The sequence below is a fragment of the Pomacea canaliculata genome, linkage group LG7, assembly GCF_003073045.1.
Source record: "Pomacea canaliculata isolate SZHN2017 linkage group LG7, ASM307304v1, whole genome shotgun sequence".
Taxonomy (NCBI): domain Eukaryota; kingdom Metazoa; phylum Mollusca; class Gastropoda; order Architaenioglossa; family Ampullariidae; genus Pomacea; species Pomacea canaliculata.
The window spans coordinates 12545229-12617317 of NC_037596.1; the positions used below are offsets into that span (position 1 = coordinate 12545229).

Sequence of the window (72089 nt, forward strand, 5' to 3'; positions counted from 1 at the left end):
GGCAGAACCCGTGAAGAACACACGTTTCTTTTTGTTAATCACGGCTTTTAGGCCCTAGGTCACCCAAGGTTTGTTGTTAGGATAAAACATAAACTGCTTTGATGGACTGGTGCAATCTACACTTTTTTACTCCTAACTTTTACTCCTAACTGTGCGTCAAATGTCTGTATGAGTATGTATGCCTGCCCTTGTGAGCGATGACAAATTTCTGTCCTGGGTCTCCTGGACAGACAATACAGTCTGTTTTGATTTGATTTTTTATTTGATAGTCTTGTGACTGGATTCATCTGTCAGGTTAGTGTAAGATATTCTGTTTCCATTTTAACTGACGGGGCTGGGGATTGTGGTGTCTTCCACCGAGCCAGCATCTACAGCTATGTCTCGGCAAGGCAGCCAGCCCTGTAAACAGATGCCACTTGAAAGAAAGAACAGTGTGCCCGAGACGAGAGCTGAACCCAGAGCAGCCAGCCCTCACTGTATTGGTGACAGACGCTAATCGTTGTACTTCGAGACCGCCCAATACCACTGACAGAACATTATCCTATATTTAACGTAGCACATGCTTTTATGGTATCAGATATACCAATTATTTATTCAGTGCTATGAGATAAATATAATTTCTAATGTAGTGACATTTTTAAATGTTTATTGTAAAATTTGTGCTAGGTTTTTGCAGTCTTTTTCTTCACAATGTATTTCCTTTTAACTTTGTATTCTGTTAGTTACTGGCACAGCTAACTCCAACTAACTTTTTTTTCACAATACTGACATGTACAACGCACACAATCATACATATAAATAGTTGGAGATTTAAACAACACACAAAAATACAAGTATCATAGTAAACACATAAGATAATATTACCTTCAAACATGGCAATCTAATACAATATAAAAAGTTTTATTACAAATAGTACCTTTATTTAACCAATCACATGACTAAATGAAAGCAGCAATTTCCCAAAAGATGTTTGTGTGTTATTGCTAACACCTTGTATTTTATTGTAATGTATCTTTGCGGTTTGTTTCTTTATAAGACTGACATCGTCTTTTTCCACACTCTTTTTATGGGGAAGCACTTGGTACAGATAAACTCTCATGATTGTACAATATTTTGGGTCTGGTTAATACTGGCGAAAGGTGCTATACAAATGCAATTATTATTGTATTAAATATAACTGCTGTTTTGGTTACCCATGTATTCTATAGCCTGAAGCTTAGTGATTAAGTGTTTTATGTCTCTAGTCTGTCACTATTAGCTCGTGTATTAGTGTTATATCTTCAGTTAGCATAGACAGGGAAAACCGTTTTGCTTGAGATGCTGTAGATATGTGTTGGGGTGGGATGGGGAAGGTCATTCATGTTTGGTTTTTATGCATGTATGTATATGCCAAAATAACCATGCATATACAAATGTACAATGTTTTTAAATATTATATAGATAATAGATCACAGAATCAAACACATCCATGATGATTTAAAATCATCTGTATTCAGATATAATACAACAGAAGGAATTATTAAAAGACGAATGAATTTATATTTCGATTCTGATTTAGATAATGTGTGATCAACACGCAACTCAGAATAAATTCTATACAGAAAGCGATTAACAAAGATGATAGAAGTCTAAGAAAAAAACAATGCCAGCTATTTTATAATATACTAAGGAATAATGGTAAGTAATACGACGGTGAATCCTTTTAAAAATCTTTTTACGAGATGTGTAATGTTGAATCACATCTCATGGGTGTTAGGTATTCCCTGAATCCTTGGATAGACCTTATGTTCTCCATGTTGACATCTAAAGGTGCATCCTTGGTTCACGAAAACAAGGGGCCTTGGAATGACTTAGCCCATTAATATTAATATTGTCTACTTTGGCTTATTCTGATTGTCTTAAGTGTGGTTTTGTATGTCATCGTGATGGTGACATAGCATTTTGAGTGAAAGGGGAGGTTGATTAACAGTAGGGACAGGTGAATATATTCTGTGCAAGAAAATGTAGATAAATTGAAGTCATGTACATTTTGTAGATATGAACAGCATTGCTTAAGTTTTTAAAATGCTCAACATAATTACAATCTGGAAATTTATTCTGGATATTAGTACAGGATAAGATTGTATACCTGCTTTTCTCGTAATAAATGTCAGCCAAAAGCCAAAAAGAATCTCGAAATAAAATTCTGAAAAATCTTATGCACATTTTGTTATAAAGTTTGTATAATGTATGAAAAAAACTAGGCAGTGTGAGAGAAGATGACAAATACTCTTTTGCCTCTGTATTACTTTAATAGAGGGAGAACACTTTGTGTCCACACACCCTGTAAATGAAACCACAGCTACATCTAGTTGGAAGCCATGTACTCCCCCTGTTAAAGAAATACAGAGGTGTAATAAAAAAGTAAACATACATATAAACATGCAGGACCAACACAATGTTACTCTGAAAATCAACTAGTAAGATATGTTCCACATGCCATCATGTCAGTTTGTGTGTGTGTGTGTTTTAAAGCTAAGCAATAAATTCTGGTATAGTTCTCGCATTAAACTTTCAACATAAAAAACAATTGGCCTGTACTCAGATCATCTCCATTTGTCTTTCTTTCATGTACCAGATCTTACACTTATATAACAGTTCCTTTTCAATTCGCAAACATTTTTTCAACAGTCAGACCTCAAACAGTGAAATGCTCTTCGACGCTTGCTTTCAATTTATAAATTGTTCATTACAACAAAACAGTAATCACGACCATTGGTCTCGGCATCAACCTCTCATTGCCTTTTAGCTTGTCTGTAACAGGCTGTACAGTGGCTGGGAAAATCTTTTCCCTCCAGAATTTTATAGAATATATTAGAATATTTTGTTTTTATTCCAGTGGCTGGGGCGAACTCGTGATTGTATAACTAGGTCTGAGTTGATCAGTCCATCAACATCCCATTACAGAATGGTGTCTCCTGTTAAACATAACATAAACGGTAATGTACACAATTTACATCCCTGTGTACTGCCAATGTCACTGCCTTTCAAACAATCCATTCTGTTCCCACACCAGCACACTAACATACATACGCGCACTCACACACAAACAAACACACATTCCCCGTATTGTTTGCCAAGAAATTCATGCTAATGAAGCTTAGTTTCGAGTCTGTTGGATGAGCAACTCTAATGTAATTAATAAAGGTTCTTACTATGACCATACTTCTGAGGCTTGGGTTTCATAAGTGTTATCTGTGTCCAGCAATCGTACTGTAGGGCTAATCATGTCCGAGACTTATTAATCTTATCCACTATGTATTAGGTGTAGACTCGCCAGTGACTCACCAGCTTCTCCAACAGTTCTACAAACAGTCCTCTTCACCATGAGCCTTGTCTAAAGGCCCCTGAGCGAATGTTAACTCAAAGAAGCAGACTTTTCCAGATTTCTTCTTACAAACAGCGGTCTCTCTGTTGGTGATGGAAGTAAAGTTTGATTACATTGACCAGGCTTCTATTTTGCTAGAGGAACAGTCAGCCAGTTAAAGTCTCTCCCAGTGAAAAGTAAACACTTTCTGTCTGTATTTCTAAGAGAGTTAGTAGACAACACACTATCTACTTGCTGTTTTCTTATGTTACTGGTGCTCAACCTTTTCTCACCCGAGGGGCGAATTGGACATGATAGAAAATATCGCTGGCCAGAACTTGGCAGTTTTGTCCAGAATCATGACAAAGTTAAAACTGAAATTTTGTTGTGTCTGGTTAAAGAGTGGGCCCTTGGTTGGGCGTCTGTCTAATTCTGTCGTTTTCTTATGACTATTCTAAATCTAGGTCTCTTATATGTATATAATACTAAATCTACGTATCTTATATATATATACATTTTATTCCTTATACCATCTTCCATTTGTCTGTCAAGCAGCTCCCTCTTTCCCTGGTTACCTAATTCATTCTTCTGTCCACTCCTGCATACTTCTTCTCCAGTTCATTATTTCTTCTGTCGGGTAGGTAAGGCCACTAATGTATGTATTATGTCATATATAACATTAGCCAAACTGTTTTATACTACCACAAGATGGAATTAGGTGAATGAAATTTAGTGTTGAAAAATAGATGCAGTAAAGATGAGAAAATATTTGCCTGATGAAATTCACATAAAACCATTTTAATATTTAAAATGTGTATCGTCTTTTTGTTAGTATTTGAAATAGCAAAATCTTTATCATTTGACTGCAAAAAAGCTGAAAGCCTCTGGTATCATACGGTTGAACACCCGATTGTCACGACTGCAGTGAGAACGGAAACTCCGAGGGTCACAACCTCACCTCGGGGTACGATCTCTATGCCACTCTGCCCTCCAGCTTTGTTTCACGGATGCCTCGCTTCCTTCTCCGTAATCGTCTCTCTCACTTTGTACAATAAATTGCTTTGTGTTGGAGGTCATTTCCTAACAACAATCCAACCAGTAAACCAAGGAAACCATGCTGACAGGAAACCTATGTATTTCTGCTCTAAGAAAATTTAACACGTTTATTAGTTAATTATTACTTATTATTATTAACACGTTTAAGTTAAATTTTTTAAATGAAAACAAGTGTTTAAAAAAATTAAATTCAGAACTTCGTTAATAAGTCTAAATTTCAATCATGCTTAAAATAGATATATGTCAGGAAAATTGACTGTACTTACCAAGGAATGCTGTCGTTGATGCATTTCGTTCCTCATACCACTGACGCGTACATACATCCAATATGTCTGTCGGTGTTCATACCATGCGGCGACTTATAAACTTAGTAAACGCGCTTAGAGCTCTTGCGAAACAGTGAGAGTTTAGCTTCTGTTTCTTAAACTCAGAAGCACATAAGTCTTACATTATTACATTAAAATGTTTTAAAAAACCGGCAGTTATTTTAACATGAACTCCTCTGCTGTCGCACTTCAGACGCAAAAAGCAAGTCGGATAACCCATTCTCTGCCATTTCTTCCCCCTAATTTTATCTAATTCAGAAAATCAAATTGGAGCTAGTGACTTCATTTTTTTCAATATCACAAGCTAAAATAGAAAATTATAGTAAAATATGACAATAAGGATTACCTTTTATTTATTAATACAATAATAAAAAGCTAAATTAAAAAAAATGAACTTAACCACTGTTTTAAGAGTTGTTGAATTACACATACGCGTTTGAGGATGACGGATATTAGGACACGAGCATCATTTGCATATCACATGGTATCGGAGTTGGCTGGAAACAGATATTTCAGCCGAGACGACTCGGATAGTCTAGCTCAGACTATCAAACTAGGTTCACCCCTTTCTGTTTACTATATTTTTTAATTAAAAGTGAAAACGATTAAAAAACATAAAGCTGATAAAAAAAACTAATAAAAAGTTAATCAAAATATTATGTTTACAAAAATAACTCACTTGGTAAGTTTCCTCTTACATTTTCGTACGGATATCTGCTCCCATCTGTACGCCTAAATATTAATTAAAAGATAATTATGTGTATAGACAATAAAACCATGAGCTGTCAAACAGGGCAAAAACTCTATCGTTCTATGACTAGACTTTTAAAGTGGACAGGAACATGTGCAGCCTTGATCACAGTTTTTCAAATAATATGCGCACATTGTAGCAGCTTCATGCTATATATCACAATATTATCTGGCACTCTGGATATTGCATGATATTTTGCGTGCGCCCGTGTCTGTTGTTGTTTGTTTGGGATTTTCTGTAAAGGTCCATGAGTCTGTCTATAGGACCTGGATAATGTGCGATACAAATTTGCTGTATTATTATTATTAAGAACATTGCAATATTCCAATACATGACTCTTGCAAAGCATTTAGCATGCAGTACTTATGGTTTTATGGGTTGGAAAGGAAATGGCGACAAGTGCAACATGCTTCAAACAATATTTCAAACTCATTGGACATTTGGCAAAGGATGCTGCCTTCTAGAATTTTTGCGTTTTAATAAAGAGTGTAAAATGAAAGTGAAGAAATAACCGTGAACCCTCATATTAAGAATTTGTTAAGGCCGCAAGCAGCAAACATCTGACTCAGTCACTAGATTCCTCTCATCAAACCGTCGTGAGATATGCATCCAGACTCTAATTAGCGGGTAGAGCGTGCAAAGTTCTATATGTACTTGTATTTGATTATTATGGAGAAAAGTACTGGCAGGCATTAGTTTACAAAGTAAGGTGCACGTACCGAGTTCTTTCTGCTGAAAAAAAATTTAAAAAGAAACCAAAACACAGAAATCAGCGTAAATTTATACATTGTTAGGGAATGAAGCACACAACTCTTAGAGTCGAAAAATGCAAAATATATTAAAAAAGACTTTCTAAAATAGTTGATAATGGTATTATGTCAGCATTGAAGACAGATTATTCAATTACAAAATGTAGGAAATTGGAAATTAACTTGGAAAAGGTTATAAAAATATGCTTCCAAATTTTTTTCGGTAGTTATCTCTTTAAGTCGCAGAGCTTCCAAGACTGCAAATGTATTATTCTGAATTGAATATAAAAAATTGGATCACATTCACAACTTTGACTCCAAGGCTACATTCTGACACTCTAAAAACATATCTGTTCACAAAGTACTATCCCTGAATTACTATCCTTAACTCCATGGCAGTATGTCCGTCAGGCTAACTGCCATCTATCGACTCCGTCTTACACTGTTTATAGTATCTACATCCCTTTATACCTTCATCCATCTTACCATGTCTCATCTCTTTGAACTTTCTAATGGCAAAAGTAGTAACTACAGCAATCAAAACAACAGTCACCACTATGCCGTACACGAGTTCAATGTTTATTGTTTTCCCTGAAGCTGGCGGTCGTTCTGGAGCTGAAACAACAAAAAATTATATTTTCTAATACGCGAAGAACTTTTTTTAGTGTAATTTGTCACTGGTAGTTCAACAGAACCATTGAAGTTAGTGTTAGTACATCAGATAATACAACTATATATATATAGTAAACTCTGCCTTTTAACATTTCATATCACTAAATATCACAGGACAGAAGAAATGCACTTGTATTCCTTGACTATATGAAAAAATCACTTTTCTTACTTATGTCCATAACAAATTTTGTGAACTTAAACAAGTGGCCAAAAATCATCCTTCAAGTTATGTTTTTAATGGTTCGCTTACTTGATCCATTTAAGGCAAAAAAGATTGGGTTGGAAGAACCCCAGTCATTGCTGAGAGTCAATGTCCAGCTTCCACATAAACTGTCCTCTTCCTTCTCAAGCGGAAGACTCAGGACGAGGTCAGGTGGATGACCAGTGAGAGTGCAGTTCACTTCCTCTCGGTGTAATGTTTTATAGAGACTGATGTCAAGAGACATCCTTTGACTGCTGTGGTGTGAGCCTTGACACCAAAGGTTACAGTGTCAACAGCAGGATCAACAATTTTTGTTGACTTGTCAACAAACTGAGGACGACCTGGGACGATTGAAAAAAACATGTTCTTAAAAGTTAGGTAGTTACTTATTTTAAACAGACCAAAATATGTGAAAACTAAGAATCAATAAGATCGTTTAATTATAAAAAGTTTCAACGGTGTAAGCATTTCAAAAATCCTTTTTAACATTTTGGATAAATTAAATTCTATCACAAAAATATATAGTTTTGGTCAGCAGTTTTGTTCTGAACTTTCAAGTTAATTGCAGTTAAGCCATTTTTCATATTATAGAAACGTCTTTACATAATATTTTTGTGCAAAATATGGCTTTCTATGTGAGTACTTTCTTTAATAATATACATAATTTTGGGTTTATTTCTTAAACCTTTTTTCCATTTATACTGATATCATAAGGATGACCAAGAACTTTTTGTGACTTTACTAAATTTAGTAAATTTATTGCCATCCTCTTGCTTACATGCATGCAGCAAGGTTAATAATATGGCATTACCTGAGAATGTAACTAGCTATCTTCCTCAGCTCAGTTATTGCAGTTGTTTGTCTACATGATATACAGCATAGGTGCCAGAAAAATCCTGATAAGTGTTTTTAGTAATATAAGTATCAAATAACTACTGCTTACAAAACTTTTTGCCCTGTTTCTATGACAACGCCACTGTAAAAACCCTCGTCAAAAAATCCACAAAACCAACTGATGTGCCAGTTTAGAAAGTTTTATACCTACACGAGATTTCAAAAGCTAAATGCTTATATAAACAAGCAGAGAGAATATTACATTAATGTGTAAGTGTGTGTAAACACTGAAGTTTGTTTACTTACACTTGACGAGTATTGTCACGGACATATTATGTTGCGACCCGTTGCCTTCACACCTGACGACTGGCCAGTCGTCTTCACACCGGGCAGTAAGAGAGGACCTAAGGTGTCCTTCAGAACTAGAGGAATTCAGCTTAGTTCCATGTTTATCCAGCAAATAAAAGTGAGCTGGCGGATTGCCCTTCTCAAAGAAGCAGGAGGCATTGACCACCTTGCCTTCATCGATGATGACATAATCGCCTCCGTCCACAGTCAGACTCGTGACTTTCGGTGGGTCTGCACACACGAAGGAAAGAATAGAAGGGGAATAAAATAACACGAAAATATTGTGTGCGAATGCGTTTCTAATGTATGGAAGTTCCATCACCTACTCACCTAGTCTATGTAAGGACATGTATATGTGTATGATTGATTCGAAGATTATTGTGACAATGGATAAATGTCTGTTGGTATATTTGCCTTCTTCTGTCATATTCTTTTGCAGTGTGTGTGTGTATGTGTGCGCGCGTTGTTCCTGTGTGGGTGTGATTTTATTTCTCGATAAGTTTGCACCCCAAAACATTCTTCGTGCTAAGAGCTCTACTGATAGAAGTCACTAATGACGATGTATTAATAAAAGTCTTGAAAAAGTATTGCCAGGGGATAGTACAGAAATAAAAGAGAAAACGCGTAGACCAGTAAAACTAACGGTATTTTTATAGACGTGACATCTAAGTGCAAGGATATAGATAGCAATAGATTTCAGTTTGAAATATCTAAAGTTTCAGAAGGTAAAAAAAACCCCACTGAACTTTGCCCTCCAAAGTGCGTATATGGCAACAATGCTCACAAAACTATAAAGCTGAAACATTTGCAATATTTCACTCGAGTGTCTAACTAAAGTCTGTCTTCTTATCTTCCTATATGCGGACAGAGACTTGAAAAAATAGCCATGAAGGTGAAATGCAGTTTAGGATTATTTTTGTGTTATCAATACCACATCATAAATACAAGAGTAGAAAATACCCCCTGACGAAGATAAAAACAAGTTAAAGTGAGACATGTAAATGTCATTGCAGCATTACAATAAATATCATCAATGAACAGTAGCAGAAGGTTAAAGAAGACAACACCAAACAAGGGTAGAAATACTCTATGAGTGAACTGGCCTCTCAATAAATTCATCGCAGAACAGACAAAATTGGCGAAGGTTGTTAGTGACATCGTCACGTGACCACTAATAGTGACAAATGTATGTGCATAGACTCGTTTTTTTACTGAGTCACATGGTTTCGAAAATATATTGTGGCCTAAAGTGGCCCTTTAACGAATACTTAATATTCTTGAACAATTTGTTAAGACTTTTTTTGAAAAAAACATTTTAATTCTTCTACTATCTAAAATTGGTTAAGTAATAAATGTGCTGGTGCCTATGTCTTTGTGTTCTTTCTTAGGTTGTAATTGCTATTTAAGGGTCATCGTCTTCTGTACAAAAATGAAAGTATCCAGAATAGAAAAACTTGCATGATAACCGTCTGTTCTCCTTAAACTATAAAAAAAGAGAGTACTGCCAGTGATACTGAGTATTTGATCTGGTAAAACCACAAATTAACATTACTGCTCCTCGAAAGTGTCCTTTGTACCTAGTTATAGTCGAACTTATGTACACATATTTTTAAAGACTTTTCTGTACATGAATGTTTGAAATTATTACTTACACAACACCTCAACGCGTATAAGTCTGGTAGGTTTGGGTATCCCACCTCTGCCAGTGGAGAGGATCATCGCACTCAGTGACCTGGTGACGACCTGAGAGATGTTGATGTCTAAAGCCACCACAGAGCTGCTCACGTGTCGTTGTTCCCAGTAGCAGGTGACTCCTGTCCTCCCACTCAAGTCCGTCTTAAACTCGGTGCTAAAGTCTTTCTCGTAAATAAATATACATGGAGTTCTCACAGAGTTTCCTTCACAAACCTCATAATGAGCGTTAAACGTGTCTGGAACATCAGGACTTGTCGTAACGTTGATGGTGTAGTTGATATTGATAGAACTATATTCTTCTTTACTCAGGCTTTCATTAAAGTTAGAAATCCCACCTGAAAAAGATAAATGTAAAGATTAGATTAGAAAAGAATATCTGGAATATCTGGAATGTTCAAATGCACATCTAGCCTCTTGCACTAAATTCCTAATTGGTCGCTAGGCACAGATAATAGCTATCTCTCCAACTGCTCGCCAGTGTAAGAGATTTATGACTGATAAAAATAGAGTATAAAGTAATGATAAGCGAAAATTTCTAAGCATTTTGAGTAAAGCCTTTCCTCAGGTAACTTGATGTACGCATTTTATTGTGCCCTTTTACAAAAATATATAGTTTGACATTTCCGAAAATCTTCTGGATTGTATGCATTAGGAGATACATAATACAGATAACTGTTATAATAGTCATAAAGAGTAGATGCATTTAAGTTAAATATGTGAACACTACAAAGAAAGTCATGAAATTAAATAACCTTAATAATTATTCGTGTCATACTTTAATTCACTCTTATTATTTTAATCACTTTAAATAAATTTTCTAATTCTTTGCTTAATTTTATATCTATACGTGTTGCTTTAAGCAAATTATCTTTGATAAGATTAATTGCTTTAATTATCAGCAACTTTCACTATAAGAACATTATAAAAATGAACCTACAAACATAATGAGTCACTACTTACATGTCATCAACAGCGCTCCTTTCAGCAGCGTGAAAAGAATCACAAATGCACAGGAAATCTTAGAAGTGTTCATGGCGAAGTTTTCAGTAAGGTCTAGTTGTTGTCTTCAACTGTCAAGGAAGTTATAACCGGAATATTACCACAGGATGCAAGCATTCACCCAATCATCCAGTCTGTATGAGTTTCAGTTTACGCGTATATTTATCTGCAGGTTAACCACATTCTATCTGGGTTTCACATCCTCGTCATTGAATGCGAATCTACCAGTGGGAACATAACGGTGAGTGGGAAACTCATGTCCATGCAATAAATAATATGCAAAACCAAAAAATGCGTAAAACTAAAAATAGTCGTTAAATCACGCTCAGAAAGTCATGATCAAAGGAGCACTGCTAACGGTAATTAACAATTAAATAAAGCAGAGGCTTACGGTGCACCGACTAGTCAAATGGGCCTAGGCTTTATTTTATAGACTAGAGCACTGATGCCCAACCTTTTTCGGCCTGCGGGCTATACACATTTCCGATATGCGTGTCACGGGCCGCTTCACCGCAAAAATACAAAAATAATAAAAAAAATAGAGCAGATACCTTTTTTTATTAGAAATAAGTTGTACTTGCCATTAATTATGTAGTAATTAGTGGGATATTTGAAGTTGTTTACCCGAAACCAACTTCTGAATGTCCGGCTACATCGTAGAGACACAAAGTCGGAGCACTGAATCGAATTGTTCGTCAATAGAAAAAAAGATTGAGAGACGCCTTTACGTAGGATAAATACTTCTTCTTCCCTTTTTTTCGTTTTTTTAGGTTTTTTTTTTTTTTTTCTTTATTACTAACATGCCGATTTCCTGCACTGTGGGCAGAAGTGTCGCGGTCCGGATTTCACCGCGTCGCGGGCCGCAGGTTGGGCATCCCTGGACTAGAAGATACATGCATTAGTATACACATAGTGCTCTACAAACGCTTATACAGGCTTTTAACAACAATTTTACATCCATACTTGATTCTAACTTCTTTTATTCAGTACGTTATTATTTTGTATTATAAATATTACACCTCTGCTCTTCTTGTTGAAAAAAACATTTTCTATGGATTAAAGGTTTTGCTAAGCTAATTACCGAATAGAGTAAAAGCTAACGAAAGAAGAACTTAGGCTTTATCTCATAAACTAAAAGACGGCGCTACAAAGGATACCTCTGCTTTAAATATTTGAAATTGAAATATTTAAGTGTATTAATTTCATTAAAATTCATTTGCTTGATTTATGACTGCTTAATTAATTCCTTTACTTTTTCTCTTTTTTAAGTATTATGCATTCATTTTTATCATAAACTGCCTCCATTTGACGTACATCTAAGATTAATTGTTAGTGCATGATAATATGTCTCCTGGGTTTATACACAATAACCCAAAATATCTTTTAATGAAAAGGAAAGTTTTAATCTTCTGTGTATGTCATTTTTTTCATGTTGAAGTGGAACTGCAGAGAGTATTTGTGATTTGCGAAACATTTAAATTAGGTTTAAAATATTTGTTAAATGTTTTCAAAATGTTTTACATAAAAATGTTTATAAAAAGTTTTGAAAACATTAAAATGCAAACATTGCTAAAACATTACTTTGATGGGCATGATAAACATGTAAAAATATTTGCTGCAAAAATTGTCACAGATTATGCGCAACAGCTTTGAGAAAAAACATTGATACAATGGCGAGAGAAATGTGTGAGCTAAGGGGCGTCACACACTTGACTTCGACTAAAGGTCCCGCGTGAAATGCCGAAATGAAGTGCCCCGCGCCGAAACGTCCGGCGGCGCAACGTCCGTGTACCCGCAGAATCACGCTCACCTAGGAACATGATCTCAGTGCTGTGCAGGCCAGTTCTTAGCCCCCGCGGGGCCCGAGGCAAAGGGCATGTGCGGGGCCCTCACGCCACGATCACACGGTTTTAGTTGGGATCTAAAGTCACATATCAATCAAAAGCGCGGAGCCCCTTGAAGCGCGGGGCCCTAGGCAGATGCCTCGTCCGCCTGCCCCTAAGCACGGCCCTGGTGCTGTGCATGTGTGTGTATATATTATTACAACATCTATATAGTTAATCATGCAGTAGTTTTCCGATACTTTTTACAACTATAAGTTTATTATATACCCACAACGAGTTATTTCATTGTAGCTGATACTAGTATACACATAGTAAAAGATCACTATCATAAAGTTGTGAGTCATGCATGAAGTATTAAAATATTCCGGTAGGTTTTTCAATGTAAACGATATTACAGATGACGAACTATTTATAAAGCCAATCTCTTAGTTTATATATCTATATGTTTGAGCATTAGTTCTGCTCTTCTCGTGAAAAAAAGTTTCTATCAAAGATGCGCTTCTCATGAGAATTACAGATTAAATGAAGCTTGTGAAGGACCGACTATTCAGATGGGCTTAGGCTTTATTTTCTGGTCTAGAATAGGCGGTAAAACGCTGATACAGGCTTTTAAGGACAGTTTTATATTTATACATGCACACCACTTACTTTTAATTTTTGTAATGTTATTGTTCAGTAGCATAAATGTTACATTAGTTTTGCTTTTGATGTAGAAGAGAACGTTTCTATGGATTACTGCTAACGGGAATTACCGATTAGATGACGCACACGCTTATGAAGGACCGACTTCCAGATGGGCTTAGTCCAGTGGTTCTTAACCGGGGTTCGATCGCGAACCCTAGGGAGGGGTTCGGTGAGTCTATCTCAAGGGTTCGGCGGAGCCTCCGCCACGGAGGTCAAGACACACACGCAATTCGTGATGACACTAAAGAAGGGTTCGGTGAATGTGCATATGAAACTTTTGGGTTCGGTACTTCAAACAAGGTTAAGAACCACTGGCTTAGGCTTTATTTTATAGACTAGAAGATAGCGCTACAAAAGGTAACTGATACTGGCTTTTTATGAACAATTTCACATAGTATATTAGGTTATTATTGAGTAATGTCAATGTTACCCTTTGTATGGTATGTACTTAAATCTTTTCATTTGTTTGTCTTTTCAGTAATGTGCAGTGAAACTCATGTTTTGAGCTAAATAGAATTTATTGCTGATGACTCTCTCCTACTCTCTCATCGCCTTTATAATTATTATTGTCTTATTTTATATATCCTTGTCACCATCAAAACTCATGTTAAAGAAATGTGATAGGTACTTCAATAATCACACAAGGTGCGTTGCGACAGAAAGATTTTTGTATTGTTTTAATAAATTCTTTTTGGAATCATACTTCTGGTGTACTGGTAAAACTTTATCAATTTTGTCTGCACGAACATATAGGAGGTTTACATTAATAAAATGAGCCATTTACATATTTGCGTTCGAAACATGTCTATCTTGTTAACAGTAATTTCAACTACCATGGTGTTTAATGATTAAAACGATTCATTTTAGCAGATTATTTTGTTAGCTTTGTTAGACTTTTACAGCATTAATTTGATGTTTTCTTTAGCTTTTCGACTTTGCATTTTCAGGTTCCCTGTTGAGATAAGCACCCAAGTACACTAACAACACACACATACAAGTTCTTTGTCTTACAACTGATGATACTACTGAAACAATATTCAGCCAAGTGCTTTTAACCAGTCACTAGCAATCGTGAACAGAGAGGAAGAACTTACCACGGTGAAGGTGTCTATCGTTAGCCTCGCCTACAAGTTGAAGGGTAAGAAGACTACTCATTTGACCAATGATAATGACCAACTTTATTTGTCCCAGTGAGCAATTTGAACATGGGAAGGTGCTATAGCCCATTTGGGTACGTTCACCTGCTTTCTATGACACACTCTCTGTGTCCAGCCATCAGATGCCAGGTCATCTGCCACAGACCTCATTCATACCTGCTTTGATGACAGAAGTGCACGCTTGGCTGCCTCTCGCCCTTTTATCCCCTTCTTTTAAATCAAATGTCGGATAAATGCCTGTACACAGGGTTATTTTAGTTACGTGAGTGTTTTTTGGTTGTAGACAATTTTAGTTAAGGGTTTAAGGGTTTAATTGTGGGCCCTTTTAGTGTCCCACATAACAATCCTAAATAATGATAGTTTAATATAAATAACTAGTATTAGTGCTGCCGCTACAAGACGATTAAGCTATTGACGGCTTTCTGTCCCCCAAGCATGTTTTAATGTCAGAATTTTGCATGATGAACCCTTTGCGCTTTCTTGAGAAATGTCTGCTACAACTCTCTGTCGGTTTCGAAATTTTTTTAAATAAAAATCTGGGGAACGTTAAAAACAGTCGTTAACGATGGATAAAAAATCAGTATTCATTCTTCCACTGGTCGACGGGAGGAACAAATTGATTGATGCGACAGTTAACAAAGTGCACCACCCACGTGAGGTCAAAGAAGCATTGCATAAAAAGACCAGGGCAATCGTTCACATTTTCAAGCCAATTTTTCGATCAAGGCATCAACCTATAGGCTTGTGTCGGGTCCAATGGTCGAAATAAAACAACTGACACTGTTTCACGGATACAACTTGAGATTCCTGGCTGCTTAGTTCCTTCAAGTATACAAGTACAAAGTCGTTAGTTTTACTTTCTCTGTAAGAGATTCATAGCAGCCCCCTTAGGCACTTGCTCTTGAATTCCTGCGTTACTCTGTATATATCAGCAATGTCTCAATTATGTGCAACAGGATTTTAAAGAATAGTAGTTCCTGCATTACTCTGTATATATCAGCAATGTCTCAAATATGTGCAACAGGATTTTAAAAATACAGTGGAACCTCGGTTAGCGAACGCCTCGGATAGCGAATATTTCGGATAACGAACAAAAATTTCGTTAACAGTTTGTCTCGGATAGCGAACAAAATTTCGGATAACAAACAGCCACGTGAACCACACGTGACCGACCAGCATGTCATCATTCGCGCTCGAGACACAGTTACGATCGGTCGTTCCTTACCTGTGCACATCCTTCTTATTTAGTGATTTTTGTGCTTTATTTTAATAAGATAATCATCAATCTTGGCTCCAAAGAAGATTCAGAGCAATAGTAGTGAGGTAATGACAAGGAAGCGGCCAACAATTGAATTGAAAAAGGAAATGATTTCAAAGTATGAAGGTGGCATGCGTCTGTCGGATATGTGATATCGTATTACCGAGGAGTTTTACAAAAAAGTCAGAAGGAACAGACACTGGACAAGTTTTTTTCCTTTAACCTCAAAGCTACAGAAAAGGGAAGTTTCCCCCGATTTTCTAATGTCACGTGTGCTCATGGAGGGGGAATCAAAGCAGTAATTCCACCCCTTCCTCCCCACACCTGCTTCCACCCACGCCTTCAAAACGGAAAGTTTTCTGATGTTTAAATGCTTTCGTTAATGTTTTTATGTTAATTTAACTCCATTTATATTGCATTATAACTGTTCTCATTAAAACTAATACCTATATAGCCTGTAACTTTCAAACATTAGCGAGTCAACAGGGGCTGGGAACCAATTAAATCTATTTCCTTTATTTCTTATGGAAAAAATTGTTTCGGATAACGAACATTTCGGATAACGAACACCTTTTCAGAACGGATTAAGTTCGTTAACCGAGGTTCCACTGTAGTAAGCTTTAACCCTAAGAGTTTCATTCTACAATTTGGTATACAAATCGTTTTATTGAAGTATTAGACACCAGAGAAAACAATAAAACGTCGTGACAAAAATCATTAGCTGCTCGACCACAAGACAGATAATATATCTTTCATACAGTACTGATATATTAAAACTAATAAAATGGTTGAAGAGCAAAGAAGATAAATAATTAAGCCACATAATTAAATTCCGAATCTTTTTGTCTTCCTTCTCAATAGATCCATAGTTGACACTCAGGAATGTTTCTTTCTCCTCCATCCCGACTTACTTATTTTTGAAAAAAGATGTCAGTTACTAACTCTGACTTTTCATTTATTGTCTTTTCTTCCGATGCTTCCGAAGGTCATATATGAGACGATCCTAGCATCAATCCCGTCTACTCAGAGTCCACTTAACATCATCATCTGACAGGTCAAACTCAGGTGGTTCATCACCATCTGAAGCTTCAAACACTGTCTTGTAACTGGTTGTCCGTTGTCTGACAGGTAACTCTTTTAATTAATACACAATTGAGTCTTACCTCACAACCTTTGTAATTTATAATATTTGACGTGGAGATTGCTGTTTGTCCATATTTTTCAAATGTTTTTATCACACATCAGAAATGTCTAAGTCTTCCTTTACCTAAACATACGACGCTAATTAAACATTAAGGTTGAAGTACGCGCGCAATTAATTTTTTAATATAAAGATTTTACTGTAATTGTAAATTTTTAAAAATTTCTCAGCTTAATGCGTGAGCTCATAAAAAGGCATAGTAACAGATTTGCCTCTTAACATCAAACTGATCTTTGGAAAGTATTTATTTCATCTTTTCTGAAAAGTAATATTATTATGATGAAATGAAAAGCCAATTTATAAGTAATATTCATAATAGACTTTTGTGTTTGTGTATATTGCAGCTATTCCCACCATGAGCTGTGAAATTAAGAACGAAAAGTGTCCGGTTCAAATGCAATGCTTATTTCCCACGACTGCTACTGATACACGACCTTTTACTCTTTACTTTTATTCTTCCCAGGGAAGTCAAGGTAAGGAATCGAAGAGCCTTGTGCATCACTGACCATCTATGTAATCTTCATCCATGGTTATTAAAAGAAGAAAGATCAATTAGATCAACGCTTTTGATTTCTACGAATAGCTGTAAAACAAATTCCTCTTAAGTGAGATAAGAAAAGGCCTATAATTAAAGACCTTCCCAAATGGTGACACATATTGCGATCACTTGGTTCACAACATTTATTAATGCCTCGAACACAAAACAACAGCTGGAAAAAAGAACAAATTGAAAGATTGCTACTGTACTAGTTGTCTGCTCGAATCAGTGTACAGCTTGTACTCAGAAATGTGTGATAAAGACTTGCGGACAGAGCGTGGATTGGATCACAAGACATGACGTAGCACGTTAATCACTAAACATTGATAACCCTTTTAATTAACATTTTCACTTTTAACTTCTTCCGCAGAACGAGTGCTTGTCTGTGCGTACAACGGACACCATACATGCTTTCAAGAAAAAGGCTTCGAGGCCACACATGAAGGTTATAATGCTGTCACCATCACAGTTCCTGACACATTTACAACAAGCAATGGATCATTTGGCTGCCAGAAAGGAGACATTCATATGGTTAAAAATTGTTTGTACAATCCTCCAGGTAAGATTTTCTCAAGTTGTAAAATATTGTTTTGGAACACAAAACTGCAACTGTAAGTGGCTAACAGACTAACACATCAAACGCTAAATAAAGCTTAAAGCTCCTGACAAGTTATTGAAAAATAAATCTATCAGAAGTTTGTAACAAAATAAGTCCTTAATTTCAATTATTTGATTTGACAGAATTCAATATAGACCAAAACCTATACCGGTCAGCTTGCATGTGCTTTAAAATCGTAACACTCAGAGTAACAAAACCATGAAATAAAAGAAATTTAAACACAGAACAGAACGCTGATATTCCATAAAGAATTTCTTGAAAAGAGTAAGATGTTTTAGTGTAAAAATGAGTAAATGTAATTTTTTTGCTATTGTTAATAGTTTTTAGCATACAGACAGAAGGAATATGGTGCTTAATTTTGTTGCTTTAAGTGTTAAATAAAATTTTATTAAACTATTTACGTTGAATTGTTCACTTAACAATAGTTTATGTTACTGATAAAATTATCAACTGACACTACACATAATCAAGGTTAGCCCTCAGGCCGAAGAATATTTAATCCCATACGAGATGAATGTGAGAGTAACATCCTAGGCTCTACCATTGTGTTTTGTGTTTTGTGATGTTCATACACTGGTGAACTTTCTTTGAATTATCTGATATTACTTCCTTTGCTGTCAAATATAAGACCTATCTTGTAATTTTAAAAAAAAGTCATAGGTAAAGAAACATTTTTGCGTTTATTGGTACGTCTATGATTTGACCATTCAATTAAAAGATTATGGTAATCTTATTTAAGAAATGCAGCGGCGGCGTTAGGGGGTGGCAAATGGGGCGGCCGCCCAAGGCCCCGCTCTCGAAGGGGCCCCGCGCTTCAGCCCCGAGGTAAGGTGACCAGACGTCCTGCTTTTGACCTCGTGTCCCGCCTGCTCATAAAATGTCCGGACGCCCAACGTCCCGCTTTGTGGCAAGTCCACAATGTCCCGCTTGTCTTTAAAAATACCGCACACTGATTCGCATCGGCGCCTTTGGTTTTGGTGTTGTCTTACTGATCCCTATTTTTTTTTTTTTTCGTAGCTCTGCCGGCTCCGGTGTTTGACCCGTGACGATAATGACCTGCCGGTGTAGTGAATCGAAACCTCCGGGCGTATCTAAACGTATGGGTATTGTCTGCGCATGCGCATGAAGTGAAACTTCGCTACCGTCTGGTAGTTTACTTGAAATAAAAGTAAAGGACGAAACATTACTGGACATACTAAATAAAATGGCATTGCAAAAGCAAACTTATACAACTCACAATATGCTTTGATCTGGTTTTGATAAATAAACATCCGATGGATTAGTAAATATTTTCTTGGGTTTATTTATCAAAAACCAGATCAAAGCATATTGTGAGTTGTATAATTTTGCTTTTGCAATGCCATTTTATTTCGTAATGTTTTGTAATGTTTCGTACTTTACTTTTATTTCAAGTAAACTACCAGACGGTAGCGAAGTTTCGCTTCGTGCGCATGCGCAGACTATACCCATACGTTTAGATACGCCCGGAGGTTTCGATTCGCTACACCGGCAGATATCTTATTGCACGCGCCGCTGGTACATCGCCGGTGGTCGTCTGCTCGTCCCTCTTTAAGGTGTCAGCTTCTTTGGCTACGGTTGTCCGTCCGAGTTCCCCTACTTCCCAGTGGCAACCCACGCCAACAGCTGACTACACCCCAAACCTAGTGATATATGGAATGGACAACCAATGAGTACACAATGGCTTTCATCTGCTGACTTTATTATGTAAAGTGAAGCTGCTTGAAGTCGCTCGCTTTCCTTTGAAGGCAGCCTCTAACGACTCCATCAGACATGTCAGTTATTATTATTTATCTTCTTACTTTGTCTGTGTTGGAGTGCTACGGACTGCCGATTTCTAACTCTGTTAGACTTGATAAAATAATTTTTTAGCAAATTAAGCTAGGCTTAAAAATGAAAACAAGTGCAGACATGCCGATCCAAAGGCATCCACAGGCCGTACTGAAGCCCACCCCTGGTATAGAGTTGTAGACTAATGTAGTTTGCTTGGTGATGGAGAGACGGGAAGAGAAAGTTTCACGGTGTCGTGAAGTAACTACCACTTCGGGCTTAGAGGTTGTAGTGCCAGTGGCGGGCCCCATCCTTTCCATTCACAGAGTGGCCATACATCAGTAACATATCCACCTCTTTACTGCCGATTCTAACTTGCTTGCAGGTCCCCCAAGGGGCACATTAATCCAGCGACCTCAATGCACGAACGTTCTTCTACGGTTCATGCGCGATAAATCATTGTGTCCACCGGCTTTCTGACACCTGCCCGCTACCCCGACTGCCCGCCTACCTTAGGTGTGGAAATTGTATACTGCAGTGTAATGCTTGGGTGTTCCTTCTTCAGACCTTTCTGTAAGAGAAAAGAAAAAAGAAGAAGGAAAACAATCCACTGACTAAGGCCAGGCCCTCTTACAACCGAGGGCCCGGGTACGGGGTAGATCAGATACCCTGCCATCTCATAAAGTGTACGTCAGCACCTTTCCCCTCACCTCTCGGCATTTCTTCCTCCCGCGTGTTTTCCGCTGCCCGGCATTTTATTCGCTTCCATTAATCTTTTTCTGTGAGTACGGATCAGTGACTAAACTAATGTCGGGGACGATACGAAGATCGCCAGTGAAAAGACAGTTAAAGGTGGAAACATTGAAAAGACTTTTGTGAGGTGCAACTTCGATAGTGAAAATTCAGGAAATCCTTGTGGAAAATTTATGACACTATCTTGCAATGACCGAAACTTTACAAGGAGATTCACGGTCTATGAAGTACGGTTTGGGGGCAACAGCCCCACAAGATGACGAAGGTGCCGGACCAACGTCGGCACGATAATTTATACAGCGCCTCACCTGCACGTCCGCAAAGTTGGCTGAGCGGGAGATAAGGTAAGAATATTTTAATTTAAATTTTAAATACCGGTTTTCTATTTAAAGTGGAATACTGTAGTGGCGTGGACAGACCTGCCGTTGAAAGCATCACTACTCGACAAAGTCAGAGGAAAGTACCCACACACACACCTCCTCTCCCCCCCCCCCCCCACTGTTTGTCGGCGTTCTTTGACTGTGACGACAACATCATCGGCACACGTCCCGCATTCGCCCCCGAAACGTCTGGTCACCTTAGCCGAGGTAATCTTTATGACTTATTGCTAGCTGTGTTAAACATGTTGTAAAAAAAACATTGACGTTCAGAAAACACTTCTAAGTTCTAATTAAGCAAATTATTGACCCCATGTCTTCACGTTAAGCCCGACAATAATAACAAGCAGTTTATTCAGTTATCGTCACCATATTATTTCTCTTTAAGAAAAAACCGCTACTGTCACAAACGGTGGGAAAGGTTACGAACAATTAAAACACTAAATTCGTGGTTATTTCGCGAAATGGATCCAGCCTATCTAACTGAATATGAATCAGTGCTTCTGGCATCATATCAATAGGGATATTGATACACGTACTGAGTCATACTCGATAACCCCGGCCCCGCGCGGATGGTCGGCCCCAGGCCCTGCGTATTCCTAACGCCGCCTCTGAAGAAATGGTTATTTCAATGTTTCTTAGCTGTAAAGTTTATTGTTTAGTTTTAATGTTATGTTTTAAACGTTTCATTAAAATACAAAAGCTTTCTTTTAAATTCTCAATTCCTGTCGAATATCTGCACCCAAGAGCGTTTCGTTCTGACATTGCCTAAAGTTATCTTTTTACGAGTTAAGAACTATCACTCTTTTAACAACAGAAAATAGGTATTTTTCACTGGACCACATTCCGCAGTCCGCTGTATAAATCCGTAGCTGCTACGGAAAAATCGCAGAGTAATGGATGTCTGTGTTGTGTATGTCGACTTTTATTGAAAAGTGGCTTTGCAAATAGATTAGTATTAGGTCTGTCGTGACTTTTCCTATCATGTGGGGACATAAGTATAGCCTTATTTACAGTACACGCTGATAGTCATGGCACTACGCTCTTGCCCGCAGTGTTTTGTTGTTTTGTGAAGTGATCCCCATTGCTTTAATGGTTATTATGGTGAGTTTCATAATGATACCCCTGGAACTTTTGATAACAAGATAATATTTTTGTAATTTTCAGGACCTAATATGAAATATGAAGGGGGCAATATGAAGTGTGTTACATGTGAAAGCCCAGCAGTTTGTTGTGGTGCTTCTAATTTCCTTCGTAAGATCTTGTACACATCAGACTGCAAGTCTGTTAACAAGAGAACTTTACTACATGGTATTGTCACGTCTGTTCTCCAATAGCAAAGGCATTAACTATGCGAATACAAAGAACTGAAGAAGAATACCTGATGTTATCTTTTTTTCTGTTTTATACCATTGTATTCAAACCAGTTTTTACTTTTAGCTTAATGCCCTGATCTAACATTATGTATTGTTCAAAATTTTCAGAAATCTGCAATACTATTAGAAGCACCGAATCTTTAATCGGTCTTGGGACGACTACAAAAGGTAGGTACATATTAATAAAATACATTTCGTGTGTCTATTGATGGTTTATTCAACACTGCCAAGACAACAAAGTTCTTTCTTAAAAGCATGACTTCATTATCTGGAAGGCTGTCTAAACATTCCAGCCCTGCTTACACCTTCTTGCTCTTTTTTAAAGAAACATTTCTTTCTTTGCTAAATACATGTACAAGTAAAGAGATTAAGCACCAGTCACCATTAAACAGATATATAGATTGATGACATCACAGTCTTTTTATGTTTATGCGTATTGGACGATGTTTACTCATTTGTAACCGTGTTCTGCTGTGTCACATCACCGCCTCATCTTCGTGCTTTGGTTTTCACTGGACTGGGACTTTGTCTTGCTGTGTAGTGCACTATGCTTGTCTTTCTAACGGGGAAGCTCGCTGTACAAGTAGACTGTTATTACTGTACAACACCTTGAGCCCTGCTGATGTTGGAGGAACATGCTATATTAATACACATCATCATCATCATCATCATCATCATCATCATCATCATCATCATCATCATCATCATTATTTTACCATCAACATACTATATACATATACAAGTGTGTGCAAAGGGACAAGCTCAGAATTAACTCTTCATTAAAAACTGTTCACTACCGTGTAAAACAATACCATAAACAGACATAGTGTACTGTAGAGTCAAATCAGAATTGTTATTATGTCAATTTATCTGATAAGCTAAAAACACATTTCTCTTGCTCTCTCCCCTATACCCAATACTTTCCTTACGTCGCTTGTGTGTGTGTTAACAGTGTGCACAAACATAATAAAAAAACTTCTATTTATGAACACAAGAAAACAAGTTCATGTAAAGTATTAAATATGTTTGACTTAATAAAATCCTGACTGTTAATGCATACCTGTCACCGTGCATCTGTTCTCTTCATTTTCTATCAAAATACCTCCCAATAATACCTAATAATATTATTAAATACATCAATCTGATTTTTGTTTTTGACAAGAACAATGTTTATTCATTTCAAGTTTATATGCGGTTATCAAAGTGTGATTCCTGTAGGAGTAACTGGTGCTAGCATCATATTTCCTGTGCAATCCTGTGTGAAATCCATTTTTTAATTCAATTACACCTGCCTAATTATACACAAAGAAACATGAAATTATTAACACTTTTTTATACAAAAACATGCAGGTGATAGTCATTAGTCAATGCTTTGACGTTCCTGTGTAAATTCATGTGATAGACCTAAAACTGACATTGATGGAAATCTCTCTCTCACTTTCTTTACTTTTATTCAATTCTTACCTTATTCATCTTAAGTATTTTTACAATTGTGTAACTGTGAACTAAACTGCGTATATTTGTAATGCAGAAAAATGAACAGAACAGAATCAAAGGCTTAATCAGTTGAATAGATACGGATAATTCACGGGATTTTGAACAACTAAAAGCAGTCCTAAACAAGTCATTTAAACATTTTAATGTCATAATTATCGAGGGTAATACTATGTTAATACCCTTTCATATGACCATAAAAGTAGAACCAAGATTGCCAATTGCTACAAATAACTATAAAGTTGTATTATTATTCATTATTCTAAATCAGAATATAATGTATTAGTTACAAGGAAAGGGTTTTGTATAAAAAGTTATAAATTAAAAAAATGACTAGCAGGCAATTAAATTTGGTGACTCAAACCAACAAAGCCTGGTCTGCACTTACGGTAGGCTTGGATTGGATTGTCAGTATTAATGATTGTTACTGTTGCAGTTATTGCGCATTTTATGTACTGTTCCATAAATTAAGATGCTGCTGCTATTTAAGAGAAAGAAGTTAAGAGAAAGTAGACTACCTACTCGTTCTCTTGGGCATTTAGGCATTAAACAATTTTTGAAAATAGATGTGCTAACCTATTCGTTCGACTAAATTAAAAAGCATTCTATTGTTTTATTTATTTATGTTTAATGACTATTGTGCATAATAGTTTTTTTTTCATTCAAGAAATAATGCAGCTAATTTAACATATCTTTTCAATCTATGACATTTGCTTCTAATTTTAGGTACTGACTTCCCTTTAACCACTGAACAGGTCGGAAATACAGGTAAGTAGTTCTAGTAACAATAATAATAACAACAATAATGGGTATTTGGTAATGTGCAGCACCACGACCAAGGTAGATCGCACTCGCACTGATATATTTTGGTTGAGATGAACATAGCATCATAGTATGCAGCAAGACAAATGTGAGAAACATGCTTATCAAGAGACATATCAGGAGACATGTAACATAAGTTATGTGTTGAAGTAACAAAAGAAACATTAGCATCGCCTGCCTGAATAGAAAAAGCAGTGATGGGTAAACTCTGGTTCTCCTATTTGAAAAAAAATTAAACCTTTTGTTTTTCCTTCATTTTATTCTATCTTGTGGGTCATGCATTGTCTAATATCAGAAATATTGTCTTTGATGCTCTGGATAACAGTGTGTACCTGAGAAGGAGAACATCTGGTATACAGCTGAGTGTCATCAGCAAAGGATTGATCAGATAGAGAGTGAGATTAATTAGAGTAGTTAGTGGATTATGGACATGATAAAGAGTATAGGACCAAGTACAGAACCTTTGGGGACCCCTGAGCGCATAGAGACTGGTGGAGACAAGCAGCCATCAACTATCACTTAGAGATATGACTGAAACCAGTCAAGTGGGGACCTGAGATGCCATAGAGAGTACTGAGTCTATGAGTGAGAGTATTAAGGACTATAGTACCAAAGGCAGTAGACAGGTCTAACATGGTGAGAAATGAGATGTCATCTCTATCAGGAAAAGAAAAAATGTCATTTGTCAGAGCTGTCTCAGTTCTACAAAAAAGACTTGAGGACTACTTTCGCGAAGATTTTGAAAAGAAATGTCGTTTGAGACTAGGCGGTGATTGTTTCATTAAGGCTGTTTTGAAGGTAGTTGAGAAGATGCCAGAGGACAAGCTATCACTATTTCTGTGAGGGCAGGGGGTAGGACGTTGAGGTAGTCTACCAGTAATGGGGTTGGATTCGGGTCCAGGGGACAAGTTGTGGGTTTTGAATGGAGTATGATGGTCCTAAGCTCCCTTTCCGAGATCAGATGAAAAGAAGAGAAAGAGAACTTTGGCCTTGCCAGGTTGTCGACGTGGGTAGCAAGACCTGAAGGGTGCACAGGGAGTTGATCAGGTTTCAGCCAACTGTGAGTTTAGGTGGTGTTGCCAATGGTATTGCAAAATGTATTAATGATGACATTGTGCTGAACCGCTTTTTAAAATAATTAGTCAGCATAGTGATGAACAACACATTACTACAAAGGTTTAAAACCTAACCATAGATTGAACCAGATAAAAGGTACATAAAACTAGGTGAGCAAATACTTTCATTCCTGCATTAGGTTTTGGATACCACATTAGGTTAATTGAAGGAATATTTTTTCAAAAAAAAAGGATAGTAAATCTAGACGAGTTAATTTAGCAACTTGTTAAACTAAGAAAAAATTCAAAAGTACTTGCTTTTTACTGTTATAAACTTTACAAATGAGATCTAAAAAATGTGTTTATAAGCATTTGTCACAAGTACATGTACAGTAAACAATAACAAGAACTATTTAGAGGCCTTTTCATTCCAGAGGTCTTTAACAAAATGTTTTGGTTTTTGGTTTGTTTTTGATTAGTGAGATCTTTTTCTGGAGCTCTAACTTTTATGATGATGTGTGTTTCTGTTCTTTCAGGTATCAACCCTGCAGTTCTTGGCGTAATTCTAGGATCAATCGTCGTCATTGCGATCATCATCATCGTCTGTCTGCTGCTCAGGAAATACAGACCTAAGAGTATGACCGCGTTTTCCCCACTTGATATTATGAAATCACAATTTAAATGAAAACACGAATGAAAAAAATGGTTTCTCTATGATCGGGTCAATTTCATTTTTAAATAATAGTTTAACATCAGTAGATAATTATGCTTAATTTTCAATAAAGGTCATGAAACATCAGCATTCTCACCTGTCACTAGAAAAGCACTGAAATACCTGCTGGGCGTTTAGTTGCAAACAAGTAGTATTTTTAACAGGGAGTCAGTTAAGCAAATCTCTCATGTCTTCTCCTCAGATAAACATCGCTACGGTTGTTGTCTTCAATAAGCAACTTTCACCAAGAAAATGAAATGGCTGATTTGGGAATACAGATTTACAGATTTGAACTTTATTTAGAAGCTTTGATAAAAGGCAAAAATAAACAGATAAAAGGGCTATACCAAATTCACTCGAGAGAGTGGTAAAAAAGCAGAGATCTGATCTGTGTTTACATCTTTGAACAAAAATAATCCACTGGCATTTGTAGTAAGCAGCCAGTGTCTTTAGGTAATGACAGCAAATACAAACTCTATCTGAATGTTGAAGAGAACATTCAGCAACATTACATAGTGTGCTGGTCTGTTTTCTTTTACCACGGATTTCATTCTTTCTCTTTAAATTTAGCTTATTCAGAAATGCTAATAATAGCAATACCACCTTTTCTCACTTCCTTTTTCTCCAATAATCTAAGAATGATTAAGAGAACATCATTAATATGCTTATCATGGCTTTTCGTCCTAAAATACCACCGAAATATGTTTTTCTGATACTTTACCGTCTATTTGCAGTGGTTTTGGCCGACGGATTGGGTTAATTCAATTATGGTTAAAAACCATGCACATATAATTTCTTAATTCAAAACTTTAAATAATGGATAAGAGAAAAGCGTATACCTTTCTAAAACTTTGGGACAAAGATCATGCTGCACATTTGGTCTTTAAGTAGCCACATATTAGTAACTAATGTAGGAATTGTATTTTGAAACAAAATTTAACATTGAAATAATTTTTTTTTTAGGTTATAGCCGTTTCCAGGAATGTCTAATGTAAGTTGAATGCTTTCGTGTCTAACTGAAATTTATGTGACATGACCACAATAAAAATGAGATTATACTATAATTGTACACTTGTATGCCACTCAGTAATTAAGCCTCTGTATCAGACAGTTTTTCATCAGATTTCTGATAAATCGACTAAAGTGTGACATGACCCTGTACTTGACTTCAATAGTATTTTATTTTAAATGAAAAAAGACTTACAGAAAATGGTACAAAGGTGACATCTAAAATAACATTACATGAGAGCAAATCAGTGAAGTACAACCAACCTTAAGATGTCTAACAATGTCTATCAACCCAGTTCTCCCAACAAGTGACTTTTTTTCTCCTCTCTAAACTCATATTCTAACCGAACGTCTAATCAAAGTGGGAAGCAACAGAAGAAGTCCTGATCAAGATGGGACAGTGCCGAAGTTATTTCTCCAGTTTCTTAACACCATACACATTTTGTATCTATACCCTTGAGCCAGTACTCTGTACACTCAATTTTTTCAAAGCACATAAATCGTAGCATATAACTAGCGCTGTAACATGTACAGTAACCATACATATTCCTTTATTTAGATGCATCGTTCCTCCACCAGTCATCGCTATCGAGAAATGTCGGAAATACTTTCTTGGGAAAGAAAACAAAGACAACCATGTAAATCAAACGACGACTGACCCTACATCATTTAGCGTCAATGGAGGCAATATGGAAAGAGATGACCTGCTCTATTGGTATGGAAAAACACTGTTCACAATTGGTTTAAACATATTGTAAAGAATTTGAATAATAAACGAAAGGGTTACCTACCTTGTCGTAAATTGTCCGTAAATAACGCGTAACTATGGAGATACAATATCTATGTAGTGTGCTTCCTTGAACACAGCAAGAGCATCAGTTTGTGTGTATTAGAATATATTGATGAACAGGTGAATATTTCTTGATATTATCTATTCTCTAGGGACGTAAGAGGTGAGAATATAAAAGTGATGATAGTATCAATGACGATCTCGGTTGTCAGCGATCTGAAAATACAGTAGAAGTAATTGTTGGCATTATTAAAAACTTGCAATGTTATATAGGTGCTCACCACCGTAAAAAGCGACGGTTTCTCATCACAGCAAATATCAAGTTTTTGTTTCTCTCTTTCTTCTCAGCACTAAACTGTTCTCAAACTAAGTTCATTTTTCGTATTCACACTGCACCTTTGCCATCTTCTTGTTTTCTTTCTTGTCCATAAGATCTTAAGATCTATTGATTTTGTTTTTAAATTGCTTTGTTCTTTATAGGGATGACGAACTGACCATCAATGCGCTGATGGCAAACGCCGACCAGGAGCACACATCTACTGACAACGAGAACAATGGCGAGTCTTGGTGGGAATTGTGATGAAATGAAGGCGGCTGTAGAGGGATGGTGTTACCATCCGAGGGGAAAGGGGTCTCTTTAGCTGGCTCGCTCCGCCCGCTTTCGCCCTTACACTCAGTCACCCGCCCGTTCACACGTCCGCACGCGTAACGACTAATAGCCACTCTCACCCACGTGCGCAAACACACAACTGACAAGACAGTTGTACAGATTATATAATTATAATTGAAACAAAAAAGCAAATTAGGTTGACGTGAAAACAGTTACAGAAGAATGGATTTAGAGATAATTTGATCTTACGTTAGTATCTGCATATATGTCCGGACACACGATCCGCCTCTGACCCACAGTTCACAGTTTTAGAATATAGTGGGTCCTCCTCGAACATGAACTGTCCTTGTTCGTTGGACTGAGAGTACCGCTCACCTACCTTGTCCTTTGTTTCCTGAAGATGAGTGCAGCTGGCTGCATGCACCTTATCTTCTAGATGATCTCTTGTCACTGTCCCACCACAGTTGCCCCAGGCAAAGGGTGCAGCGACGATGCTCGGAGTAGAGATGACTTGTATGCTGAACGTTGTTTCCTGAAGATAGGTGCAGCTGCCCGCATGCACCTGGTCTGCTGGATAATTTCTTGTCACTGCTCCCCCACAGTTGCCCCAGGCAATGGATGCAGCGACGATTCTCGCAGTAGAGATGACTGTAGGCTGTTCTGTAGATGACCACACTGGACCGGTGGCAAGGTGGGATCTGCCAACCGCTGCCTCGCACGTCTTGCTGCCGGACACAGTTAACTCCCCCGCTTGTCGTGGGGAGAGATCAACCTCTTGGTTACAGCACACACCCTCCTCTCTTTATAACCAGATCGCAAGTGCCATCAGGTAGTGATACGTTCTGACTGAACGGGCTTCCCTGTTTCAGACCTGCTGCCTGCGACTGAATAACACTTAGAGACGACGTCTCTGCTGGAACACGAGAGAAAAAGCCCCGACTACACATCTACCCTAAATTATATACTAAGAGGACACGTGACTACTCGCCACTCAATCTACCAGGTTCTGACGCTATCGCTCTAACACTAAAACAGCTACTGACCACTGCGCTATTCTCAGGTACCTGTGACATCTACCGTTCCTTTCTCTCACGGTCGGCCACATCAACCTCTGCCTTCCACGACCCTCAGTCTAATTCTCTCATTCAGCCGGTGTGCCGCTGGAGACAAAGAAAACAAAACAAACTGTGTTCGCACGGCTGAGGGTATCGGTCTTTCGATTAACCCCACACCTTTGAAGTGGTGACTGCGATAGATCACTAACTTTGCCCCCCGACCCCGGGACCGTGACCGTCCGTGAATCAAGGCGGCATGTCGTCCGTTTCCCCTGATCGGCGCCCCCCTCGTCGCTCACCTATTATTTCGACTTAATTGTCCTGGCTAGAACCCTACGGGTTCATGACAGTATTCTTTACCTAATCCATCCTTCATTAGCACATCTTCCTCAGGAAGTAATGCATCAGACGCGCCTCTCCTTCTGTAGTTCATTTAACTGTTGTTCAAATCCATCATAGCCTCATCACCAGACAGTATAATCTCAGGCTTTCTACGGGGCTAAGATCCTACACAGAGTTGGAAAAGATATTAAAAAAGTAATTCGAAGGTGGGGGGACGGAAGGTAAATAACACATAAGCAAACGGGATATTTTGTTTCAATAATAATTTAGGAACGCCTTTTTATCTTTCGCCACTTTGCCTTCTGATTTGAAGAACTGGATGATCTGAATAATTACGCCAGAAAGACTTTTTAAGAGATTATGTTGTAAAAAGTAATGCAGATAGCAGAGAGGTATTTTGATGCTTTATTTTCCCGGTGATAAAGTAAGTGATATATGAGAGGCTAACGGATGAATATATTTTATCCAAAGAAAAAATTGTGTAACACAACAGTAATGGGGGAAAGACGGTACACCTATTCTCTTGAACAACGTTTTCTGTCGTGATATCAGTTCTTCTTTACAAAGAAACTGAAGCTATCCTGATTACTTCCTACTGCGTGCATCTAGTCACTGTTTACAACCTCTTGAGAGCTTTTTATAGATTGCAAATATGCATCAGTAAGTTGTTGGAAGATTTTATTGCATATGTAAATATTTGAAATCTTAATTTTTAGCATGGTACAGACGACTGTATCCGTCACATGATTGTTTCTCTGCCGTTTTAAGCCTGACTTTATAGCCTGATATGTGTACTTGATATGTTTGAGAGAACAGACTTCCTACTTTATCTCTCATACAATATCTTATACAGACTCTTGACCAGAGTAGTGTGCGGGCAATATACATGGTACGCTGGTGATGAGGTTAATCTTTAAGAAAAGTGGGAATCGTCTGGTTTACTGTGTGCCCCAGCTAAGAGAGTGACTGTGATAAGAATCCCTCATGTCTTCTGGGTTAAGTATGTTCCAATTACTTCCCTTAACACATTTCCTAGAATTTCTTATGTTTATGCTTCCCCAAATCCAACCCCTCGTCCATGGTCGTGGGAGGTGAAAACGGTCAGAGTAAAGATTTTTATCTGAAATGAACTGCTAACGGGGCTCTGGTGAAAGTTCTCCTGGCCTAGAAATCCAGGACTGGATCTCTAAATGCTCAAAGAACAAACAGGCGTCTTCCACCGAGCCAGCATCTAAAGCTATATGAGGGCAAGGCAGCCAGCCCTGTAAACAGATGCCACATGCAAAGAGAGAACAGAGTGCCCGAGACGAGAACTTAACCCAGAGCAGCCAGCCCTCACTGTATTGGTGACAGATGCTAACCGTTGTACCTTGAGACCACCCATTGCCACTGACAGCACCTTATCCTATATTTCATGTAGCACATGCTTTTATGATATCAGATATACCAATTATTTAGTCAGTACTATAAGATAAATTTAATTTCTTTTGTGGTGACATTTTTAAAAGTTGTAAAATTTGTGCTAGGTTTTTGTAGTCTTTTTCTTCACAATGCAATTTATTTTCACTTTGTATTCTGTCAGTTACTGGCACAGCATAAAACTCCAACTAACTCTTTTTCACAATACTGACATGTACAACGCACACAATCATACATATAAATAGTTGGAGATTTAAACAACATACAAATACACAAGAATCATAGTATGCACATAAGATAATAGAACCTACACACAGGGCAATCTAATATAATATAAAAAGTTTTATTACAAATAATACCTTTATTTAACCAATCACATGACTAAATGAAAATAGCAATTTCGCAAAAAATATTTGTGTGCTATTGCTCCCACCTTGTATTTTATAGCATTGTATCTTTGTGGTTTGTTTCTTTAGTAGACTGACTTCATCTTCTTCTACAGTGTGTAATGTGTACAGTCTTTTTATGGGGAAGCGCTCATGATTGTGCAGTATTTTGGGCCTGGTTACTACTGGTGAAAGGTGCTATGCAAATGCACTTATTATTGTATTAAATATAACTGCTCTTTTTATTGCCCATGTATTCTATAGCCTGAAGCTTAGTGATTAAATGTGTTTTATGTCTCTTAGTGTGTCACTATTAGCTCGTGTATTAATGTTATATCTTCAGTTAGCATAGAAAGGAAAACCGTTTTGCTTGAGATGCTGTAGATGTCTGTGTTGGGGTGGGATAGAGAAGGTCATTCATGTTTGGTTTGTATGCATATATGTACATGAAAAATAACCATTCATATACGAATGTACAATGTTTTTTAATATTATTTAGATCATAGATCACAGAATCAAACAAATCCATGATGATTTAAAATCAACTGTATTCAGATATAACACAACAGAAGGAACTATTAAAAGAAGACTGGATTCATATTTTGATTGTGATGTAGATAATGTGAGATCAACACGCAACTCAGAATAACTTCTATACAGAAAGCGATTAATAAAGATGATAGAAGTCTAATAAAAAAAAAGAATGCCAGCTATTTTATAATATACTAAGGAATAATGGTAAGAAATACAACGGTGAATCCTTTTTAAAATCATCTTACGAGATTTGTAATGTTGAATCACATCTCATGGGTGTTAGGTATTCCCTGGAATCCTTGGATAGACCTTATGTTCTCAATGTTGACACCTAAAAGGTGCATCCTTGGTTCTCAAAAACATGGGGCCTTGGAATGATTTAGCTCATTAATATTAATATTGTCTTCTGTTGGCTTACTCTGATTGTCTTAAGTGTGGTTTTGTATGTCATAGTGATGGTGACATAGCATTTTGAGTGAAAGGGGAGATTGGTTGATTAAGAGTAGACACAGCTGAATATATTCCAGACAAGAAAATGGAGATAAATTGAAGACATGTACATGTTGTAGATATGAACAGCATTGCTTAAGTTTTTAAAATGTTCAACATAATTACAATCTGAAAATTTGTTCTGAAAATTAGTACAGAATAAGATTGTATACCTGCTTTTCTTGTAATAAATGTCAGCCAAAAGAAAATGAATCTCAAAATAAAATTCTGAAAAATCTTATGCACATTTTGTTATCAAGTCTGTATAATGTATGAAAAAGCTAGGCCGTGTGAGAGAAGATGACAAATACTCTTTTGCCTCTGTATTACTTTAATAGAGGGAGAACACTTTGTGTCCACACACCCTGTAAATGAAACCACAACTACATCTAGTTGGATGTCATGTACTCCCCCTGTTACAGAAATACAGAGGTGTAATAAAAAAGTAAACATACATATAAACATACAGGACCGACACAATGCTATTCTGAAAATCAACTCGTAAGATATGTTCCACATACCATCATGTCAGTTTGTGTGTTTTAAAGCTAAGCAATAAATTCTGGTATAGTTCTAGCATTAAACTTTCAACATAAAAAACAATGGGTCTGTACTCAGATCATCTTCATTTGTCTTTCTTGCATGTACCAGATCTTACACTTATATAAGAGTTCCTTTACCATTCACAAACAGTTTTTTAACAGTCAGACTTCAAACAGTGAAATACTCTTCGACACTTGCTTTCAATTTATAAATTGTTCATTACAACAAAACAGTAATCACGACCATTGGTCTCGGCATCAACCTCTCATTGCCTTTTAGCTTGTCTGTAATATGCTGTACAGTGGCTGGGAAAATCTTTTCCCTCCAGAAAATTATAGAATATATTAGAATATTTTGTTTTTATTCCAGTGGCACGGGCGAACTGGTGATTGTTTAACTAGGTCTGAGTTGATCAGTCCATCAACATCCCATTACAGAATGGTGTCTCCTGTTAAACATAACATAAACGGTAATGTACACAATTTACATCCCTGTGTACTGCCAATGTCACTGCCTGTCAAACAATCCATTCTATTCCCACACCAGCACACTAACATACATAGGCGCACTCACACACACACACACACAAACACACATTCACGGTATTGTTTGCCAAGAAATTCATACAAATGAAGCTTAGTTTCGAGTTCGTTAGATGAGCAACTCTAATGTAATTAATAAAGGTTCTTACTATGACCATACTTCTGAGGCTTGGGTTTCATAAGTGTTATCTGTGTCCAGCAATCGTAATGCTAATAATGTCCGAGGCTTACTAATCTTATTCGCTATGTATTAGGTGTAGACTCACGAGTGACTCACCAGCTTCTCCAACAGTTCTAGAGACAGTCCTCTCCACCATGAGTCTTCTCTAAACGCCCCTGAGTGAGTGTTGACTCAAGGAAACTTTTCCGGATTTCTTCTGAGAAACAGCGGTCTCTCTGTTGGTGATAAAAGTAAAGTTTGATTACATTGACCAGGCTTTTATTTTACTAGAGTTTTAAGTCTTTCTCAGTAAAAAGTAAGCACTTTCTGTCTGTATTTCTAAAAGAGTTTGTAGACAACACACTATTGACTTGTCGTTTTTTTCTATTCCAGTAGTGCCCAACCTTTTTTTGCCCGAGGGCCGCTCTGGACATGATATAAAATCTCTCTAGCCAGAACGTGGCAGCTTTGCCAGAATCATGAAGACGTTAAAAATTTTGTTGTGTCTGGTTATTAAAATAACTTGCCGAAGGTTGGGCATCCGTCTTATTCTATGTTGTTCTCTTATGCGTACTCTAAATCTATGTATGTTATCTATAAATATATACCTTTTATTCCTTATACATGTAGATAAATTTTGTATATTATATAGAAGGCTGCCATTTTCCATTTGTCTGTCAAGCAACTCCCTCTTTCCGTGGTTACCTCATTCATTCTCATGTCCACTACTACATACTTGTTCGGAAATTCATTATGTCTAGGCCACTAACGTATGTATTATGTCATATATATAACGTTAGCCAAACTGTTTTATACTAGCACGTGCAGGATTTATATCAATAAAATTTAGTGTTGTAAAATAAATGCAGTAAAGATGCGAAATATATGCCTAATGAAATTCACATGGGTCCATAATTTTTATATATCTGAAATTTGTAATCATCTTTATGTTAGTATTGGAAATAGCAAAATCTTAATCATTTGAGCACAACGAAACAGAAAGCCTCTGGTATCATACGGTTAAACACCCGATTTTCAGGACTGCCTTGAGAACTGAAATTCCGTGGGTCACAACCTCACCTCGGGGTACGCTCTCTATGCCACTCTGCTCTCCAGCTTCATTTCATGGAACTCTGGTTTCCTTTAAAGAGTAAGTTGCTTTGTGTTAAAGGTCATTGCCTGACAACAACAATCTAACCAGTGAACCAAGCAAACCATAATGAGAGCAAACCTTTGTATTTCTGCTCCAAAAATCTACACGTTTATTAGTTAATTATTAATTATTATTATTAACACGTTTAAGTTAAATTATGTTAAGAAAAAAAATTGTTGGGGAAAAATTATTTCAGGACTTCATAAATAAGTCTAGATATAAATTATCCTAAAAAATAGATACATGCCATGAAAATTGACTGTACCTACCAAGGAAGACTGTCTTTTGTGCATTTTGTTCCTCATACCACTGACGCGTACATACATCCAGTATGTCTGTCGGTGTTCATACGGTTTATAAACTATAGTAAACACGCTTATAGCTCTTGCGAAACAGTCAAAGTTTGGCTTCTGTTTCAGCACATAGGTCTTACATTACGTTATCTATTAAATGTTTAAAAAATCGGCAGTTATTTTAACATGAACCCCTGTCCTGTTGCATTTTAGACGCATAAAGCAGGTCGGATAACCTTTGGGATTCTCCGATACTTCTGCCCCCTAATTTTATCTAACTGACAAAACCAAATTGAAGCTGGTGACTTCATTTTTTTTCAACGTGTATAAATACAGCTTTAACATGTAAAATAGAAATATCAACTAAAATATTACAATAATAACTACATTTTATTTATTTATACAATAATGAAAAGCTAAATTACAATAATTGACTTAACCGCTGTTTTCAGAGTTGTTGTATTACGCCTACGCCGATGAAGGATACTAGCATACGAGCATCATTTGCATATCACATAGTATCAGAGCTGGATGGACATGGAACTTTCAGCTGAGACGACTGGATAGTTTCACTCAGTCTATCAAACCAGGTTGTTGTTCCCTTTTTGTTTACTACACTTTTTTAAAAGTAAAAGTGAAAACGGTACTAAACAAAGCTGATAACTAAAAAATGTTAATCTAAATATTATATTTACAAAAATGACTTACTTGGTAAGTTTCCTCTTACATTTTCGTACGGATCACTGCTCCCATCTGTAGGCCTAAAAGTTTAATTAAAACAATAATTACGTGTGCATAGAATAAAGGCATGCGCTGTTTCCACGAAATAGAGTTTGTATTTATGTAACTATTTTACAGTTTGATAACTCCATCTTGACCCATTAAAAATTTTTCCTTTTCTTTCCCATTTTCTTAATGTTTCTATTCATTACAGCTAAATCAATTAAATAAGCTGACAGTAAAGTACTAAACGCATGTTTCTTTGCTTTGGAATGAAAAAAAAATGAGCAAGTGTAAGACTCAGAGAGAAAGGGGGTTTGTATGTGGACAGAAACATTTGCAGCCTTGATCACAGTTTTTCAAATGATTTGCATACCCTAGCAGATTCTTGTTAGATATCACAATATCATCTGGCATTTTCTGAACATTGCCTATGTTGCGTAGGTCCGTGTCTGTTGTTGTTTGGGATTTTTTGTAAAGGTTCATGAGTCTATCCATAGGACCTGGATAGGGCACCATACAAATTTGCTGTATTATTATTGTTTTTATCATTGTTGTTATTGTTATTATTATCATCATTATCATCATTATCAATATTAAGGCCTAGAAATCCAGGACTGGATCTCTAAATGCTCAGAGAAAAAACAGGAGAAGAAAACAGACGAATCAGGACGGAAATTTTCTTTTTTTGCTGAAATAAAGAGTCAGAGATAGCATGGTTCACCTAAAACATGACATCCATTTTGGAAATTTTAGACTGTTTATTTTTTGGTCACTAACATCTGGCACAGAGATGGACAAATATTAACAGATAAATGAATCAAGGAAATGCATTTCAACTATGTACAAGCATAGTTTGGAGTGGGAGAAAGCAAAATGCAGTCATATGCTATGAAATAGTGGTAAATTATACAAAGGTACATTCTTTTGAGAGCCTCTTTATAACATTTGTAATGTTGTATAACATATCATGGGTATTAAGCATTCCATGGAATCCATGGAAGACTTCATGTTGTCCATTCTGACATCCAGATGGTCCATCCTTTGTTCACAAAGTCACGGGGCCTTTACTCTGATTTATTTTAAATGCTGTTTTGTATGTGACAGTGATGTAAACATGGTGACATCACATTCTGAATGAAAAGGGAGAATTGTTGATTAACAGTGGATAGAGCAGAATTAGGCCCTGCAAGAAAAGGGAGATAAACTGAAGACATGTACATTTTGTAGATATGAACAGCATTGGCTAAGTTTTGAAAATGTTTGACATAATTACAATTTAATTTGTTCTGGAAATTGGTACATGATAAGTATGTATATCTACTTCTCTTGTAATGAAAGTCAGTCAACAGAAAAATACGATCTCGAAATGAAATTTTGCTATGAAGTTTGAATAATGTCTGAAAAAACCTGTGATTTGTACACTTGGCAGTGTGAGAGAAGATGACAAATACCCTTTTACCTCTGTACTACTTTCGTAGGGGAGAACACTTTGAGTCCACACACCCTGTGTAAAAAGAAACCACAACTACATCGAGTAGAATACCCTGCTATACCCCTGTTAGAGAAATACATATGTGTAATATAGAGCCAATCATACATATAAACATATGAGACCGACACAAACAATTCTACAGTAAAAATCAACGCGTAAGGTAAGTTCCTCATTTCATTATATCAGTATATGTATGTGTGTGTGTTAAAATAATCTATGCATAAAGACAAGTTTTTAAATGCCCATGAACATAAGTGTCTGTAGTTGTATTTGCACATGGAAACAGACACTTTACCAAAGTTTATGTTAAAAATGTCTCTGCATAAGACTTAAGCTTTTATCTCTTTATACAAGGAAGCCAGTTCTTCATAAAACATTTGTCACCCTAGAGTCAAAACTTTCTTACTTTATTTTTAAATATCTTGGTCTAAGCTACTTCATCGTTTTGTTGTGCTTTTACTCTTTACAGAATGTTTAATGCAAATAATAAAAACGGTTCATGCCTTCATGCTTTGCTACCAGTCTATTATCACCAATCCCTATATCAGAGAAGTCATATTCTTTATAATTCATTTTATTCTGCTTATTACTACATCACTTTTCCCGGTCGTTTATTCTTTTATAATGCACAGACAAGTCGACAGAAAAAAAAGAATAAGGATAAGAAAGAAAAAGATCATACTATTCTTACTATGGGTAGAACTAGTCTGGTTAGTTTGAAAATAACTAAATTTTAAAATCTTATTCGTTCTTTTAATACAGCACCAACAAGGTTAGCACTTCTCTCTCCATGTAATTACTTGCAGTACTCACTGGTTATCTCGGTGTTTATACCATGTTTATACTTATAAACTATGCGGTCACACTTTAGACGCATATGAAGAAGGTCGGATAACTTTTGGGATTATCCTCCGCTTCTTCCTCCTAGTTTTATATCATTCACAAAACCAAATTCGAGCTGGTGACTATATTTTTAAAGTATATAAATAAAGCTATAACAAGATAAAAAAGAAATATGTACTAAAATATTGCAATAAGCATTGAATTTTATTTATTAATACAATACTAAAAAAGCTAAATTTAAAAAAACTTAACAACTGTTTTAAGAAATTTTGTATTGAAACATTTAGTTGTTAATTTTCTGAAAGTCCATTATTTCTTACGTTGAAAGTTAAATGTTAGAACTATACCAGACTTCATGTCTTCGTGTATCGAGTTTTATGTACCGGGCCTTTTATAACAGTTTCTTTAGTATTCACAAAAATATATTTAACCAGTGAAACGTGCCACCTTCCTCTGCCCAGAGTCTCACGCATAAGTGGACTTCTATGGTTCTTTTTTTTAATTTTTTATATATTTTTTTTAATTTTCCAATAATACAACATATATGACATTTATACATTGATTACTGCATTCATTCAGTATAGAAGGGGGGAAAAGAATAAAGAGGAAAGACGAGGAGAAGAGATGAAAAAGAACATCCTAGCTTCCACTAACTGTGCTTATATTACTAATTTTTGATATGGTTTCCAAATAGCTTCAAATAGGTCCTTCTATGGTTCTTGTTTGCCGAGACATTGATACGAAGTGTCGGTTCTGTTACATGAGAGAATAATAATAATAATCATAATCATCATAATCATAAAAAAATACTAAATTAGTAAAGCGCATACTCATACCCCTAAGGAGCATGCTCTTAGCGCTTAAGAATAAGAACAAAACATGGACAGCATACGAGGGACAGGAATTGTTTGTTTTTTGGTATTTTATGCCATGCCAACAACTAAGGCTATATCATGGCAGTAAAAGTAATTTTCACATTTAAAAGTTTCGAGGTAAATCTTCTCCAGTTATTTATCTTAAAAACAGACCAAGATAATGAGTGAACTAAATGTTAAAGAAAAAGTTTAGTGTAAAAGGGGGGTGGAGCCCAAAAAGGCCGCCAACACACCAGAAATTAAATGAGATATATCAGGCTGTAAGAGCTTAGATTTGTTGAAAAAGTCCTATCCTTTTTAAAAAGCCACAAATAGCTGCCGATGGGACTGACCTAAATAAGACATACAGGTAGTCCTCGGGTTACGACGGTCTCGAGTTACGTCGTTTCGTGGTTACGACGCTGTAAGCGACGCTCATTCCGACTTACGAGGTTTAGCGTCGTAAGTCGAACTGTACGTGATCCTCATTCCACGTGCGGCGGAAGTCATAAGGCATACTGAGAAGGGGAAACAGCAACAGAAATAAGCAGGTCATTAGGACTTAGTCGTTCGACTGTCGCTACGATTATCAAGGATTAAGTTCGCATCCTTGAACACGTGACAGGATCTGTTCCTATGAAAGCGACAGTGACAACAAAGTGTACTGCACTGCACGATATCTTACTGTACTTATGTTTATTGATAATGATGTAGGGTACTGTGTTAGGATACGTGTTTGGATAGGCTAAGTGTTTGCAGTACTGTACTGTTATTATGGTACAGTACTGTATGAACGTATGATCCGACTTACGTCGAAATTCGGTTTACGACGCCGCGTTAAGAACGGATCACCGTCGTAAGTCGAGGACTACCTGTATAATGAATTTGTTGTAAAAAAAAAACTGTAGTCGGATGGTCTCGAGCTCTGGACAGATAAACAGTAGGTGTAAAACGTTAAGATATCCCTTACACCAGGGGCAACCTGGTGGTAGTTCCCCTCGCAAGAGGTATCCTTACGTGGCATATGTGTCCTATCTTTAGTCTTGTAAGGACTACCTCCTCCCGCCTTGTGGTTTGGCACAAAGGTGGGTGGTCAGAAAGACAGGGAAGAGTGGTGAATAATTTATTTTGACGGAAGGTGTTCCAGTGGTCTTGCCATAAAATCAGAATGTAGGTTGAAAAGAAAGTTTTGCTGTTAGATGAGATGAGAAACTGTATTTTACCAGGGGACTGACATGCAGCCTTGGAAGCCGAGTCTGCTCGAACATTGCCTGGAATACCAGAATGGCTAGGAGCCCACATAAAAACAATGTCCTTATTTCGTTGAATAAGTGTTGCATGGATTTTATGAATCTTGACCACAAGGGGTGGTCAGAATCATTTGAGATACGAGCTTGGAGGGCAGAAAGGGAGTCTGAAATTATCAGAAAGTTATGCTCCGAAGAGCGGTGAGCATGCTGCAAGGCAAGCAAGATAGCATAGAGTTCTGCTGTAAAGATAGAACTTTCGTCTGCCAATCGGACTGAAGCAGCCCGTTGTGGTTGGGCGACCACTTGGGATTTTGGAGCCATCTGTATAAACTGAACTGAATTCAGGATAATCAGAAATAAGTTTACGAAAGTGTTGGAGGTAAATGGGGTCTCTAGTTTCCCCTTTTTTGAAAGTTGTAAGATCTAAGCGGATCTCTGGAACAGGAAGGGTCCAAGGAGGGGCTGTTACTAGAGGGAGAGGCTCTACCTGTTAAATACTTACACCTGCAGGTTGTAGGTGAGATGCAACACGGAGTGATAATGGCTCTTGCTCCTTGGCATACAGGACAGCACGATGAGGTCCAAACCAGAACGGTACGCAGGGTTTCCAGGATGAGCTTTCAAAAGACAGACATAGGATAGCATGAGTTTCAAACGACGGAGAGAAAGTGGAGGCTCACCAGCTTCTGCGTACAAACTTTGTACAGGAGTGGTGCGGAAGGCACCCAAACAGATGCGGAGCCCTTGATGATGAATTGAATCGAGAATTTTAAGGTAGGACTCTCGAGCAGAGCCATAGATAATGGATCCGTAGTCTAGCTTGGAGCGGACCAGGGCACGATACAGACGTAGCAGGACCGTGCGATCAGCCCCCAGCTGACATGGCCAACTACTCTGAGAATATCCAAAGCTTTTTGGCATGAAAGTCGTATAGATTTAATATTAGGTAGAAAGGACAGTTTAAGGTCAAAGATGACCCCAAGAAATGTAACCTCTTAGACTACCTTTAGTATCGTGCCTTTGACAGAGATAGAAGGGTTTGGAAACATACCTCTCAGTTTGCAAAAGGGACAGGAAAACAAACAACATATGAGCTAGAAATGAATAAACAACCGTAGTAAACGAAGAATAAAATAAATGTAGATGGCCACGTTATAATTGTTCTTACTATAACAAAGCTTTGTGTGACTTGACTAATAAGGTTGTGTATTATACTCGTTATCTGTGGCCAGGAATCGTACTGTAAGGATCATATACGAGGGTTGACTAGTCATATCCGCCGTGGATTAAGTGTGTACTTACCAGTCACGCTGAATATTATGATCCTCGTCTAAAGTCTCTTAGGCCGGTGTTAACACAAGGAAACAAACTTTCTCAGGAAATCCTTCTCACAAACAGTGGTCTTTCTGTTGCTGAGAAAGTAAGTTATGATTCCATAGAACAGACTTTTATTTTACTACAGAAATAGCAATTCAGTTTCGCACTCAGTATCTCTCAGTATCTCTCAGTATCTCTCAGTCAAAAGTAAAACCTTTTTATCTTCACATCTGATAGTACTTTTGAAAGTTTTAGTAAACAACACACTGTAGGCTTTTAGTTTTTATTCGCTTTAAATTCTGTGTACCTTATGTGTACTATTCGTGAACTCTTTACATCTTTTATATAAATGTTATAGATATATATATATTTAAGGCTGACCCCTTCCATTTGTCTGTAAGGCAAATCCGTCGTTAATTTCTTTATTCTTCTGTCCACTCCTGCAAACATTTCGCCAGAAAAAAGGAATCATCTTAATAAAATTTAATGTAAAAAAGATGCAGTAAAGATAAGAAACTTGATAAAATGTTCACCGGACCATTTTCAAATCTGTATTTCTGAGAATTTGTATTGGGAATATCAAAATGTAAATCTTTTGAGCGGAATTAAACAGGAAGTCTTTGGTATCATACAGTTAAAACCTCGATTGTCACTTCACTGAGAACTGAAACTCCAAGGGTCACAATCTCACCTCTATGCCACTCTGCCCTCCGACTTTATTTCAGGAAGTCTTGTTTCCTTCTCTTCTATCATCTCTCTCACTTTGTAGTGTGAATTGCCTCGAGCTGAAGGTCGTCATTTTCTACCAACAAACTATTCAATCAAGTAACCATATTAGGAGCAAACCTATGTATTTCATATGCCAAGAAATTTTCACAGCTTTATTAGTTGATTAAAATACCTAGATACATGATTTATTTGAGAAAAAAACAGTTTTTGGAAAAACATATTCAAGACTTCATTGATAAGTCTAGATGTTAATTATTTTTGAAATAGATACCATGAAAATTAAATGTACTCACCAAAGAATAATGTCGTTGGCGTTTTCCGTTTCTCATATCATGGACGCGTACAAACAAACATCCAATATGTCTGTCGGTGTTCATACTATGCGGTGACTTATATAAACTATAGTAAACACGCTTATAGCTCGTTGGGAACAGGGAGGGTTAAGTTTCTCTTCATTTAACTCTGGGGCGCATAGATCGTACTTGATGATGTGCATTGAGCAACAGTTTAATACGAACTCGTCTGATATCGCACTTTAGATACATAAAGCAAGTCGGATTTTCTCTGGGGTTCTCCACTACTTCTTCGCTGCCCCTCCCCCTAATTTTATCTAAATCACAAAAACAAAACAGAGCTGGTGACTCTGTCATTTCAAAATGTATACATACAGTAATTACAAACAAAGACAGAAATCGAAACAACAAAATATTTAAAAAGTTAGCTAGTGCTAATTTAAACAAAACTGTGTGTGTTTACTTCTTAAAATTACAAAACTAACAATATTCAGGTATTATTAGAGCCATCTTATTGGCTACATTTAATGTCATTTATAAAGAACGTCATTCCTTCCATTACCTCTTTTTAAAATCGTACCATATCTTTGCACTTTGACCTTTCTAAAGGCACAAATACCAGCAACAGCCATCAAAGCTACAGCAGCCACAATGCCGCACACGAGTTCGATGTTTATTGTCCTCCCTGAAGTTAGCTCTGGTGCTGAAACAGCAAAAGAATTCAATTTCCTGATACATGTCATTTTTTCATGTACATTGACATTGGTAGTTTAACATTACAGATGTATTTAGTCAGACTATATTCTGTCAATATGCTCACACTATTAAAAAATCAACAACAAAACAGAAACAGCTATTTTTTTAGTAGCGTTAAGTACCAAGAACACATTTTTTAAACTACAGTAAATGTAAAAATTAATCATCTATCATGTTTCAAAGGTGACAGTTATTAAGATGATGATGTAAAAAATACAAGTGGAGTACATATCTCAAATAGTAAACCAAGAACGTTTAATTTGTAAGTTGATTATTGATAATTATTATTTTTAAGTCAAGGGTATTTGACGAAATATTTACCCATTTCTTTGTTTTGCTTATGCATATCGGCTTTTATGCTTCCATAATTTATATTTATACTGTATAAAACATGCATAATCGCCCACTCCCCCCCCCCACACACACACATACACACAAACATTTTCATCGCCAATTAATGAGAAGTTAAATCCACAGATTTAGGATGATACAAATGTATTATTGAATGTGAATGCATCGGTGCAGTCAAGAGAGTACATGCAGACGTATTCTTAATTTTGCGTTATTGTTGAGATACCATTACTGATATTAGCAATTATTAAAATTATAAAAATAACAGTAATTAAGTATAGCCTTACAGGTCTTAACTGTACCTTTTAACCGTCCACAGTGCTAAATATTGCACAACAAAACAAATGCACATATATACCTCGACTGTATGAAAAAACACATGATTTTCTTACTTTTACTAACCTTGACTTTTCTAACTTATGACTATAATCTCTTTCGTTAACCTAAACAACTGGCCAAAAGGATTCCTTAGTAATAGATATTTTTTAAATCGTGTACTTACTTGACTCATCTAAGACAATGAAAGTTGTGTTGGAAGAACCCCAGTCATTGCTTAGTGTTAATGCCCAGTTTCCACGGAAACTGTCTTTTACGAGCTGAAGACTCAGGACGAGGTCAGGTGGATCCCCAGTAAGGATGCAGTTCACTTCCCTCGTGTTGTTATGTTGTAAAGTGAGTGATGTCAAGAGACATCTATTGACTGCTGTGGTGTGAGCCTTGATATTAAACGTTACAGTGTCAACATCAGGGCTGACAATTTTCGTTGACTTGTCAACAAACTGAGGACGACCTGCGACAGTTGAAATAACACACTTTCTTACAACTTATACAACTACTTATTTCAAACTTAACGAAATTTGTATTAAGAATATAAATCAATTTGAATTGTTTCATTATGAAATGTGATTACGGTGTAAATCCATTTTAAAACTGACAACTTTGTTGCCAAATTTCCTTATATAATAAAAATGTATATTTTTGTCAACAACATTTATCTGAAGTTTCAGGATAAATGCATTAAATTATAAAAGTACTTTTTTTAAAAAAATAATGTCGTGCAAAATGCCACTGTCTAGGTAAGAATTTATTTATTAATATAAATAATTTTCAGATATATCCAGTGTTAGAATTAACATTTAAACACTAACCATTTCTTTCCATTTATGCAATGCCTTAAAATGTGAACTAGAAACGTTTTGGTGATTTAATATGCTGTTCAGATTATGATATCCGTTTTCTTTCTCTGCATACAGCTTCTAGTCAAGTTTTCTATTTGCTCACTCAGGTTTTTGTTCCAGATAAATTGTTAACATTCTCTTTGCCTAAAATTAAATAATTTAAATACATCATTTCGATGATTGTAATCGGTTGTGTCGATCACCGTTTACATATTACCTAAATATTTCTTGAAATATAAAAATCAGTCTTAGTATTTGATTAGCAGTTAGCAAACAATTACGACATAGATGAAAGCACTGATTAAGTTATTTGTACTCAAACTAGAATTCGAATTCTTTATTAACATCTGGCCAGTACTGCCAGTATAAAAAGGTGAGCCTCGTTCCCCTATATTCACACATACACGTGTTCGTATTGACATGCACACATAAACATTCATATACATATATATCTCAAACATTTAGGCAACGTTACATATATAGGTTCTAAAAGTGTTACATAGTGACACGTTTCACATATTAGTAGTTATTTTATCCCTTCTTAAACTGAAACACTTGCAAAGAAACCAAGATAATTGCTTAGTATTGTTTACATTTTTAGATGTAAGAGTTTTAATAAGCACTTTGTTTTCGAAACATTTTTAAGAAACCTATGGCCAATATTATTGTCCTGTGGGCAATAAAACAAAAGGTGAGTTTCATCCTCAGCGGATCCTACACAAAATGGACAGTCATGTATGTTAAGAGCGTTCTGATTATAAATAAATCGGTTCTTGTGAATATTGATGTCACTGACTCCCAATCGAAAACAAACGAAAGCATCCCTAAGCATTTTACATTTACATGTTCAAAGTATAGCTCTGGAGCGAGAACATTTTTATTTCTGCGAAACCGGGGTACATTTGAACACCATGTTTGCCATCAGGAAATATTTTCTCAGTTTTTTCGTTTATAGTAAGTGAGAATAATTTGGGGCTAGCTACATCCTTGTCGGAAGCCTCGAGGGCAATGAAAAGAAATTCAGTGAGTTAGTTATTCGTTCGAATACACGCTTTTAGAGAATCCTACATTCATATTATTGCTTTAGTAAATAGTTGAGATGTTTTAGAATTAATTAAAGTGCTCTCAGTAATGTTGCATGGACAGAGTCATACGCCCTTTTGAAGTCCAGAAAACACGCATACAGTTTGGCTGGTTTACTGAGCTACCTTTTAATCGCTCATACAATGAGTCTGTTGTTGAGTAGCCCTTTCTAAAGCCTGCTTCGGTTTCAGGTAAAAGCTTGTTTTCTTCTAGCCAATGGTTAAATCTTACATTCAATATTTCGTACTGCGGTACGTACCTCGCTCTCTCTGATGGTCTATTCAAGTTACTCTATTCCAGGCAGATGATCAAAATATAAAAAAATCAACTTCAGGTATATGAAGGTTATCATCCTAGATATTAGACAAATGGAAATTGTCGAGACTACTAAAATTGTTCACCAAAGAACGTTTAAAGAACGTAAGTCAAGGCAAGAAAATATTTTGTTGCATCTCGCCCTCTTTTTAAGTGTACTTTTAAAGTACATGTATATTATTTTACGGTGTGCTGATATGTCGGCTACTATTATCTATTACCTAAGAATGTATTGTTTGTGCGAGCGGTAGAACTACTGTTGCTAGTAGAACGAGAATCGTAGTTCCTGTGTTTAGATTATACGTCGGAGCACATGTACACCTATTTATTTCAGCAGTAGTCAGCCAGCATGGTAGTAAAAATATTCCTTAATATCGGAACACAATAAAAAATACCTTGTGCATTGTAAGTAAATGGATATAATAATTACATTTTTATTTCTGAAATATTTTAAATGCTCAACTTTCTGACTGGGCTGTATATAATACACTGCTGACGTCAGCTTACTTTAGCAGCCGCTAAAGTAATGTGTGTATCAACCATAAATTTATTTATGTGACAAAACTCTGTCGACATACAGCCCTTAAAAGCTCTACTCTTTTCTTTTACACAAAATTCAAAGGTCCATTAGTTCGAATTTTAGAGGAAGAAAATTACACTCAATAGCAAACACAAATACAAACGTACACAATCGAAGACACACAAAGGCAACCCTCCTTAGAACTATTTTCACAAAGCCTTGTACATAAACGGGATCTCTCACACATTTCCAAGCTCATACGAATGCAGGATGAGTAGCCCATGACTGTGTAAAATACTAATAAACATTAAGTTTGTTTACTTACACTTGACGAGGATTGTCACGGATCTATTATGCTGCGACCCGTTGCCTTCACACCTGACGACTGGCCAGTCGTCTTCACACCGGGCAGTAAGAGAGTAGCTAAGGTGTCCAGAACTAGAGGAATTCAGCTTCGTTCCATGTTTATCCAGCAAATAGAAGTGAGCTGGAGGATTGCCCTTCTCAAAGAAGCAGGAAACATTGACCTCTCTGCCCTCATCGATGATGACATTATCGCCCCCGTCCACAGTCAGACTCTTGACACTGGGTGGGTCTGCACACACACACACAACAGAAAAATATGACAAGGGGAATATAATAACAAACCATTATCGTGTGTATATGCTTTTCTATAATCTATGCACCTCAAATTTACGGAAGCTCCAGCAACCACTCAGCTATTCTAAGTAAAGATTTGTACATGTGAATAATTATTGGGATGATTATTATGTCGATAAATTATTAAAGTAACATTTTTGGTACTGTTAATTTATTTAGGTCCAATTTTGGTATAAATAGTGTGATCAATATGCTTGATTAATTATTTAATTTAGGAATAAAGGTTGAATGCAGTTTAGGCACTCGAACAAAAGCATGTGTATAAGCGTAACCTACAAAGGACAAGTTTCAGCTGAGAAAGAACGAGGCCAGCATCAATATGACACTTCACTGGTATTATTCATCACAACAATCCACACAATGCTTGTTCATCTTTAAACTCTCCTGTCTTTGTGTGAAGAATCACGATACCGTTAGTTCTGATTACTTGATTTCTCTTTGCTTTTTTTCTATTTTTTTTTTAATTAGTCGTCAGTCTTGTTGTTTAGCCTTCCGTCATTCCTATGTTGTCCATGTCTCGTTCTTATTTCAGTAATCGACACTTCCTCTTCCTCGCTGACGTCACAGCATGCCACAGCCTTATCACCAACTTAACAACCTCTACAACACCTTTAAATAAACAACATAACATAGTTGAATGTTTGAAATTATTACTCACACAACACCTCAACACGTATCAGTCGGGTAGGTTTGGGTAGCCCACCTCTGCCAGTGGAGAATATCATCGCACTCAATGACCTGGTGACGACCTGAGAGATGTAGATGTCTAAAGCCACCACAGAGCTGCTCACGTGTCGTTGTTCCCAGTAGCAGGTGACTCCTGTCCTCCCACTCCTATCCTTCTTAAACTCGGTGATATAGTTTTTGCCGTAAATAAATACACATGGATTGCTCACAGAGTTTCCTTCACAAACCTGATAATCAGTGTTAAGTGTGTCTGTAACATCAGGACTTGCCGTAATGTTGATGGTGTAGTTAATATTGATAGAACTTTTTTCTTCTTTCCTCAGGCTTTCGGTAAAGTCAGAAAACCCACCTAAAAAAAAAAAAAGATTCTTTCTTCAAAAAGTTTCAAGATCCACAAAGAATATATGGAATGCTTCATTGAATGTAAATTGTAAAGATGTTCATTTTAATATGTGATATCCCAAGAAGAGTGAGAGTATGGAAAGTTCCTTTAGAATATATTTGTGCCCTATCTATGAAGGAATGTTACCATCGAGCGTTTGAATTTCACAAAATCTCTTGTATTTTATGTCTATGGAGACTCGATATACAGATGACTGTTGACTAGCCATAAATACCACATGCATTTAAGTTAAAAAATCTGAACACTTTAAAGAAAAAACAAGACTTAATACCATTAATAATCTTTTGTGTCAGAATGTTATTAAATCTTATCATTTTAATAATTTCATTTTAAAATCAAGTTTCGAATTCTTCGCAAGCTTTTCCACGTCAATCATCTTCGATAAGAGTAAATAATGATCTGGAATACTTTCATTATTAAAATTAATTTTTAAAAATCTGTCAAGAAAATAAGATTGTAGTAGTCAATCTTCTTACACGTCAGAAAAAGCGCTCCTTTCATCAGTGTGAGAAGAAACACAAATGCACAGCTAAGCTTAAAGGTGTTCATGGTGATGTTCTCACTAAGGTCTAGTTGTTGTCCTCAACTGTCAATGAAGTTATAACAGGGCAATTATCACAGTATCCCAGAGTTCATCCAATCAGCCAGCCATCATCAGTTTCAGTTTCCGTGTATATTTGATTGCAGATTAACCACATTATGTCTGTGTTTCAAATCATGATCATTGCAGAAGAAGAATCCTAGAATCTCCCAAGGAAACGGTATTCGCCTGTACTTCTTTCATTATAAAAATGTAAGAACACCTTTACAAGACAAACCAAGAGAATGTGCCATCACTGTGCTTCTTTCCCCCGTCAAAAATTTAATTTTTTGATTTTGCTTTCTTATATTATACGAGTGAATTTTGATATTTTCCTCAGAGTTGGAACGATTTTTTTCCAGTAGTGGACAACTGAACAAAGCATCCTTTCTGTAAATATCCAGGTAGGCGGTTTTAATTATGGACTGACCGATCATTTCAGATTATAAATGATTCTTACAGTTTGGATTTTGGCTTTAATTATTTAGAATCAGGTGGAGCCCATTTGTGAAAAGGTTGTGGTTATCTCCAGTTTCATGTAAAGGTCGTGTCTCTCAAGTTTAGTGGGAAGAGAGGTTTACCTATAATGTAAACAAGTGTTTACTTTGTGCTTGTCAAGATCTTGTGACTTTCAGATTAAAATTAATTTTTAATTAAAAATAATTTTTCCATAGTGTGTGTTCGTGCATATATGTCTGATGATGGGTTCGCGTACATGTGCGATTAAGAAGTTTAATATATATATAAAGTATAAGGGTTAATTAAATGTTCACACGTGCACACATTGTCGTCCGCACTTAGTACAAGACTGCAGCATCATGTTGCCTGACTGTACAGTGGTCACGTGACATTAGTAACGCTGGCTGCGACTGGAAATGACAATCAGGAAGTATTTTCAATGTTCCATTGCAGTCAAAGCGGTCGCAAAAGGTCAGGGAAAGGTCAGCAAATGTAAACCCATTACTAGTTGCAGTTCAGAGATGCTGCGACCGAGAGCACTCGCATAGAGAAATGGAAAGACAGGGTAGAGGAAAGCTCTAGGGTTAGAAGCTCAAAGGTTTGAGTGAGTTTATGCATTGTAGACGGCTAGAGTAAGATGGAATATTGTCTTACCAGACTTGCTAAAGTGTTGAGGAAGAGATTCAGGAGATAGGCAGTGTGAGAATGGATGACAAGTTTCACATTCCACACTCTGTTCTTTAAAGATGTTAATGGTGTTGGTTGTTGCTGTTGTTTCATTAGTCATTTATACAGGATCAGACCAATTAGTTCAATAAAAGTTCTTTTTTAAGTACATTCTCCATGCTTGCCTACTAGTCGGTCGCTATCAGGTTCTATGTCCGGCAGCTCTGTTCCTTCATTCATTCACTCTTCTGCACACTCATAAGGTATCTCCCTTTTTGCTTATTCTTTTATCACACACAGACAGGCAGGCAAACAGAAAAGCAGAGAACACACTGTAAACATAAGGTCGTAAGATTTATTTATCTGGATAGAACTTACCTGTGCACTTGTCAGAAATAACAGAATTCATATTTTTATTTTTGCTCTTTTAACGCTGCGCCAGCAAGGTTAGTGCTTTTCAATCTTTGTATTATTAACAGCAATCTAAAGCACAGTTTATCTCCAGTTTCAGTTTTGTGGTTTAAGTTTGGTTCTAGGGGTCAAAGTATGAAGGGAAGAGCAGGTTAAGAAATAAATCACTGAGCAAAGTTAACAATCTCCAACATAGCGCACATTGGTATATGCGTGCTTGGCTGCCCGTGTGAACGTGTGTCCGAATAACAGTGATTAATTCTAAGAAATTTAACATTTCTTTCGCCTACGACCTAACAAAAATATGGCATCTTGATAATTTACAGTTTTTTTATTATCAATTTGTATGTTAACTTTTAGTACCTTATAATAGTATCAGGCTGGAGTATATTTCAAATTTGCTCAATTTGAATTTGAGTTTATGATTATTACTTCAAAATCAAAATTTAAAAAGTTGATACCTTTTACTATTCCTTTCTGCCCACCCTGCACTTAAGTCTGTCCTTTATAGTCTATACTTTTTTTGTCCGACCATCCAACCAACCCTTAATTTTACGAGCAAAGGTATGTATTTCCTGCTCTAAGAATTTTAAATCGTTTATTCATTCATTCTTGATGGGTGTTCATTCAGAATGGCGTCTCTTGTTGAACATATAATGAAGTGATCCTTCATTAAAAATCCTAGTTTTTCTAATGACTTTATTATACCAAAATTAAAATATTGCAGCAAAAGGCACACAAATTCATACACGTTCAGTGAAAAAAAAAAACTGAGTATGTAATGTATGTAATAATGTAACCAATGTGAGCAAGTTAGACAGAAACCAGATTTGTGTAAACTCTTGTGCAAACCTAAACAAAAGTGGCTTTTACTGAAAATAGTAAAGCTCACAAATCTTTTAATGCCAGTGTCATTATAGGTTCTTTGTAGAGCTATCAATTTTAGCACATGGTACACATCCACAGGCACACACACAAGCACACACACACACACACAAACAAGCACACACACAAACAAGCACACACACAAACAAACAAGCCAAGTTCACACACACACAAACAAGCACACACACACACACAAGCATACGCACACACACAAACAAGCACACATACACAAGCTCACACACAAGCCCACACACACACACCCATGGCATAGGAAGATGCTCAGCTTTAAGGAAGGGGATCAAACTACATACTGACTGAACCTCAATCACTTTCTTTCCTCCTCGGCTGCCTCATTCGTCCCTACATCACTGCGCACACACACACACACATGAAATAACCATCATTTCTCTTGCTTGCTTGTTGGGTGTGAGGGTCAGCATGAGGTGAACCAGAGCGTCTCCGCAAGGAGCACATCAATGCTGACCCTCACACCCAACGCACAAATACATTGCGACCGCTATGAAGCTAAGCAAGATAAAAAACTACTTTAGCAAACTCGGAGTGCAAAAAGAACACTAAGCTGATCCAGAAAGCCAGGAAAGTATCTTTGCTTATACTTTTATTTTCATTTTTCACTATTTGACGGGGTACTTTGCTGATATGTTTATAAATATATAAAAGTTCTTGGGCAGCCTTAACTTGGAGGTGTAGCCCCTTGAAGGGTCACAGTAAAATTCCTGTAGTCGCCATTCAAACAGCTTTTGAAACAAACAAAAGGATTGATTCAATGTCTCTTGCCTTTGACCTAAGATGTCAAACATTCAGACAATATTTTATAAACAATGACTAAAACGTTTTTTCCAGCACATACCACTTATGTAAATAAAGATGTAATTACAGGTCACATGCTAGCTGATTAGTTCTTGTGTAGAGTTATTAAATTATCTCCCTTAGGACGAGAGAATGTGATTTGTGTCAACACAGGTGTGGGGATCAGGATGAAGTGGACCAGAGCGTCTCCACTAGACACACATCAACCCCTGATCATTGTGAGTTAAAAGTAAAAAATTATTTTAATAGAAAATTAGTAAATTACGAGATGAAATACTATTCTATCAAGCAATTATTGTGAATTTATTTATGTCAAGATTTGAAAGATTTCAGCCTTGTCTGCCTTCTAGTTCTTTTTTTTTCTTTGTTTTGGTTTTGCCGATGTTAAACGCCACATTTCTACTGACTATACTCTTTTCTTTTTCTATAAGTATATGTCTGATGCAAGTTCAATAACCTGTTTCAAAGTATGTTTGGTAGTTTGGGAGATTTCATCATGATGTTTTATGTATTGTACCTTCTCCCTGCTTTAGATTTTTGTATGAGACAAAGCAAAGAGCTCACTTTTTTTGTATAATGGCATTTTCTTTGACAGTACAGCTCTCCCTCCTGAAGCATTATGTGTCAAATATAATCCTGCATTTGTTGTCTGCAAGAAATCTTTGGCGGATTCTAATGTTTGTAACTCCATGATGTCACAGTTATTAAAGGAAAAGACATGGTCTATTATCACTTACTTACATTAAATGTTATGTTACACTCTAATGTGTAATGTTTGCAGAGCTAAAGCAGTCCTTAATTGATGATTGAGCCTGGCGCAAAAAAATCAAAACAAAAAGGAGGATCTTAATTAAGTTGACCTCATTGCTCAGATTGTTGCAAATGCCTACATGGTTTGCATTCTCAGATTAATCCAATTGATTTAAGTTAATTTTAAGAAACCCACACCATTAATGTTTGATTCAGTATTAACAAACACTATCGTTATGTCTTGAATACCTTGACTTTGACCTGCATGTAACAGACAGATGAAGAATATTGTCCCCATTGTCTCTCTCGTTTTCATTATTTTCAGCACCAGTAGTAAATTGCACAGAAACAATAATTTACAAGTGGTGATGTAAATAACACTAAGCTCTTTTTGAAAGGAAACGAAAGACAAGACTGATTATACCTTTGGTAGTGTCTTTTTATATTTTTATTATAGTGTTAAAATTAAGTGGAATCTTAAGAGGTGATTTACCGTAGTAATCCTACTTAAAATATGTATTTAATAAATGTATGATTTCGCATGGGAAATGTTTTGGAAACAGCTTATCCCACCTTACATCTGCTGTGACATTAGCATATTTTCTTCCTCGATGTTTTGAGCAAAGACGTTATTCATTCTTTCACTCTGTCTTCAGCTATCGAAAGCTGCTTTTGGTAGACGATGACTAGTCTGAGGTTAAGCACGAGGACAGGTGGACCGGTTCTCCGGAAAACTTTTCACTGGCTTTTGAGATGAGACGAGAGATGAACATCTCGCTGATATTTGCAGGCAGTGTGCTTGAAAGGAGAGACAGCGTGTCTGGAAGCAAGCACTCATCTCTAAAGATAATGAAGGAGCCTAAGCCCTTTGAACAAACTTTACTGTAATTCTTATTCTTAGATTTTTTTTTGTTGAGTCAATTTAAATAATATCAGTAAATGAGCGCCTGGGAATGTTTTACTAAAAGTTAATTCTTACTCCAGTTTGAATTCATATAAGTGATTAGAAACTTTTTTTTTAGCTTGATTGCCTGACTAATTAAAATAATTAAATAACAATCAAATTGCTGTACTGTGGATATTAACCGCAACTGTCACATTGTATAAATTTTATGGGCAGCATTTTTCTTATGTCAGTTAATACAGGATTTTCCCCTGTTTGGCTGTAGACCAACTGTAGCAGGACCTACACACCTGCTATGCATTGTGGTGCATAACACTGTAAAACAACAGAAACTACAGACATGATGAGGATGTAAAAAGTCCGCAGGAAACCTAAAGGTCAGAGCTACTTCCGTGTCTCTCACTTTGACTTGCACAAATGGGCCATGAGTGATGAGGAGTCTCTTGTGCAACTGTTTCTGACTAGTGTCTGTTCTCTCTTATAAGCATATCCCGAAAAACAGCAGGGCTTCCACTAAAAATGTGTAGAAAATCCCCACAGTCTCCTTACCATTAATTCTAGTGTTTCAATAATATTGTGAACAAGATATAAATAGCAGATAGGAATAAAAGTCATTCTTCGTAGCCTTTGTGTTTTTTGCTTGTTCAAGATGGTGACATTAATAATTCCTAATTTTCATAGTCATTTGCATAGGGCAAAGACTATTTTCCCGTATCTTTCAATTAACCACTAATAAGGAACTATTATTAACTTAGTTCCCATGGAAAAATAAGACATAATCCAAAATTAAGCCCTAAAATGATTTGTATGATGCTCGCTAAATCAGCCCTCTCCAACCTAGTCAAGAATATAGTCCCAACGATGGATTTCGTCTTTGGAGAAAATAATAATATAAAACCCGGTATTTCTCTCGAAAAGGTATCATAAAAATTATCCACTGGCCTATGGTATGGGATGTAAACATCTTAAAAGGTAAGGAAGCTAGGTCTTTCTGAAACTCGTCTGATGAGAAGAAAACAGCAGTTTATGTGAAAGTATTCTGGAAGAAATCACCAATAATACAAACTCCTACATAAAACCTTGTTCTCGAATACACATAACGGGATGCAAGCGACCTGATGGGGAGTGGTGTGAGATCACCGCAAATCGCTTCTTCCGAGAAATTCCCAGTCTTGTGAAAACTTAGTCCGCATGATCTCCACATTTGGCCTGGCCTAGTGGATCCATGAGTAGGTTTAGTCATCTGTGCACCTTAGTCACAAATACTTTCCTGGTGTGTGTGGGTGTGTGCTACTTTGTGTGTTTGTGTGTGTGTGCGTGTGCTGGCGTATTTATTCCTTGTGTTTAAATATACCGCCATGCATTACAGAAATAAACAAACAGGAACATTATAAACACAATCGCCCCAACAGAATGCACATTACATAAAGTTATAAATTAAAACGACCCTTTGACATAAACAAAACAAGGAATAGACGCATCTGGAGCTTTAATGTGATTTAACGTTGAAATAAGAATTCCAAACCCTTTATCATTATTCTCGGAGAGTTGCGATGGACACCCATTTACCGTCAAACAACGTATTTCATTTTGCTTATTCTTTATTAACTTACAAATCATCTTTCATAAAAATAAAGCAGCGCATTTCACTGTTTAACAAAGGTTGGAGGAGGAAACAGATGACCAGCTGCTGGAGGTATGTACACAAAAGACTTGCCTGAAGGTGAGCCGTGCAAGACTCGAAGATAGTCGTCGTGCAAACCGTTAGAGGAAAAGGTATTGGAGGGTATGGCAGTCAGCACAGATTTAACTTGTGGATAGAGAACAACGTGTCCTAGACGGGATTTGAATACAAGACACTTAATCCGCATTCAGTCTGTGCTGAACCTTGTAGTTACTTGTTCGCCGCAGTACAAAGAACCAGGGCTTCTGCTAAGGCTAAATTCTTTTAGGTCCCAGGGACCCCTTCTTCAAATTTCTAAGGGGTCCCAGGCTAACTCTTAGGGGTCCCTTTACAAAGTTGAAAAAAACCAACAAATCAACTACTTTGTTCAACTGCCTTTCAGGCACACAAAGCACTGTAATGTCTAGTCAGAAACGGCGAGATTTCTGTGCCATGATGTCTGTGCAAGCATCTGTGATGAGCTTATGAGCTTACTCTACTTGGGGTGCTCTCTTTCTTTCCGTTTCTGAGACGATGATTCTAACCACGCTGTCAACATCTTAGAAACAAAACTCTTCCCAGTAAGGAAAAAAAAAAAAACTCAGTGCAAGGGAAGTTACTTTCACCTTATAGCAGACGACAATAGATTGGGCTACGATGTCAGACACTACACTTACCCAATTTTGTATCTGTTCTTCGCCCAAATTTGAAGGGATCCCCTGGAACCCCATTGACGAAAATTGAAGGGGTCCTCTGAACTTTTAATACGTACTGTATGCAATTTTTTGCGTAAGCAGAAGCCCTGCAGCTGTTAAATTTATCGTCATTATAAAATAACACCTCTAAACCAAATATGCCTATAAGGAACAAAATGTCAGTATAATCTAATCAGAAGAAAATTATGATCATTTAATGCATATCTTCGAGTTATTTTATGAAAGTAGAGAGGGCTGTTGTGTGGTTGGCGTATAGTCAAACTGTGAGTCTCAACAACAAACAGTGTGTACACAAGCTATCACGTGACTTAAACTGCAGCACGTGTGGCCACATGCTGCACAGTCATTACAGGGTTACGAGGTTCATGCTGAGGGTTTCCTAAGAAAAATTAGGAAACTAATGCACAAATTCCATGCTTACGAATTATTTACATCAGCCGTTGGGCGACATCTGGAAAAGACTATTGATCACCAGAACCTTTGTATCAAATATGTAAACATAGAGAGATATGTAAACAAAGTAAACATAGAGAGATGCACGATGTGCAGTTAATGTGAGGGAAGCTTGTAAATAATGTGACTAGAGTAGTTAGGATTTGTATACCGAAGGTTTGATTATGAATATTTTCCAGCGCAGACAAAATAGGAAACCCAAATATGTTTCACAGAACTTGAAAACTTCTGCTTATTAAAGTGAGCTAAGAAAATTCTATTATTGAGGGCAATGAAGTTTTTACTCAGTGCAAACAGATTTTTAAAGTTGAGTTCGTAATTACCACTTAGCCTAGTTCCTTTTCTCTACCAACCGTCGGCACACGTTATATATTTATAGATATCACGTATGTGGCAACACACTATAAATACATGTCTAGTCATATACTTAAAATAGCTCTCAGACTTTCAGACAGAATTTATACAATAATACAACGAGGACCTTGAGTCATGATATCGTTGACTCCTTGTATGACAAGCCTGTACACTTCTTGGCTGGAGTGAATAACAAATTATAATAAATGTTGGTCTCTCTTAGCGCTACACCCTTCATGTTAAGAGTTACATCCTTACAGACTTGATTCTATTAACAGCAGCACACGACATACCCTGATTAATTGCCAGTGTCACTTCTGTGAATTTTTAAAGAATTTTTAACTATTGTATAAAACTAATGTAAAACAAGCTATACAGTACTTGAATAAATACATACTTATAACATTATTATAATTTCTCCAAAATCAACGAACTAGCCAATTTTTCTTTTTTTTCTGGAGACCACTTGTAACTCTTATCCCACTCTCATTAGCTTGCGGTAAAGAGAATGCATTAAAGTTTTTAACCACAAAGTGATTACTTGTGGGAATACTTAGTGTTTCCGTTTCCAATGTTGGTATAGTTTTTTTTAGGAAATCCTATTTTCGCAATGCAGTTTGGGTTTTCCGTTAAACATATTTAAAAACACTTAATAACATTTCCTCTTGCTCATTATCTGATGCAGCGTGTTCAGTGCACTAGGAAATTAGTATCATTTGGTTTTTGAAGCATAAATGCGAAGTGAACTAAGCTCACAGTCTTGCTTATTTTAGAAATGTTGATAGTATGTGTAGATATTTCAACTGTGACTCATCTAAATAAGATGAACAACACTGTACTCATGAGGATGGGGATGTCAAGGACTAAGCCTTAGCCCAGACCTGGGCAAAGGCCGGCCCGCGGGCCGGATCCGGCCCGCCTCCTGTCTCTGACCGGCCCGCCCGCTGGCCCGCTGGCCAGTATATATACTATATATACAGTATTGGGTAAAACTGAGTTAACTATATTAGTCCGGCCCTCTAAAACCATCCCAATTTCTCATGCGGCCCTTTGGGAAAATTAATTGCCCACCCCTGCCTTAGCCCGTAGTCCTGCTGTAAGGATCATAATGTCCGAGACCAAAAAATTCTCTCTGCAGTGGAATTAATTGTATTCTTATCTGCGACACTGAATGCTGGGCTTCGCCAATTACTTCAGCAACTGCTATCTTACAGTCTGCAAAACATTGAAGAAGATTGTGGCATTATTCAATTATGATAATACAAACCTAAGTAATTCAATCCTCCCCAGCAAACGAAAAATAATTTCCACGCATTCTATACGTTTGTCTTTGTGTTCCGTGTTTTATCACTATTTACATGCTTCAAAACATGAAAAGCAGGCTGGTGATGCTGCTGCTTCTTCTGCCTTGGGTACAGCCTTCTCTCCACCTTGGGTGTGCTTTCAGTCATACGTGCAAAGAATCGCAGACACATTAACCTTCAGACCTACTGTCATTTGCCCAATAATAACGACAATCATGTAACAGTCGTACCTAGCCTACATTGCTAACATCATACTGAAACAACTGGACCATCGTGTGCTTGAATAGTAAATTGCGGATCAATTAACAGCACCGGGAGGCGAGTTAATGAATATTTTATACATTTCTGCTGCACACGCGAGTGTACTCAGGTGTGTCTGTAGTCTCTTTACCTGGTAGTCAACGAATGTCACGTGACCCGAGACACTACCTGATAAAGGAAGTTTTGAGAAAAGGAAAAGTATGAAAAGACATTTTAAAAACTATTTTCTTCTGTTTATGTGCTTGTCATTTATAAAAAGAAAAAAGTCACAACGAAAATGTTTAAGGAATCTAACATGTACAAAAGTACTAACCTACTATTTTTAGATTTTCTACATCTACGAGCCCTTGTACTTACTTTGGAGCAAAAATAATACAAGACGATCTTTTAAGAGAAAATACGGCAGCATAAAATTCCAAGAAAGCTAATCTTTTGAAAATGCTTGCACCGTGACAAGTAATGTAAGTGTTGTGGAAGATATGTGACTTGGTGAACTGAACTATGAGCCAAGGACCTGACGGGGATGGTGTCAGATGACTGGGCGTTGTGCGTATCGCCTCTTCCGTCTAATGAAAACATAATCCGCGTGATCCCTACATCTGGTCCGGCTCAAGGGATCAGTGCCTAGGCTTACAAATATGAGCACCTTAGTCACAAATACTTTCCTCTGTGTGTGTGTGTGTTATTGTGCATGTCTGTGTTATACTCTGTGTGTTTGTGGGCATGCGCTGGCGTATTTATTCCGTTTGCTTAAATAAACTTTCAAGTACTATAGCAAACAACAAAGAATGTACATTACATAAAGTCATAAATTAAAGTCACCCTGGCACACGGCACACCCTGAACAAAAGCAATGAGGAATACGAGCATCAGATGATTTAATGTGATTTGAACTTAATAATAAGAATGTAAACTAACCCTTATGGGAGCTTCGATGGATACTTATTTATCGCGAAGCAACATATTCCATTCCGATTGTTCTATATTACATTAAATTTGTAACAGCTATAATAATAATAAGAAGAAGAAGAAGAAGAAGAAGAAGAAGAAGAAGAAGAAGAAGAAGAAAGAAGAAGAAGAGAAGAAGAAGAAGAAGAAGAAGAAGAAGAAGAAGAAGAAGAAGAAGAAGAAGAAGAAGAAGAAGAAGAAGAAGAAAGAAGAAGAAGAAGAAAGAAGAAGAAGAAGAAGAAAAACAAGAACAAGAACACTACATGTCGCTGCTTGACAAAGAGGATGACAAATTAAATCACCAGATGCTTGAAATATGTATAAAGGAGACTTAAGATAAGCAGTGAATGACTCATAGTCTGTGCGAAGTGTGAGAGGCTAATGTAAGACCTGGCAGTCAGCCCAGTACACAGATGTTACTTGTAGATAGAGGACAACGTGTCCTAGACGGGATCTGAATACAAGACATCCAGTCCGCACTTATAGTTACTAGTTCGCCTCAGTGTAAGACAAGAAATGAAGAAAGCAGCTGTTTAAATTATGGCCATTATAAAATATCATCTTTAAAGCATGTATGTCTGACACTAACTAAAAGAAACAAAATCTCACAATGATCAAAATGGAAGAAAAATATGATAAAGTAACACGAATCTTGGAGTTGTTTGACAAGGGTTGAACTGTAGTGGGGTTAGCAGCCAAACAGAATGTATACAACAATCTATACAAAGTTGGGTCACATGACTTGTGCCGTGAACCGTAACACGTGTGGGTCACATGATGCTTAATCATCCCTGGGTTACACCTACACGTATACGTGGGTGGTTTTCTGTAACCATCTAAGATGCAAAATTCCGTTTCCAACAATTATTTACAGCAGGCGCCCAGCGACATCTGGGAAGTTACATTGATCAACAAATATGTGCAAGAAGGAAATAAATATTTCGTGGAACAAGATTTACAACTTATTTGAGTGAAGATTATAAATAAGACGACTAGGGTAGTCAGATAGCACAATATGTAGTCCAAAGGTTTGGTATTTTCCAACGCAGACAAAATAGAAAACTGATGTTGGAATCCAATCCATTTTTGCCCACGATTTGCGTCGACTGCATGATGTGTAGTCACGAATATGTGAATGATCATCAGCAGTGTAAATACTCAGTGCTGAGTATTTGGAGCATGACTACAGTAGTTATTGTGCACAAAACTTGCAAACTTGTGTTTACTAAAGCAAGCTAGAATACTGTATCAGTCCAATAAGATTCCTGTTTAGTGCAAACATATTTTTAAACTCAGGTGCCTAATTTCTAACTTTCCTAGTTCCTTTTTTCTACCAATCGCCGCAATAATTCCTCAGTTGTTTGCATGGGATTAACTATATAAACCACCTTCATACTAACTTCATACTAACCGTCAAACACAGACACACACACACACTCTCTGTAGATATATATATACACACATACTGCGTATGGGACAACACACTACACATGCGTGTATACTCATATACTAAGAAAGCTCTATGCTTACAATAAATATCTACTCAAATTATATTTCACGAACTGACTATCAATATCAGACAGAAACTCGACACATAATATGAAGACCTTAGGTCATGAGACTATTCACTCCGGATATGACTAGCTTGTGCACTCCTTGGCTTGAATGAATAACAAATTATGATAAATGTTCGTCTTGAATGCTGAGAGGAAGGTCTTTACAAACTTCAGACTATTAGCAGGCTAATTTTCAGTTTCACTTCTGTGCTTTTAGTTTGGTAATATATGGAGCCGTAGGAAGAAAGGAGGGGACAAAATCTTCAATCAGTGATTTAAAAGCAAAAGGGAAAACATTTTCATCATGCAGACTTTCTTTCTATCCATCCCATTTATCCATAACTAATCCCTTCTTCATTCATTGTTGAGTCTGCCTTTCTTCTGTTTGTAGTCTCGGGGCGGGGGGACGATGGCGGTGACTTTGATGTCGGCGTATTCAGTCATTGTTTCGGTGCCGATGATGGATTTAGACGAATTCGTGGTTGTAAAAACTAGGTCTCCGTAGATGAGTCCATCAGCATTCCTACTACAGGATGGCTTCTCCTAGTACACAAGCAATAAACAAAATTATTGTAAAAGACGATATCTTACAGTAACTTAATTACGATAAAACAAGCAAGGTCAAGCAACACGAACAAAATATCTCACTTGTGGGTATGGTAAAAACAACAGGTATTTATGTATGTCCGATATAAATAAGTACTTCTAAGTGCGGGCGTATGTTAGTAAATGGGGGATAGAGTGAGTGAGATGTATAAAACTAAGTGGAAGCAACATATGATTTTAAAATACTTAACTGATCATTAATATAACATTTTCATTTTACTAGCTAGCCATTTTTATGTAGTTCTGTTCTCTCTATAAACAGTTTTGCGATAATGGGAGCAATTTGAGGTCAAAGTTCAAGTTTTCGCTTTACTGGTTATATCAGTAAAGCTTCCCCAGTGAAAAAATTAGTTTATCGCGCTGTAATTCAGTATTTTCACTTGCCATCACACTTTTTCAGAAAATATTCAAGATTCACGAAATATGATTTAATAGCACTTAAAAAACACCCTTCGTGTTCTGTGTCTAGTGAAGATAGACCCATACACAGGACAGTTAGTGTCTCTTCCTGTTCTTGATTTAAGGTTAATAAGGCTCATTGTATACAGATTTTCAGGTCCGATTAACTTCTAAATAGCCTCTTTATGGTGAGTGTGAGTACCACAATCTAAACACTACAAGCATCACAGTCCTAATAAGGATGGGGAAGTACAAGACCATGACCTGACTGGCAACCCTTCTTTAGGGCTAATCATGTCCAAGAGTTACTAATCCTTTTCGCTGTAGAATTAAGCGAATGCTTACAATCAACATAGAAGAGTTGGGTTCACTGAAGCCATCAGCAATAGGAGTCTTGAATTCTGCACAACATTAATATAAAAATCATTATTTAGTCATAATGTTACAAGCCTCACCAAAATAACTCCTGAACGTCTACGAAGAATAATTGAAAAGGTATATTTCCATCCACTCTCATTCCGTGTGTTCTGCATGTTATTTATTTATTATTTATTGGTCTTTCTAGATTCGATCGTTTCGCTTTTAAAAACCTTTTAAGAAGAAAAGGAAAAGTATGTACAAATCTACGTAAAGTCGCACACGAACAGACACACCACCAGCTGAAAAAACTAATCTTCACCCATGAACCTAGTCTGAGTACTCGTTATCAAGCCACAAAGAAACAAACGTTTCCCTTCTTTTAAGAAAGAGAAGGCCCTTGTTGCTGAAGTGCAATCACGCAGACCAGCTGTTACTTCATTAGAAGGAAGGAAGAAAGGCAAGCCAGTTCTTCAATAAGCATCTGTCACTCAAAAGTAAATAAAAAGTCCTAAACGTCTCTTATCCGCTTGTCTGCCTGTTTGTTTTCTCAATTTCTTAGTGGATCGCTCATTACTTTGTATACATTCTCTTATTCTGCTTAAATACCTAGCGTGCTGGTTCCTCAAATCCTGTACTCTGTAATACATTATACTAACCTTCTTCTTTCGCTCGCTTCTTTAGCATGCGAACGGCGTTTGGTGAAACATAGGTGTCACCAGGTGTGCCCAGGGTACCTATCAACCGAACAAATGTGAGATTTAATATTACTTGATACTCTTTGAGTCCCAGTTAGCTTGATTTCTTATAGTGTCAAACACTATCCTAAAGTTTTGTCAAAGCTTAAAGCACAAAAAAAAACAAACCACCAGGTCGGCCATTTGTCTTCCCTTGCGACTTCTGTTGTTTTTCTCTCTCTGAGTTCATGTGGGGAGACGTAAGAATTCGCCTCCGACCCAGGCGAGCTACCTGCGACGGAGCAAAACTTTTTTCTTTACACATGATATCAGGGTTTTAGTGAAAGGTAAAGCAAACTATTGCTGGCTATAGGAACGTCTATACTTGTGTGTGTTCATGTATATCCATTGTCTGTCTACCATAGTCCTACACTAGATCATTCCATCAGATATTACTACACATAGTAGTCGTGTGCGTAAAAAAGTGAACAAACAAATTAGAGTGTAAATTTGTATTCAGAATAAAAGAGAAAAAAATGAGAAGATAAGAAAAACAAGATCAGGTTGTTAGCATTTATTTCTCGGACTCACTAATTCCTGTCTTCTTCATTTTTTTCTTTTTACGAACATCTGAGGATGACACGTAGGTATGGCCTTCTGCTCCATCATCGCCAGCTAATTAAAAAAACCATAACATGGAATGAAAACAAGTGGATGTACTGAAGGCGTACTTTTCGTAAATAAAGGTAAGAGAGAAATTTCAACAGATGGCTACATTAAAGATCTTGGGAGAAGGACGTCCGCTGAACAAAACCCATGAAAGTAAAGCTTAAACTGAAACTTTAAAGAAGGTGATACAATAACATACGAGTTGTTGACTGAACATCTCCAGTCGGGGCTCGTGTCCGCGCGAGCTGAGAGCGTGGAGGGCGTGGTGGACCCCCCGATGAGGTCAACAGAAGAGGAGAGTCATCATTGGGAAGATTTAACACTTGATTGTTGTTGTCAGATCCATTACTCGTCCCATACACGTCATTTACGATCATAGCTATGAGACAGGAAATTTTATATATTATATTTTAATGTATAAAATATATAATGATGAAATGATTTCGGGGCATGTTGTATGTGACAACGTCTTCATATTTCAGCTGTTTCTCTGCTGTCTTCACTAATTTTCTAGTCAGATTAGGAACAGAAAAAAAATAAGTAAAAAAAATATCATGACTAGACAATATCTTTACAGACATGTAACTGTTATCAGACTAAATGACTTACTTCCAAAACTTCCTCGTAGATTTTCTCTTGGATCATTGTTCCCATCTGAAGGCCTTAATTCCGCTGATGCGGATGATAGAATTTAAACAGAAAATATACTGTTTACTTATCGGGATAATAATTAGCTACATATTATATAAACATATTTAGCTATAAGTATTCTCATTTATTTTCTAATGTTGATGTAGGTTAATTATTTTACGGGCTACATGGTGAACCCAAAGATCATTTTATACGTCTTTTTTCTTCCAAAATATTTCTGTCCTTTCTTGCCTCAGTAATTTAAGATCACTTTTTTGAAGGCTGGGTAATCTAGGAAGCACTATATTTTGTGTTTAATTTAAAATACAAATTAAAACAAATTTATGTATTGTGCTATAATCATACAAAAGTACTGACATCCGACAAAGGTTAGTTACTATTAGGACTATTATTCTAATAGTTAAAGTCAAATGTTCAATATTCTTCGCACGACATTAGGCTAATTTTTTTCCTGAAGAGCATCGTTCGTTAAACTCTCCACGATCATCTTCCTTTCATTTCCATCGGTGGAAAGCCGATTGGCAAACTATACACTTTGGAGACGAGATAGATTGGGTAGCAGGCATTAACACAGACCTTACCAACTGACCGACTGACAGTTTAAACGAATGTAGAATGGAGATCAGCACTGACAAGAGTAAAGTCATGAGGATTGGCAACGGCAAAGCAGCTACTAGAACGGAACACATCTCGAACAAGTCAGCAGCTTTAAGTATTTAGGAACCACATTGAATCACAACAGCAACAACAACCATTGCTAGGCTAGGTTCTGGCAGATCCACATCTACAAAATACAATCTGTGCAAGTGTTTTTAGAGCCGCTCCTGCTTTACGTACGTGAAATGTGGACCTGTCTGCCGATGGGTAGAGAAAATCCAGACACTCAAAAACAAGTGTCTGAGGAGTTAATTCTGAATCTCGTACAGAAAATATAAAACCAGTGATTTCTACGAAGCATGGTCGTGACACTTGTTGGACACCAAGACCCTCTACTCGCAACAGTCAAGAAGTGTAAGCTAGTCTGGTTTGTCCATTTTACTGTACACGACACATTGTCATATATTGTCATTTAAGGTACCTTAGGGTGATCGACTGCAAATTTCAATAACAACTATATTTATACTTTTCATTAAACGAATTTGGCAGTCTTAGGTTTTGATAGCGAAACGATACATGATGACCTGTTATATACTGTCCAGATTCCAATATCAGTTATGACGAATATACTGACACGAATATAAACGTATCACCATTGGTTCGAAATTAACGATTGACAAGAAGATGAGCATATTTTTGTCATATGTTGGGTGGAGCTAATAACTAGAAAACCAATAAGATGAGTATGAGTGAACGTATAAGTAAAGACAGCCTCAGCAAACAGTAGATGAGGAAAGAACTAAAGGCATTCAACTACATTTTAAGCCATTACAAAATCACTCTACGTTTATCCACACTCGACGAGGCATGTGAAAATGTTTTTGGTTTTGTTTGTGATGTAAACTGTTGTGAGGCTCAAAAAATAAGGAGTTTGTGTCGACTGTTGTATTAGTCTGAAGTCTACCAGTAATGAAGGATTGATGTGACACGGATTATTCTTCAGGAATATTGGAGAAAGGCTTCTACTGAAGTTATGCTTATAAAGTATGTAAGTAGCTACGAATTATGCTACATTTAATTTTTTTTTTTTAATTTTTAAAGTTAGATGTTGCAAATATGTAAAAAAAATGTTTATCTCCAAGAATCGCTGAACTAACACTTATCAGGCTATGGTGAAGTGTTAGCATTTCAGGCTGGCATAAAGATTGTTGCTATCATGGTCATCGTCGACGATGTGACCATTTCCATTGCTTCCATCATCAGCAATCAAGACATTCGCAACTAAAGTAGCTTGTAGGGATAGGAAATAAAAATAAGCATCTCGCAGAGTGCAAACTCTGAAAGAAAAATATATTAGCGTTATTAAATATATCATCTTAAAACAAAGTAAAATTCTCTTGTAAATTACATATTTTGGCATAAAACTTACCATTTTTGCTTTTTTTGACATTAATAACAACGCCAATGCCAGCAATAACTACGACGACCAGCAGAACGGCACCACATGCAACTCCGATGCCTATTTCCTTTTCTCTCGCTTGTGCTGAAACAACTGAGATCGTGTGTCTTACCTGCAATCTTCATATACAACTAATCTCCCAATAGTATTTATATATTTTATCATATTTTCATGGAGTTTTGAGTCACTGTAAACAATTTCATAGTAAAATGAAGTTACATTTTAAATACAAGAGCAATTTCTGATACTAAGCTCTATTTAGGGGACAGAGCACCAAACAGTATTAAAAATTCAATAAGATATATAATCTTTCTGTTCATAATATTGATTAGTTTGAAAACTATTAAATATAAATCATGCTGCATAATTTGATGTAGCGTAAAATAGTAAAAGCGGTGACAAAGCAAATGTCTCAAATAATGTAAGAGTTGGATATGTTATTACTGGTGTAGATAAATAAGAAGGATATAGCCAGAAAGCACCCGTCTTTTTAATATGACATTTTATAAACTACTATAAATAACCCAAAGTAGATAACGAATTACATAGATTTAAGGGTTTTTTGGTTGTTGTTTTCTACTGTTTGGAGCACTTGTCACTCAAACTGTTCGGCACTCATCCAGCCTTTCAGAATGGACTGGGATCAGGTGTGCAGATATATAAAACATACAACTTTCAAATTTGCCTACCTGGATTTTCGCTTTCTTGTTTGAAACCCATCTCTGACTCGTTAGTAAAGTTTAAAGTGGTGTTTGCGGGACCTTTCTTGTTGACAAGAGTTAACATCCAAATTCCTTGGATTTTGCTGTCTTGATTGTTAAGATGGAAAGAGAGAGTAAGATCAGGTGGATGACCGGTAAGTGTGCAGTTAAGTGTTATTGTTTCGTTGCCTTCTAATGTCACTGATGTCAAACAACAGTTATTGAATTCTGTTGTGTAAGACTTGACAGGTAATGTGATATTCAATGATGAAGAACTGACGATTTTCACGAAGCTTTCAGTAAACTTGGGAGGACCTGTAAAAAACAACAAACAAAATGCAGCTTATTGTGCCAATTGAGCTGATTGTTTGAAACAGTTTTACATTTCTTCGTAACTTTCAAAGAAGACATTAACCATGATATAGTTGGTTACACAACCAAACTAAAGTATTCGTTGTTTGCTTAAAACTAGTCTTGGTTTCTTTCCGTCTGTTTCTAAAACGACTAAAGAGATATTGGACATAAACAACAAACCGGATGTTGTTGATAGCATTGTTCACATTTTGTGCTATTCCTGTAATTATTATCTCTAATTACCACTGTCAGGGGCACCAAAGCCGTGGCTCTGTTATAATTCTTCTTCATCGCTTTGACTTACTATGATAACTAGTTTGGCTGGCTGATCCAAAAGCGGAAATTTTAAAGTCCATTTATTGCGCACATAAGTATATTTAAATTTTCTTTTTTTATGTTGCTTATCAGACTGCAAAATACTGTTGGGTCCTTAACCCTTAATATGTATCTGACTATAGTATTGGACCACTTGGTGTATATATATGTTTGCTGATAAGGATAGTGTAACACAGGGTTAAAGTGTAAACGAACTAATGTAGTACAATGTGCGTTTACTTTTATACTTACACTTGACAAGAAAAGACACAGATCTGTTCTGCTCAGACCCATTCCCTTCACAACGAACTGTTGGCCAGTCATCTTCACAGTGCACTAGAAGTGAATAGGTCAGAGGACCTGAACCTGTAACAAGTTCCGTCCCTTTGTTGTCAACCAGACTGAAGGCGACAGGCGGGTTTCCTTTGTCAAAGGAACAAGAGATGTTCACCTTCTGACTATCGTTGATGAGATGAGTCCCGTTCACCTCTTGTCCGTCTACAGTCAGACTTGTGACCTGAGGTGGATCTGCACACACACGCGCACGCGCGCGCGCACCCACAAATACATTGCGACTGGTTCTTCAATTAATTATTCAGGTTACATGTGTAATTTCGGGCAGAAGTTAATAAAGATAGTCTTTAAACGTTGTTAAACGAAAAACAAGTATTTCAACGCAGTAATTCCATACAACTATAAGCAGGTATCGGTAACAGGGATTTTAAATCCGTTCATCATTAAGGGGCGATTTGTTTAAACATTATCGGCATAAACCTTTGTTTTACTGACATCTGACATGCATAAATACTGCACAATGAAAATGTCAAGGTGCCCATAGAATCCTTTTAGTTTCATTTTGGCATGGAAAACTTCTACTTTCGGTTTCGTGCTAGTATTCGAGTGAGGTTAATCTTAAAGGTTAAAGTTAAGCAGGCATGTTTCAAAATATCCCTGCAAAATTGATCTTTAAAATCAGAACTGAGGTGCAGAAATGTTAAATTTAATAAATAACTGCTGTATACCATTGCATATATAAATTACACGAAAACAATTGCGTTTAAAACGAGGGATGATGTGAGAACATAGCTGCTGACATTACGATCTCGGGTACCAAGTCGTGTCGTACACGTGAGAACATTTCTTAACAGTCAGTTCTTCACTTGTTTCTACTTCAGTTTAATGTACACCTAGTAGTTAATTCGTTTTTATAGAATAGAATCGAGATTTTAATCTTAAATAATAAGAGGTAGTATTACTTACACACAAAATCAACGTGTTGCATATCATCTCACACATCTATTACACGATAACAGATGCGCATAACTATTAAAGTTGCGCTGAGTAGGGAATTTATTATCGAATAGTAGTATTAAAAATTTCAGGACTTTGGAAAATTCTTTTGACATTTAAAATAAGTATAGAGATTCTTAAATAATCGTTAATATTATCACTTACACAGAATATCAATATGGAGCCGCCGTATAATCTTCTTTGTCTTGTTGTGAGTTTTATTCTCCAGGTGGAGCTGCATGACACTGAGTGACCGACTGACCAGCTGTGAAATCTTCATTTCCCAGGTCACCATGGAGTTGTCAAGGTAACGGGGTTCGTAGGAGCAAACCACGTCGTCTCCAGGACCCCATTTCTCTACAGACGGGTGGATGGACCCCTCTGTCCACTCAAATTCACACTGAGTGGTTAGGTTGTTGTTAACGCACGCTTCATATACGAGAGTCGTAGAGCCTGGAAATGCTGAGTTTTTAGTAGCATTGAGCAGATAGGTAATGTTCGTAAAACTGCCTTCTGTTTCGGGCAAAATTTCGCTCTTATTTGTAATCCCACCTGTAAATGTGAAAATTAAACATATTTACAAAAAAGTAAAATAATTTCGGCTGTTTTATGAAAACCTGAATATTAACTAGTTTTGGAGTCAAATCAGTGAATAAACCAACATTTTTGTCAAGAAGGAGAAAATACCTTTGACGTAGCTTTTTTTCTGATATTGTCATTGGCGTGTAAGTTTTACTGTTTTATTTATTTTCAATAACAGCAGAACCTTGAAATCAGACAGCTAACGTTACGAAGTATAGCAAATCTGAGGTTTCATGTTTAAACTGTCAAAAAACGGTCGGCTTTGTGATAGTTTTGAACTGAAAGTAGCTAAAATTAATAAAATTTTGGACTACCATTGTGTATTTTCAGTTTAGATTGAATGCTTAGGTGAGCAGATGAGAGGATTATCCAGAAGCATACTTACATATCTTGGAATTCGTATTTCTTTGTTCTTTTTTAATATCGATTCAGATTCACCAATTCTTTTGTATGTGTCTCAGAAGTGTGGTTCGTTTGCCCTCTTGTTTGTGTTGAAAATCACATGCGTTGAATCTAGATCACTAAAATTGACTGATTTATTTTGAACACGATACATACCCTTTGTTCTGTATTCTTTATGCGAGAGTTTCAAGTTGGATAAACGTAATTTTACATGCTTTTTCCCGAGAAATCTTTTAACATCGTGCTAAATGTGTTCAATTGTAAGTAACCTTACGTTAATTATGTTATAGCTAAATATGGCAATTACAGATATTCGCAGTTGTTAAATAGTTTATGTAAAAGTTTTATTTATTGCTTGACTTCTTTGACTATTTGAGCAAGATTACCAGCATAAAATATCAGTTCTCGATATTTATTTCAATAGTTTATCGATGTGCTTATGTCGAGGTGACATGAGAGACTCATGAGAGATATAAGTTTCCTATTACTCATAAGACATTGCAATAATCAAAGAACTTAATTAATATGCATTTAATTCATTTGATGATATTATGTCAATAAAAGGTAACTCTGATTTACTTTTTAAATACTTCAAATGCCGTCGTTGAATCATGGTTTAAATGTTTTTCCAATTCTATTGTTTCTAAACAATTATTTACAATTCGAATTCTTTACTGAACACGTACTTATACAACAGTTGACAAAACTGAAGTACTTACATGTAAACGCAAAGGTTTGCTTTTGTATCACAAATAATGTCGTTAAAAAACAACAAACTTGACTTAAAGTCTCCATAGTCAGGCCATGTTTTTTTAAGTGCAACAGCTTTAACACAGTGACTATAAGTACACGACT

The 72089-nt window shown here is 36.7% G+C and overlaps 4 protein-coding genes and 2 long non-coding RNA genes across 7 annotated transcripts in view; 1 reads left to right on the plus strand and 5 right to left on the minus strand.

Annotated features, from left to right (window-relative positions):
- Window positions 1-881: 881 nt before the first annotated feature.
- Window positions 882-7299, minus strand: LOC112567445. 2 transcript variants are annotated; one of them, XR_003099837.1, is made up of 6 exons: window positions 7151-7299; window positions 6715-6843; window positions 6199-6208; window positions 4305-5460; window positions 3328-3501; window positions 882-2957 (listed from the first exon to the last, which is right to left on the minus strand). It is a non-coding gene; the product is annotated as an uncharacterized LOC112567445 (long non-coding RNA). The 2 variants fall into 2 exon arrangements; XR_003099838.1 differs by having other exon boundaries at window positions 6199-6211.
- Window positions 7298-11107, minus strand: LOC112568571. Its single transcript, XM_025245903.1, has 4 exons — window positions 10940-11107; window positions 9937-10314; window positions 8243-8515; window positions 7298-7443 (listed from the first exon to the last, which is right to left on the minus strand). Exons 1-4 carry the CDS (start codon window positions 11010-11012, stop codon window positions 7298-7300), a joined length of 870 nt encoding a protein of 289 aa, XP_025101688.1. The 5' UTR covers window positions 11013-11107.
- Window positions 11108-13795: 2688 nt separating this feature from the next.
- On the plus strand, window positions 13796-33530 carry LOC112567437. Its single transcript, XM_025244130.1, has 11 exons — window positions 13796-13863; window positions 14454-14644; window positions 16907-17049; window positions 17467-17595; window positions 18031-18219; window positions 22682-22741; window positions 24794-24835; window positions 26481-26579; window positions 27620-27647; window positions 28224-28379; window positions 28935-33530. Exons 4-11 carry the CDS (start codon window positions 17478-17480, stop codon window positions 29032-29034), a joined length of 792 nt encoding a protein of 263 aa, XP_025099915.1. The 5' UTR covers window positions 13796-13863; window positions 14454-14644; window positions 16907-17049; window positions 17467-17477; the 3' UTR covers window positions 29035-33530.
- Window positions 33531-35615: 2085 nt separating this feature from the next.
- Window positions 35616-39505, minus strand: LOC112567450. The gene is made up of 4 exons (XR_003099842.1): window positions 39486-39505; window positions 38163-38207; window positions 36689-36741; window positions 35616-35675 (listed from the first exon to the last, which is right to left on the minus strand). It is a non-coding gene; the product is annotated as an uncharacterized LOC112567450 (long non-coding RNA).
- Window positions 39506-62050: 22545 nt separating this feature from the next.
- LOC112568573 overlaps window positions 62051-72089 on the minus strand; it is a 170877-nt gene continuing 160838 nt past the window's right edge. The window contains exons 9-15 of the mRNA XM_025245905.1: window positions 65493-65555; window positions 65083-65262; window positions 64806-64889; window positions 64404-64506; window positions 64197-64274; window positions 63526-63581; window positions 62051-62718 (exon numbers count right to left, since the gene is read on the minus strand). Of these exons, the coding sequence (XP_025101690.1) occupies window positions 64253-64274; window positions 64404-64506; window positions 64806-64889; window positions 65083-65262; window positions 65493-65555 (452 nt within the window). The 3' untranslated portion in view covers window positions 62051-62718; window positions 63526-63581; window positions 64197-64252. The remainder of the gene's footprint in view (window positions 62719-63525; window positions 63582-64196; window positions 64275-64403; window positions 64507-64805; window positions 64890-65082; window positions 65263-65492; window positions 65556-72089) is intronic.
- On the minus strand, window positions 68141-70755 carry LOC112567438. The gene is made up of 3 exons (XM_025244131.1): window positions 70416-70755; window positions 69213-69488; window positions 68141-68606 (listed from the first exon to the last, which is right to left on the minus strand). Exons 1-3 carry the CDS (start codon window positions 70543-70545, stop codon window positions 68266-68268), a joined length of 747 nt encoding a protein of 248 aa, XP_025099916.1. The 5' UTR covers window positions 70546-70755; the 3' UTR covers window positions 68141-68265.

Excerpts from the sequence above, each read along its gene's own strand:
- LOC112568571 (XM_025245903.1), bottom strand. The coding sequence starts at position 11,012 with ATGAACACTTCTAAGATTTCCTGTGCATTTGTGATTCTTTTCACGCTG. Across the intron at positions 10,315-10,939 it reads AGGAGCGCTGTTGATGACAT|GTGGGATTTCTAACTTTAAT; the intron begins GTAAGTAGTGAC and ends TATCTTTTTCAG. Across the intron at positions 8,516-9,936 it reads TATACGCGTTGAGGTGTTGT|ACCCACCGAAAGTCACGAGT; the intron begins GTAAGTAATAAT and ends TCGTGTGTGCAG.
- LOC112567437 (XM_025244130.1), top strand. The coding sequence starts at position 17,478 with ATGAGCTGTGAAATTAAGAACGAAAAGTGTCCGGTTCAAATGCAATGC. Across the intron at positions 17,596-18,030 it reads TTCTTCCCAGGGAAGTCAAG|AACGAGTGCTTGTCTGTGCG; the intron begins GTAAGGAATCGA and ends CTTCTTCCGCAG. Across the intron at positions 18,220-22,681 it reads TTGTTTGTACAATCCTCCAG|AAATCTGCAATACTATTAGA; the intron begins GTAAGATTTTCT and ends CAAAATTTTCAG.
- LOC112567438 (XM_025244131.1), bottom strand. The coding sequence starts at position 70,545 with ATGGTGACCTGGGAAATGAAGATTTCACAGCTGGTCAGTCGGTCACTC. Across the intron at positions 69,489-70,415 it reads GCTCCATATTGATATTCTGT|ATCCACCTCAGGTCACAAGT; the intron begins GTAAGTGATAAT and ends GTGTGTGTGCAG. Across the intron at positions 68,607-69,212 it reads TGTGTCTTTTCTTGTCAAGT|GTCCTCCCAAGTTTACTGAA; the intron begins GTAAGTATAAAA and ends TGTTTTTTACAG.